Source organism: Anguilla rostrata, chromosome 5 (genome assembly GCF_018555375.3).
Source record: "Anguilla rostrata isolate EN2019 chromosome 5, ASM1855537v3, whole genome shotgun sequence".
Lineage (NCBI taxonomy): Eukaryota > Metazoa > Chordata > Actinopteri > Anguilliformes > Anguillidae > Anguilla > Anguilla rostrata.
In genome coordinates this window covers 47,183,825-47,238,436 of record NC_057937.1, presented here as the reverse complement: position 1 = coordinate 47,238,436, position 54,612 = coordinate 47,183,825, and the positions used below count along the sequence as shown (strand labels likewise).

The 54,612-nt window shown below is 40.6% G+C and overlaps 1 protein-coding gene across 2 annotated transcripts; it reads right to left on the bottom strand.

Moving 5' to 3' along the window:
• Positions 1-238: 238 nt before the first annotated feature.
• Positions 239-50,421, bottom strand: map1aa (microtubule-associated protein 1Aa). Of its 2 annotated transcripts, XM_064336689.1 has the most exons (7): positions 49,973-50,421; positions 44,384-44,485; positions 15,300-15,382; positions 14,889-15,029; positions 6,366-14,544; positions 5,994-6,226; positions 239-5,844 (listed from the first exon to the last, which is right to left on the bottom strand). In XM_064336689.1, the coding sequence occupies exons 1-7, from the start codon at positions 50,232-50,234 to the stop codon at positions 5,689-5,691; spliced, it is 9,156 nt and encodes a 3,051-aa protein (XP_064192759.1). In that variant the 5' UTR covers positions 50,235-50,421; the 3' UTR covers positions 239-5,688. The 2 variants fall into 2 exon arrangements, with proteins under 2 accessions (XP_064192759.1, XP_064192760.1); XM_064336690.1 differs by lacking the exons at positions 44,384-44,485; positions 49,973-50,421 and adding an exon at positions 29,628-29,766.
• Positions 50,422-54,612: the final 4,191 nt, after the last annotated feature.

Sequence of the window (54,612 nt, the reverse complement as noted above, 5' to 3'; positions counted from 1 at the left end):
TTCAGTTCCCCTTCAGGCCTGTGAACGGCATGGGGTACCCCTAACGCCCATGCAACCCCTCTCACGGCAGCAGTGATGTATATCTTCTGAGTACAGAAAGGAATCCCTTTGTTCCTGGATCCATATTAGATGATAATTAAAGGCCTCACTTGGCAAATTTGATACCCAAGACCAAGACCAAGACTGCCACAAGGAAAAATAACAGGAAGGATAACGGGACAAATAAGACACAAGAGGATTTCCTGATTTTCAATAAATGTATTTTATTGGTGATCACCAGGCTGTTTCCCTTTTACAATAAATTTGCAGTTCTACTTTTTTTTATTTTAGATTTAAAGAGAGAGATACAGAATATTGCACACAAAATAACTGCTGAACTAAGATTAATACAGCGCAAAAATAATAACTATCACGAGGCCTTCTTTACGACACCCCACGGCGAGAAGAGAAGCGAGGCCAGTAGCATGTGCCATTTCAGTACCATTAAGACAGTTTGCTTTTTTAAAATATTTTTTTAAATAGTATTTTGATTATTTTTTATTTTTAAACTATTACATACAGGAGTATAACTTATAAGATCACATGCAGAAACAAGCAGGGCTCATTTGAATGATCCATATGCTTAGATGATTGGATCATTTCAAAGGTAAGCTTGTGGAGAATGCAACAGTACACCAGTGTTGCTGTTTTTTCACATTTTATATTTTCTTGAAAAATGAATCGCACAGGCGATTAAAAAAACCTGCAAAGAACAAAACGTCTCACTAGAATGATCAGATCACAAAATCTGGCAGTCAGGTTTGTTTTGAATATGCATATTCATAGTTTCATGTATATGAATACATCAGTCTGAAGTCAGTTTGCATTTGAATTCAAAGATGTTTTTAGTACATACAACCTCTCAGCCCTGGTTAAACCAGCACATTTGCATGGCAACAGATAAAGACTGCCATTTTCAAATGAGCGGTGTTTTTTTCCCCTTAAGTACTATAAATGAAACCACAGCATCAGTATAAATAGCATTAGCACACAAATAGTGAGATATTTAATTATTATTCAGATTTTTCACCTTCAGATTCAAGCCTTTTAGACAGTGCAGTTTGGTCAGGGAAAATTCGTTCAGTGGTACCTTTCCTTTTTCGTTTAATCATTTCATCTATTTCAGAATGTGTGTTTAACATTTGTCTCACAAGTTCTTCGGGTCTTAATGAACTACTCTGCATTGAAAATGGTTATTTTGTGTTAGCACATCTGCCTCAGAGCTCACACTACATGTTTTTGTATGTTTTATATATTTTTGTAGAAAAACTACTTGTCAGTTTTTTTTCCTGTTGGGCACCAACTTCTCACTATTGAGTACCCATTACTAAAGGCAGGTTTTTGGGATCAAGCCATCTGGCTCCATCACAATAGAACTGACAGTAGAAGACATGAGACAAAAGAAAAATGTCAATACCCAAAACAAAGACATATAAAGATACCAGGTCGTTTCAGTCATACTAGAGTACAGGAAATTGGACTATGGTAAGGCTCTGCCTATTGTACACTGCTCTCTATTGTACAATGCATGCAAAGACAAGAAGGAAACCTAAACAAAGAATTAAACCTAATGACAAAATTGACCCCTGGCGATAGCTGATTCCACCATACGCTTATTATACCCCAAGGGGAAACTGGGTGGCAGCTCATTTCATTGATTTCTCAAAGTATTCCAAATGGCACGGTTTAATGTAAGATGGTTGGTAATGCAAAGTCTCTGTAGTGGAGCCACCATGATGACAGCAATGACACCATGATGATGTTTAGATGATGTGGATATGCCTGACATGCAAGATGGTGCATGGCTCTGTCGACCAGTTGTGTAAAGACTCCCTGCATACCCTGTCCTGTCATGTCCCTTAGTGATGTATTGCTGGAACCAGGCTAGTACAAGCTGCAGCCACAGCTGGCTGACTCAGCACAGTATGACTGCAATACACAGGGCCGCAGATAGGGGGAGACAACTAGGACACTTTGTCCTGGGCCCAAGGGGGGCCCTGGATACATACTTTTAATTTGTTACTATTATTAAAATAATAATGGGGGGTGGAGTTTGGGGCTCCCTATATATTTTGTCCCGGGCCTGAGAATTCATAGCTGCAACCCTGGCAATACGTACAACCAGTCACTCCAAATGCTCTCCACTGATCATGACAACTGCTCAGGCATTCTCTGCAGTAAGGCAATTTGACAAATGTTTTCCCCACAATAAAACGGCCCCAAATTATTATTTTTATTTTGGTACTCTAGCACAGTGAAATACCACATGGAACCTAACACAGGTCAGAAAGCCTGATTTCAGCTGTACAGTAGAAATGGGTTATAAGCAGCCTCTTTCCTCAATGGTCCCACCCCTCAGATTATTTTATCTATATTTTTTTAGGTTATGCAGTACAAGAAAAACCATACCTTCTGTTGAACAATCATTCGATAGATACCTAAACGACTGCACTCTCAAAAGGAAGTTATGATTTGTCAATCAGTGTCTCAAAAATGTCACATAATATAAAGAAAAGAGAAAATACAAACAAGAAGCCACCTATGGTTAGTGAGGCCAAGTAACATTTCAAAACAAAATCAATAAAAAGGGTAATACTGTCATGGATAAGCATTTTTACAATACTAAAATATTTCTTAAACGCTTGCACAGCAAATAATACTTTAAATATAAATAACATTTATATCTATTAGCATTAGTTTGTGGTATTTGCAGAAAAAACAAGCCTTTTGCCACTGGTTGCAACTCTGTTTGTTACTCCAAAATACAGTGCTCCCACATATTATATTCAACAGTTCAGCCAAAGTAATGAAAACCTACCATGAAAACCAACTTAAAATTGCAATGTATCTTCAAAATATTGGCAAAAACACATTAATCGGGGCTTAAGTCTGATAAGGACCACTTTAGGACTGCAATTTATAAATGCTATGTTATATATTATCAGATTGTTTATGTTTTTCACCATGGGGATATGGAACACTAGCAGTTTGTGAAAAATGGTGTACTACTATTGTTCTACAGTAAATCACTAAAAGCTTCCAATTTAGGGCATCACAAAATAATGGAAAAGTGGAGCATTGCTTGCTATTTAAGCTACATCTAGCAAATACTCCATTCTATTTTTATTACTCCAGTGCAACCTTTAATCCTTAGATGTGACTCCTAGCTCTGTCTCCCCTCAATACTATGATTAAGAAAAACGTGAGAACCCCCCAAATGTCAACACAACTCATCCACAATTCAGCAGGCTAAAGCCCCAAGGCACATGGGTGACAGTCACACCTCAGTGGCCTATTAAAATGCACCCACTATGTTCCTGCATCTAACCTCAGATAAATGATTCAACAAGGCCCTCACTCATCATTGACCCAAATACACAAGCTACCACAGTAAAACAGTACAATCTGGACAATGGCAAGCAATTCCTATTGCTACATTTTCAACATGTGCAAGTATATTGCCCTTTGCTTTTGCACATTCATGCCTTCTGAGAGGGAGAGGGGTTGGAAAAATACACAGCAAATATATCAAAGTACGTATACAGAAGCAAATAAATCCAGGACTTACAGGTTCAATTAAAATTTTAACTACAAAAAGGGAGCTTGTTCATTGTAACACAACCTGACCATCTTCAAAAATATACTAAAATAAATCAGAATCAGAAATCATTATTTTACTAGAAAGTATGAATAATGTAATCATGGGAATAAGATAGTGGTTTCAGCCCTGACCCTGTGAATAAACTAAGCTGGTTCCTAACAAATCTCTTTGAGGTTCTGTCCTGAAGTAATTCTTTTATTATTATTTGACAACAGTAATTATTTTACTTCAGGTGTGTGCTGTATTTATAAAATATGCATTTATCTCTTTGCCAATTCACTACAATCAATAAAGACCAATTCAATAGCTTTATAGGCTGAAAAAACCCACTTTGTTGCAATCATCAGAAATAATGTGAGGGTAGCAAAAATAATTACTACACACCAGGATATTTGTACATGTTTTCACACACTCCTTGGGAGTACACATCTCAAACAAAGCAGTGTATTCAACCTAAAGAAATCAACTTGGCTGAAGAACAAAGGTTTCATTCAGCTGAGCTGTGTGCAGTAGCAGAGACATACAGCCCGTCCACTCCAACTAGCCTGATCACAGCCTGAGACTGCCAGCCAAAATGAATGCACACTTTCATACAAAGACACAATGTTCATGTAAGATTTCCAATAAAAAAACTAAAGATTCTCAACTCAAACTAGCTGCCTAAAAATAGATAACCACATAGCGAAGCAGAAGACAAAATGATCATTCAGTTTAGGTTGCATTACATCACCCTTTGCCACATGAAAATGAAGTGTCCTCCAACTACATTACATTTTAATATAATCAAATAGCAAGAGCACCACCACAACAACTACATCCTTATTGTTTTACATGTTTTTCTCTGCCAGAGACAGAAATGTATGTTAAGGTCCCAAACTTGAGTAAGAAAATCCATTTCAGATTAGACCATATTAACTGTTGTAACACCTTCAGGATTTTTAAATTCCAATCTCTGATATAGCAGACTAATAATCAATTTTCTTAACTAACATTAAATTTTATGTTGTACATTCAATGTTTTTTTTATTTTTATTGGGTTGAGTAAAATTCTAAAACAAAACTTTAAAGGGTCCACTGATCTGTGTTTATAATTTTATAAACACTGTGCCAACACCAAGAGGCACAGCAGTGGTTTGCCACCAAAGCTGGTGTTAGTAGGACAGGTGGCAGTCAGAGGTTTGGATTAATATCCAATGTGGACATGACTTAAAACTCAGTTGCACTGCCTTTTATGAACGTAAAGGCTTTAGATTTGGCCATCGACTTTATCTGTAAAGGCTAGGTGAGTGGTATGAATAATAGGTACAATACAAAAATGAAAATGTATATTAAATATTGCTATGATAGTCCAGTAAAACACTCTGGGCAGGACTGTCTGCCAAATAAATACAAAAAATAAATATTTAAAAATGAAGAGCAACAGTTTTATCTTCAAATTCAACCAATTCAAGAAAATTAAGGTTTTCCGAACTTGTGTGGTTACATCCTTAAATATTAGATTACTTGTGCTTTGATGTGCTTTGATCAAGCCCAAAGTTGAATTGAAAGAAAATAAATTATAATGTTTATCATTTATTTAATATATGTTTTCCCTTTCAGGGCCCTATACACAACTTGTATTTAGGGATAACAAGAGTGAAATACTATGGATTGCTTACATTTCATTGCTGCATTTTATGAAGCACTAGTGTATTTATACAGGTATCATTTTGGTTTAAAGATCTTGTTTACCTTTAGCCAAAGTAACCCAGAGAAAGATATGCTTCTCCATTTGTGGCACACTTTCATAGAAGTTATGTTACAGCGTTGTTTATACATATCTGTTTTGTAATGACTGGGATCAGTGATCATTCAGTGACAATGCAGAAAAGAAACATCAAGGACTCCAGTAACATGTGATAGCAATGGCAATAAATTAAGCGGTGTGGGGTTTAAAACAGGGAATGTATTTATAAGGCTGAAACTAAGACCACTCCATAGTCTTAGAGACAGATAGGGGGACATGGGTTGAGACACTAAAACTGAATCAGGGGCCTGAACCTGTGGGATCAGAACTCGATCTTGCAGGCAGGGAAAGACTCATCCTGCATGACGACTGTACTGCTGCTGGCCAGCACCATGATGTTTAGCTCCTGCTGCTTCTCGTGGGTCTGCTGGTACCACTCGCGGGTCACTTCGGTGTCATGGGTAGGTATTAAGGTCACCTTTGAGTGGACAGAAAGGGGAGAAAATGCCTTTTGTTACAAATATCCCAATGTAATGAATGTTGATAAACAACGAGTTGATGATATTTAAGGGAAAGAAGAGAGTAAGCCACACATAGAGAGGAAAGTTGTAATAACTGTCCCATTACCTGGAGATTGGAACCCCACTGAGACTTTCCGTCAAGAAGTGCATCCAGAACTCCACGGCTTGGCTCCCCACTGCCTGGGTCATTTCCGCTCACCACATAGTACGCAGCACGCACGCGTTTGAAAAATTCCTGGTCCACATTCTTAGCGCTGCAGTGATTTGGGATGTAGGCTAGGTCTACGTAGATAGGCGGTCCAGAGGGAACAACAGAACTGGGTTTTTGCGAGTTGGAACCTAAGTATGAGGGAATAGAATGTTTTTTTTAATACAGACATTTATCATTAGACAGGCTCTTGCAGTTCTATTTTTCATTACTGTGCAAAAAATATAAATAAATAAGTAAATAAATAAGTACAGAATCAATCCCACATACCAGAGTTGCTCTTAACACCATTGACTCTTCCTGGGTTTTGGCTTGACCTGGACAGCTCATCCCTGTCCCCATCTGACATCCTCGATGCCTTCTCTCCCTCCTTCTTTTTTAAAGATAATCTCCTTGGTGAAGAGTCCTTGGATGTCTGTTTAACAGGGGTAGTTCTCTTACCCCGGCCTTCCGCTTTACGAGCTGGAGAGGCTGACTTTGGCTTTCCAAGGGACTTTCGCAAGCCTTTGTTAGCCTTCGTGTCCTTCTTGAGCAGTTTATCTGCATGGTTCTGGTCATTGGAAAGAACATCTGGGTCAACCATGCACACATCAGGGTGTGGAGGACGAGGGGAAGGGTCCATCATCGGTGTAGGCGGGGGGTCGTGACTCTTTTCCGATGATCTAGAGGATGAGTGGTGGTTGCCTCCTCCACCAGCTGCTACCGATTTATCCACTGGCAAATAATCTGCATCCTCATCCGAATCCAGGTTACCCTCTGCTGTGATTGATGGGCACTCCTCTGTTTCAGGCGGGACATCAGAGTCTGACTGCGAGGGCAGTGACTCACTCACAGAAGTTGGAGGCGTTTCTTCTCCAGCGAGCCCCAGCCCAATAGCCATAGCACCAGGGAAGTGCTGGGAACTACTGTCCTCTCCATGCTGACTGTGAGTGTGGTGGCGTTGATGTTTATGTGATCTCTGCTTGACAGAAGGCTGTTGGTTGTCATCTCCTTCCTGTGACTGGCCACTCCTTTCATCTTCATCACTGGAAAGGTGGTGTGGGCTTGGGTTGATGAATGATGGAGAAATTTCTCCCTTACGATGCTTGTACTCACAAGAGGAATAACCAGCAGACCCTGAGGAGGTGTATGAAGAAGTAGCCCCCATGCAGACATCAGGAGGGAAGTCAGAATCATCTCCTGATTTACTTGATGACTCTGGGTAGAATGACAAGTGAAAGGTCTGGTCAGCTGAAGCTAGGGAGAGAGGACGAGCTGGACGCTCTGGTTCCCTCTCCTCTTCCTCATCATAATCATCTTCTTCTCGATAATGAGGAGGGGAAGCCCCTGGACACATACCTCTTTGCTGCTGCATTCCCCATTCATATGTGCTACTGCTCAGTTTCTTCTCTTCGTCCCTTTCTTTCTTCTCACTTATAGTCTTTTCTACATCCTTCTGCTCAGTTTTTTGTAAAAATGATGTTCCAGTGTGGGGTTTTTCAGTAAACCCACATGAAGGCTGTGGCTGGATTGTGCTGACCTCTGTTGGCCCGTTGGCAGTTGCTCCTTGTTCAGCCTGTTGAGATTGGGAGGGGTAAGAGGATAGGACATCTGGGAGAGAACTAATTGTGTTTGAGGTGCTAACTGCCTGTTGCCCAGAGATGAACAGTGTTGCTCCCTTTTGCTCTGTTTTGTCAAGAGTTGGAAATCTTTGGCAATCAATTCTAGAGGGTAAGGTGCTTTGTTCCTCTTCCTCACTGCCCTCTGTCTCTTTCAATAAATGTTTTTCTTTCAAGTCTGCTTGCTGCAGTGAAGAGGTCTCAAACATACCCTGTGCTGCAGACCCCAACTCAGCAGACTGAGACAGCTGAGAATAAGGTGCAGATACTTCTGGACCTGTGGGCAGTCTGGAGTCATCAGCCCATTCCGGCTTATAAAAGGGTTCAGAAAGCTGCCCCCCCTTTTCTGTTAGAGTGGCTGAAAATGGAGGGAAGGGTTTGATCTCCTCAAAAGGACTGAGAGGAGAAAATCTTGTTAGGCTGGAGGTTGATTCAGCAGTTGTCGTGGCAGTGGTCAGCTTTTCTGAGACCTCAAGATACTCATCCTTTACTAACCCCCCAGAGCTGGAAAAAGGTGAGTCCATCACAAGGGAGTGTTCATCTTTGAAAGATGAATATTCAAAGCCAGCACTATCAGGATCAGGTTTAAAGAGTGTGTCTGAGGTGGTGGCGGGTGTCTCCAAGTCTTCTCCAAATTGACGGCTGGTTGAGAGCGAAGCAGACGCGGAGGAGGAATAACTGTAAGATGAGGAAGATGAATATGCAGTGGCAGATGTGGTGGTGTAGCTAAAACCTGAGGAAAAGGCATCCCCTGCTTTTTTACTTAAAATGTCGGGGGTCTTCTGTTTATCAAACTCAAGATCTTTTTCGCTGTGGTAGTATTTCTCTTCACCTGACTTAGTTAGCATGGGGAAGTCAGGATCATCAGGACTCTCATCTTCTTGTGCCCTCTCCCTTACTTGGCTATCAAGGAAAGAGTCTTTGCTATCCTCACCATAGGAATACTCAAATCCGGAAGTATATCCTTTAGATCCAGTTAGTCCCATATCCGTGTAGCTTCCAGTGATGGGGGAGGCAGCACCAAACATGCTTTTTTTAAGAAAATCATCTGTATGCTGGCTACTGCTACTACCAGTCAGCTCAAAAGGTGCTGATGTAGAAGGCTTTCCCTTGACATCAAAGCGGTATTCATGTTCACATGAGTAGCTTTCCTTCTGTTCTTCTTTCTGCTTAATATCTGGGAGCTTAGAACTGATCACATCACCAAATGGACTTTTAGACTCTTTTTCAGATTTCTCCTTTGCTCCTTTTTCCAAATCTGAGTCACTCACCCCTTCCTCGTCTTCTGTACCCTCCTCATCATCCTCATCATCATCTTCTTCTTCCATTACTAACCTTGTAGCTCCAATTTCCAGAGTTGCTTCTTTCTCAAAGGGGTTTGTCATAGTTTTGCTGGCAACAGAAGTCCTTTTGTAAGAATGCTCAGATGAAAGGATGTTGTCATCCAAGTGTTGACCTGAAGGTTCAGTGTAGGAGGCTATAGTCTCCTGACTATCCTTATCAGGCTGATTTCGAGAAGAGAAAAAATCACTCCCTTCTAGTGAAAAGTGACCAGAAGCCTTTGGCTTCTCAGACTCTGATATGCTTTTTTTCCCTTTAGTTAGTTCAGTCGATTCTTTTTCTGTCTCCATAGACTGCTTCTCACAAACACCACTCAAGCATGAGGCTGTGGCAGTTTGAACCTCCAGATTAGACTGTCCCCACGATGCAAAGGAAGATTCATTTTCAGCTGACACACCTTTTTCAGCATCCTTTTTTATTGAATCTTTATCTCTTGTCATCTCTTTTGAAAAATTAAAAGGGTAGTCCTGCTTAAGACCAGAAGCAAATGAATATGAGTCCATTGCAGGAGGTGATTTAGTGTCATAAATCTCTGTGTATGTAAAACTCTTACTATCCACATAAGGAGTATCTTGTCTCCTTGTCACCTCCCTCTCATGTTCTTCTGTTTGACCTTTCTCATCATTTTCTCTCTCAGGGAAGGAATAAAGATTGAAATGGACACTTCTTTCAGGTTCAGAAAAAGTGACTGTGTGGTGATCCATTCTATTAAATGGAACATCTTTTCTATCTTCCCCTGTCTTCTTTTCACCAACTGCTGACGGGACAACTGTCATTTTGGCGGTAGGATCGACTCCTGTTGATTCATCATATCCTGCAGTGAATTGGACTCTCTTCTTTGAATCCCATTCAAAATCCTTTGTGATTGTTTTTTCATCTGGATGATACTTATCTGCCCCTTTAACTTTGTTCATAAAATCACTGTCTTCCTGATCTACAGAGGACTTACATGTCACATCTTTTTCCAAGTGGAAATATGAAGAAGATATCTCCTTTCCTGGTTTCTCATCAACCTTTGTTACCAGATCTGATGTCTCCTTTGAGTAATAATCGCCATATTTGCTCTGGCCTTCAGTGCTTGATGCAGTCCCAGTGCTAGTGGAATAAGAAAAGGGTTCAGTTTTCATATCAGATTTGCAAGTGGCTGTCTCTGCAAAAGTGACTGATGATGATGAAGTATCAGTTTTCTTGGACAATGTGCTTTGGTAAGGTGAAGTTTGCAATTCATCTGTTGATAATTTAGTCATGTGCATTGTGGATGCATATTCATCACTTGTCTCTTTTGTTTGATCAGTGGGTCCACTTTGGGATGAGTATGCAGAGGTCAAACCTTGAGACATGTAATCTAATTGGCTAGGCTCTAATGACAAAGGCCTGGACCCTGCACCACCCATACAAATTGCATCATCTTCCTCATCTTCCTCATCCTCTTCTTCATCTGAGTACAGGCCTCGGGTTTTGGGTCCTTGACCTAAGTATGAAGTTGCCAGTTTGTTATCTGATACAGCCTGTGTTGTTTGCAAGTAGTCATATCCAAAACCTTTCTCTTGCTCTTTTTTTTCCTCCATCTTCTCATCTTTGGAGGATTTAACCTCACATGTGTACTCCTCATCTAGGAAACGGCTCTCCTTCTCCTCAATATATTTTGTTTTAGTGTGTGTTTTGAAATCCCTCCTCTCATCGTAATCTTCATCTTCTTCATCAGTTTCTGCAAATATTATTCTTTCTCTGGAAATGTTTGTCTTACAATCTTTTTCCTCTTCTTTTCCTGTGAATGACTTCTCCTCAAAAGAAACAGGCTTTTTCTCCTCTTTCTGTTGTGTTTGTGCAAAGTCTTTCTTGTCTTCTCTGCCATCTACTTTGACAGCCAGTTGTTGGGTTTCCTTTTCATCTTTTATATGCTGTTGGCTTTGGGACTTCTCAGTCTTTTCCTCCACTGGAGACTGATGGAAAGGTGTATGGCCAGCACTGGTAGGTCCAGACTGTGTTGGTGAAGCTAACTTCATAGTACTTTCATCAGGACTGAGACACCTTTCCTCTGTCTCTTGAAAAGAACTGGTGAAAGAGGGTGGCGGAGATATTGGTTTTCCAGCAGTTCCAAACATGGTGTTGTCTTTGGAGATTGAAGCCTGCATTCCATACATGACTGGTGGATGTTCAGTCTTATCCACCACAGATGCTGAAATAGGAGACGTCACAGATGAAGGGGGCTTTCCAAAATCTTTTTCCCTGTCCTGGAACAAAGAAGGAGATGCATAACCTTCCTGGAGTTTACTAAGTGGAATGTCAACATTGGGAGTCTGGTCTTCATCTTCTTCTTCCTCTTCATCTTCTTCCTCATGGACTCGTGTGATCTTACCTCCAGCCTCCGCCTCTGCTGCAACGGGTTGGTACTCCTCTGAAGGAGGGGATTTGAAGCACTTATCCTCCTCTAAGGAGGAAGTTGGTGAGATAGTCCCAGCAGAATGTAAGTACTCCTTTCCCAGAGTAGCCTCAGTACGGATTGAGGAAGGTATGCTATTGATAGTGTCAAGAAGCAAAGAGCTTCTTCCAGTTTCTTCAGTTTGAGGTGCTGTCACAGATGCTATTGACTGGTCTTCAGCGACAGAGGTGGCAAAAGATGATAGTTTATCACATTCAGTAATGGATGTGGCGGAAGAAATATGTTCTTCTTCTGCCAAAGGTGCAGTAATAATATTGGTGGAGTAGACAGCCAATGCAGGATCCTGCCCAGCTACAAATCCCTTTGCTGTTAAATCTGACACATCATGCATAGCTGCTGCTTTCATCTCTCGCATGCCATGGATGGCATCAAACGATCCAGTATGATCTGGAACAGAAATATCATAGGTGCCAACTTCATATCGAAGATGTGGAATCCTGTCTTCAGTTTCCTCATGTATTTCTTCATCAGAAATAGTCTGTTCAGTTTCAGAGTAACCAGGAATGGTCTCATCCTGAATATATGAGATTGGCTCTGCTGCAGTGGCACCTTGTGTGGTTGATGTAAAATTAACTGTGGCAGCTCCCATGTTTGAGATATATGTATCTCCCTCCCCTTTACCAGCCATTTTCCTTTCTGTTTGTTTAGCATTCCATTCCCTGTCACGTTTTGCTTTGTTGCCGTCTTCTGTTTTAATTTTCAGCTCATCAGCAATTGTATTTAAATCCTCAGATTCCTCCAGTTCTGCCTTTTCAATGACGTAACCATCTTCCTCCTCCTCTTCCTCAGATGCAGTCTTTTTGAACCCCTTTTTCATTTCATCTTTTGCTGTATATTTCTCACATTTCTCCATTTTCTCCTCCTCATGTTTTCTGTCCAGCCTTCCATTGTTTTTCCTGTCCTTCCATTTTTCTTCATCTTCCTCTTCCCCCATACCCATATCCTCTTCTTCATCCAATGTCTTCTTCTTGAGAGTTCCTATCCTCTCTTCTTCAGCTTCCTCATCATCATCCTCCATGTCTGCTCCTTCATCTTCAAATTTATCTCTAGATTTAGCGGGTGATTCAGTCTTCTTTTTTAAAAGTTGTTTTTCATCATGTGGGGAATCAGTCTCCACATCTGTTGTTGTTATACCCTCATCTGGAGAATCCATGGGTGGAAATGTTGTTTCTGTCTTGGAAACAATCCTTTGTTCTGCCTGTTCTTTCTGATAAGGACTTTGTATGACAGTGTTATCTGCAGTATGCACCAGTTTTGCTTGCTGCTTGGAAATTTCATCCCTTCTCAGTTCCTCAAAATCCTTAGTGAGATCTTCAGGGGAAGACACTATGGACCTGTCTTCTAAGACTACCTTTTTCTCTGGTTGAGTCTTTTCAGCAGCTGTTCCCGCTGTACGCTTCTGTTCAGCTGATTGTTCCTTGGCAGATTTAGCTTTGTTTTTGTCTGTTTTAGGCTTCCCATAAACTTTTGCCTTGTTCAAGGTCTTCCTGACCTCTGGCGTGAAGGGTTTCAGGTCAGGTTGAGTGATCTTTCTCAGCTCCGGTTTGGCAGTGTCCTTCTTTTTGTCTTCTTTCACCTTGGTTTCTTTCTTCTCTTCCTTTTTAGCCAAATCATCTTTCTTCACTTCAAGCCTTTCCTTTTTGATTTCCTTCTTTTCTTTGTCTTTCTTCTCATCCATCTTGGAGGCTCTTTCCTTGGTGTGTTTTTTCAGGGTCTTCTCCTTTGACAACTTCTTCTTTTCTTGTTTTGCTGTCTCAGACACATCTGTTTTCATTTTCAGAGATTTGTTGGCTTTATCACTCTCTTTCAGTTTCTTTTCTTTCTTTTCAACCTTGTTCTCTTTTGCAGAATCACTCTTTGTTTCAAGAGCTGATGTGTCATCATGCCCATTTGCCTCCTTTTTAGCAACTTTAGATGCTAAATGTGTCTTGGGAGAAGATTTAAGACTTTCTTTGCTGTCCGTTCTTTGCTTAATTTTTGTCTGTTTTATCACTGGAGGGGGAGTACCAGAAGATATATCCTTCTGAGTGGCCACAGGGTAGCGTAAAAAGTCAAGGTGTTTTAACTTCTCAAGTCCCTCCAAGATTTTGTTCTGGGGTGCATTTCCCGGAAACAGTACTCGAACAATCTTTTCAGTAGGGCTAGCAGGGAGCCACACCACTAGAGCTGTAACCGATGTCAGGTAAGGAACAGATATTTCCCCTTCTTTTCCATTAGACTGCATAATTCCAGTCTTAGCCTTACTGTTGCCTGCCCACTTCTGCATGAGGAACTGCATTTCTTTGCTTTCCTTTAACGGGTTCAGAACATACATGTCTAACCTGCCCACACCCATCTTGTGGAAAAGTGTGATGGGCTCAATTGCGTTGCTGACCACCCTGAAGAGTGGCTCCGGCTTGATCCCCAGCTTGCTGAGGTACTGCAGTGTGAGAGAAGCCTCTTCAATGCTCCGCTTGACTTTTAAGGTGGATTCAGGCATCCGCAGCTTTTCAGGAACATTAAAAAACACAACACCAAGCTCTGGAGATATCAAATTCTTCATCCAGTCACTGTAGGTGGTGGAGCCTTGCGACTGCTCCTCATCTTGTTCAGCTATCTTCCTTTGCAGGAGTCCATTAATGCCAGGGAGATTATCTGCTCCAATGTGAGTGAGTAGAATGGAGTCGATCCGATCCAGATGCCTGACAAGCTTCCAGAAACACGATCTACGGTCAGAGCCTCCATCTACAAGGATGTTGAAACCATTGACTGCAAACAGTGCAGAATCCCCTCTACCCCCAGGGAAAATGTAACAGCAAGGCTTGGACAGCTTGAGAAAACCTCCAGAGGTTGGTGGCTCCAAGAGATCGAAAGGAGATGGGACATCCACTGTCTCTGAGATGTACTCTGTGAATTCTGTGACTCCCTCCATTTCAGGCAGCACAGGTTCGGAGTTCAGTCTGTAATCCAGGAACTCCCGAAAGTGTGGCTGCTGCTGCCCCAGGGAGCTCCAACCCCCCTCTCCTCGGCAGGATACTGTGAGTGTGGCCCGGTGGCCTGGGGTTGCTTTGCTCAGCAGATCACTAACCTAAAGTGGGAAAGAAGAGAAATAGCCCAAGGTTACCTATGTGTGACAGTCCAGATTAGATAAAGTACCTGTCAAATGATCTAAAACCATTCCAATAGCTCTGCATAAACTTGGATGTACAACTTTTTAATTTACATTTAACATTGTGGTTGGCCTTCGCAATATTCATTTCAAGTGTACTCCAGGCTAAAGGCAAAATTCACATCGCCATTGTCCATAAATCAAATCAATCAAGACAGTCACAGCATGTGGTATCCTCAAGGCAAGATCCACTAGCATATGTGATTATTTACATTATTAGGTTCTTTGACCACAACAATGAATATGCTGAAAATCTTTCTTACCCCAGGATCAGCAAAGATGTCTGAGAAGTTTTTGAAGGTGAACAGCCCACTTTGCAGAATCAGATCAGTGCCCTGGTCTGAGCTCTGGCCACTTAGAACCAGCAGCTTGTGTGCTGCAGGGTCAGTGATCGCCGACTTAATCTAGTTGGAGACAAATTAAGAATTATCAGTGTGAATCTGACAATGTATAATTCCCTTCAGATGTCAAATATTTATCAGTTCCGTATGAATTATGTGGACATGCAGTATTTTTGCATGCTATTCAACACCAACAAGGACACATTTACAAAAAATGTTGACATGACATTTCAAAGAGAAATGAACTTCTTCACTTATGTTGGTAATACATCACTAATATTAGTGTAATATTGCAACAGTTATTACTAGTGGTCAGCCATGAATGAACCGTACCTCTGAGGCAACTGTATCTCCTAATGGATTTACTAAAACAACAGTGTCAAGAACTTCACTTTTGTATTGCAGAATTCTCTGTCCTGCAAAAGACAAAGAAAATGAGACATAAGCAAAAATGCCATATATCTTTTCACATACATGTGATCCATCATTGTTCAAACAATTAACATTGTGCCAAATTCAGCAATAATTTATAGAATGCTATCCATATTAGAGGCATCTGGAATCTGAGTGGGCACTGTGCAGTCTCCAAAGAAACTCTTTTAAGTGTACTTTGAAATTCAGAGGTTTATTGGTGCACATACTACAGAGCGTAGATGGAGGTTCAATATGTAGAAGTGAAGATGAAATAGTAATCAGGCCAACAATCAGTGCTGGCTGTGGTGTGGGACAGGAGCAAACCCGAATTAAAATTATAAAATTATCTAATCAAACATAACAACTACAAATAGCAAATTAATTAAATACAAGCAAATGAAATGAGTGTTGCTAAAGCTATTTATTTCCCCTAAAGAAGATGTTTGTATCGGAAATGATGCCCACTACTACAATACTGAAGCTGAACTGACTGCCCCCCCCCCCAATGCTGTATAAAAGTAAAGGTCCAAGTTAATTACAGAGGTTACACTCATCAATGATGCTGGCTTGAAGGTAGAAATGTGTGTTTCATAGTTCCAATGCTGAAATGAACTATAAAAGCATGTTTATATAATCGTTCGAGTGCAGACCTAGCACACAGGTTATCTTAGTTTAACAGTGTACAGTGGTATAAAAGGTAGGTATTGACATTTCCTGACCTCCTTTTAGCTCAGACAGATTAACTACATTCATATTCAGACAATCAGCGACCATGAAATAACTGAAATAACATGAAATGACTCAACAGAATATGGGATTCATTTTGTATGATAGATAGAGAACAATGATTTATATTACAAAAGGTCAAGCGGTAGCATCGAACAAATATGAATTCTATAAAAGAATAGTTAAACCAGGCACATTATGGGTGTATAGTAAGAAATAGGCAATTTTAAAGATGGGCTAGCTTATTACAGAAGCAGTCCTCACAGAAGACAACTGGGACTGCTTTAAATTTCAGTTCCATTTTGAATAATTTATGCAAGGGATAATAAAGTAATATAATTGTATTCCACCTGAATTCAGCTTCCAAAATCATTGAAGGGTTCGGTGCAGTCATGTTCTGCTTCAGGACTAATCCTCAGTGGAACATGCGTGAGTACAGAGCTGTGATTGGTCGAACTCAGCACACCGACTAACAGGCGATGATCAAAATGGCATAAATCTGCTGCATAATCCATTATGATATGAATCATAATGAAAAAGAAAAAAATGTGTGTTTGTTTGCCTAACAGATTTCTGGAATGGCTCTGAGCTATTAAAATACAGTATCATTCATTATGGTTCAATATTTACTTATATTAGCTTGGAACTGAGAGTATTAAACTGCTGACAATGTGAGGAAAGCTCTCCTTTTATGCTGGCATAAGGTATGATTATGAACTGAAACTGTGGAAAAACACAGAACATATGGACTATTTCCACTGTGGAAGTGTCAGGACTACATCAGTCTCAAATGGGGGCTTTTCAAGTGCGAAATATTTTAAGGAAATAATTATTTGGCTTTTCAGTGCAAGCTGACTGAGTGAACCTTGATACTGTGAAGACTATGAATAAGTTACATGTCCCTTATTTATGAAATGATACTCATTACTGCTTAGCTCTGCATATGTGCCCCTCCAATAAAACATTCAAGTGATCTCCTGCATGGTGAATTTAAGAGGCAAATATATCAAGCAAACCGAGAGCTTTTGCTAATCTCCAGCTGTCTCGCGAGGCAGATCTGAAACAACACGTGACAGTGCGTGTCTGATTATCACATAACACTCCAACTGAGGGTGGGTCTGCTCCCCCCTTTTTCGGTCTGTGTGTTTTTAAATCTTTTGCAGTCAGAGAGAAACCTTATTAGCTAATCGCACCAGCACAGTCACCTCTGTGTGGTGCTGTCACAACAATATTGTACTCCTCCAGTAAGAGAACGATGCTCTCCTATTGGCTGTTGCCATGGGGATAGTTGGCGGGCGGTTATTGCCAGCACCATTACATTGACCCAGTCTTGGTGCTGTGAGACGCATTGCAGCATTTCTGTGCGGTAGGGAAAAAAATCGTTCCCGGACTCAGGGAAAAAAAAAAAAAAAAAGCACAGTGTTGTACGGAGAGAGAACTACAAGGCAGCAGTGCTCATGTGCTTAATCAGATAAACTATATTTAGCACTAGATGCATAAAGGGAACATTTAACAACAAAAATCAGAGCAATGAGCGGGCTGTTTTCTCTACAGACTGCCGGGTGTTGGGATTCTAAGAAATGCATGACAGAAGATTGCAGACCAGAAGAGGGGATTTACACATGCTTTGGGGGAGTTCAAATCTGTCTGAGGGTTAATAACAGAGCACTCTTTAGCCTGATAACACGTCAATAAGGGCAATCGTATGCATCAAAGGGCTGCACCATGTTGATCATTATTGTGACATTTCTAAACAATTTCATCTGCTGGAAAAAGGATACATGTAAGACATTTGTTACAAAATGTACAAAAAAAAAAGAAAAAAAAAAAACAGAAGTTGGGTATGTTGGGTGGCTTGTACTGCTAATCCACTATTTTTGGTGCAGTCACCATGCTAACGCTCACGGTGGCTGGGAGGGATTCAGTCAGTAGGACTGTCTCATTGCACAACATCAATTCCTCTGGTCAGACGGGTGACTGCAGTCTGCCTGCACCATCTGTGCATGTAGTATACTTGTCTCTAGCAATGACTGGGATATCAAACAGGGAGAACAGAAATCTGGGATAAAAACTGAATAAAAAAACTAAAATTGAAATACGTTCAATAAAGAGTTACTATACTGTGGCAGGAAGTAAACAAAAGTTGCACACAACGGAGTAGATCAGTTGGCATATATGTTTTCCTTCCAATAATGGACATACAGTGCAACAGACTAGAGACATATTTTCTTGCACTGCTGAGCAATTAAATAGACTGGAAGTAATCATTTTATTCTACGAGACCGAGATGTGTGTCACTTAAACAATGCCCTATGTTAAATGGGTCACTTTTTACCCATAAAGCCTTTCATAACCTATGTGCATTCATATGAATTGTTCATTTTCAGACTGACATCCATTTCACACTTTAGTGTAACTGTCTGTGCAGCATTTCAAAAGGACGCAAGTTTGGTTGCCTGTGACGGGGAAACGCCCTGTCATGGTGACCTCTGGCTGTGCTTCCTTAAGGACAGAAAACTGCACAGGTGGCTCATCTCTGCAGTAAGCCCTACCGTGACATTGAGTGTCATTTCCACAGGGACTATGCACAAAGCATTCAAACAGCCCCTTTACAATGCAACCGAAAACATCCCATTCAGTCCTGAAGGGTCTTCACTCCTCCCCATCGTGACCAGGAAGGAAATGCATGATTTTGACTTTGGCTCGGCCTGCACTGGGTCTGAATCAGATTCAGGCTGCACTTTACATACAAGTTAATTACAAAGAGATTTTAAGGGTTAAATGCTGGCATATAACAGGGACAAAACGAGAGCAACAATGCACAAGCAATACCAGCACCACTGCTATTTTAAAGCTACCAACCTCCCACAATGAACCCGAAGCCTGAGTATCTTGACTTGACTCCCACATTTCAAAACATATTCACTATGTGAGATTCATGTAGGAAAATTCTGCAAACAGGAGGAACAATTCTATATTCTAATAATTAGGCAATCCTCAGTAACTTCCTTCTTCAATACCAAGCATCAGTGTCACTCACAGTAACTTTCGTTAACATGCAGTAAAATTAGTGCTGGTCAATCTGATTATAAAGCCAGTGAAAGAGAATGGCCATCCATCAAGCATTGTTTTCATTCATAATCAAAATTCACTCAAGCCTCCATAGGAAAAGCTCTGCTGGGCAAAAACACTCTCATACTGATCACTTATTGTCCTGTACAGCAGGTCTTCGTGGGCTAAGTGCTCGGCATCCAGGCCCCTGTCCCACTGTCCCTCCAAGCAGCATCTCCTGGGTGCATGACTGTGTCCTGACCACTGCTTCAGACAGATCACCATTCAGACAGTCCATTTGCACATAGGATTCAACTTTAAATTGACAGAAACATTTAGCTTCCTCAGTGCTTTTTATTTATTTTTATTTGACCTTTATTTAACCTTTATTTATAAAATCAGTTGAGAACCAATTCTCATTTACAATGGTGACCTGACCAAGAGGCGTCAGCAAGAGTATGTAAAATAAACACAGTCAACACAAAACGACACATACAGTACAGATACAGTACATACAACATGACAGTACATGCTGGCCTACATACTTCAGGTCTATGGCCTGGATTAATTTGTCCATGGCCTGAACAACATCTGAGTTCATCTTTTTACGGTCATTGGTATACAAATAAATGTGTTGCCTTATCCAGTTGAAACACATTTTATTTGCTTTTGCTTAGCTCGGCAAATTGTGACTGTGATGAAGCATTGCATTTAATTGTCAGTTAAATGAATTCATGCCAACAGTGCAGAAAGCTTATTCCAGAGTGGAGTTGAGACTTGTTAAACTTATTTTTGTTAAATTGTTAATATTCTGACAAAAACAGCACCATCAAATAAAAAATCTTTAATTTCAAACATCAAATTAAAAAAATACTTAATGATTAACTTAGATAGACATTCTTGATGAGTAATTTAGGTGAATGAGAGATTCTGACTTTTTTTTACATACATTGTGTCACTGACTCAATATGCAAATTAGGTCAAAGTTCATGTCAGCGTGATGAGACAATGGTGAACATTAAATCTAACCAATTTTTGTAGAACATATGGGAGATCTGCATACTTTGTAGTACATATTCTGCAGTATGCTTGACAGCACCTACATATGACCAACAAGTTTTACTGAAGTTTTTCCTTTTTTATAACAGATTTTTTTTTTATAACATGCCTTACAGATTTCTGCCTACTCACCTTACCTCAAATACCCTCCTCACATACAACAGTGCCAGGAGGAAACTGAGAACCGCTACCCTTCCCAATGCCCAGCTTGCAGCTGGCAACACCACTGCAGTTTATGTTAAGTGTCTTTGTCACTAAAACAGTGGATCTCTTCACAAACTTAATCAATGTAATCAAACAAGCAGCTGAGTACAAACCACAAATGCAAATTGCGTACAACAGTGGATCCTTTTAAACACGACCATTTAAATCCCCTGACAACACTGGGTGCGTGCTGCATTTTGGCAGCACGTTTTTAAAAACACACCCAAAAGGGTGAATTTGCCTACACGCTGGGTAGTAAATGTTGGGTGAGAAGGTTTCACCCTTCTCCAGGGCTTGTTTATCAAACGCTCAGAAAAGCAGCATGCACAGCCGGTGCTTCATTCATTTCCCTGGCTCTAATGTGCCGACAAAAACAATTGAACCAAAAGAAATGATCACACAGAGGATGCAAAGTCCCCTACTTAGACTGTGCCCCATTATATTGCTGTCTAAACATATTTGTTCACTGCTTTACATTTTAGAAGGTTTCTTGTAAAACCCATTTGAAGGAGAACAACCGCAAATCTACGAAAAGCTTCGCACATGGTCAGTCTGGTTCAAAATCTACGCAAGGTCAGGCAAATTGATGCTGGTGATTAGTTTAAATGACCATAACTGATTTATGTATTTATCTGTGTTGCAATAATATGTTTTTAACATTCATAATTAGATTATTAGTTATTCAATATTTCTTCACCACCAAGGGCTACAGTGATAGATTTTAAGTTTTTTTTTTACATAAACTTGAAATGCATATGATTATACATACGATTATATATCATAATGTAACTATGGGGGTGGGGGATCTGTTGCTGTGTTGCTCACAATATTTTACAGATTTATAAATATATAAGGTAAAGGACAGTTTAAAGGTTTTAAGGATAGATTAAATAAGAACGACCATTCAATGTTAGCAATAATTTAAAATTCTCTTTCTATTATGACTACACACAACTGGAAATCATATTATAATGGGAGAATGGAAGATTTCATTTCAGGACCCTGGACAGTACTGAAAATATTTTTACAGTGTCTCTTTATTTCCTTTCATCTCCCTTTTTTCCCTTTCTTTCAAGTGTTTGAATTATGTATGATGCCATGGCTAGTTTTGTGGAGCCCACAACGTCAGCATTTGGCCTTTTCCCTTCAAAGGGAATTTGGATTTTTTTTATTTATTTATGAAACTTTGCCACTTCTGAGAGTGAATTTTATGACAACAAAAATAGCTTTTCATTGGGCCCTCTAGTGGTGGGGACCCTAGGCAGTGCACTTGCTCGGTTGCTCCTTAAAAAGGTTTTCCATGATGCATTTAACCAAAATCCTTTAGAAATGTCCCTGGGCACAAAGTTACATCAGCAAGACTTTGTTAATCCTTCATTTAATCCTCATCCTTATTTTTCTATTCTCTCCTGTTCTTGCATTTTTTTCTCTCTACTTTTCTTTGCCTTGCTTTCAGCACCTTTTCAGGATGCCTGGTATCCAATTCATGTGATTTGCCCAGTGCTGGAAGCTTCAATCTTTAATCTTGTTAAATTTTGCAATTTTTAATTTCAGTCTTTTCACTGACCCTCAGTCTAAAACCTGGATGAAGGTATGGCTGCATCCTGCTGCTACCCCAAACCATTTCCACAGTCTACCATAAATGGCCAATCAAGTACCACTCCTTTCAAGAACAAATCATGCAAATTAATAAACATAAAAAGTTTAAGGATCAAATTGCCATTGCAAATTAAGCTTACGTAAGCTTTTTCATAATACAAATAAGTGGTAGTTCCAAAAAAAAAAAAAACCTTTTTTCCCCATGGAAAGAAGCAGATGACATTTCAAAATATATTTATAAAAAAATAAAAGCCAGCTTCAGATAAGGTAGCATGGGAACTACAGTTAACACCAATACAAATAAACCAGAAAAACTGAGATGTAGACAGCAGACAGGTGCAACATTAAGATCAGCCTCGTTCACTCTCTCTGTCCAACTAAACCCTGTCTATGCTCAGAGAAGTGGTCACAAATCTCCAACACTTTCACGTTTCAAGTTTCTTCCTGCTCCTTTGAGGAACACCAAGCAGCGGAGGAGACGGCTTGAGGCCACTGAGGCATGACAGATTGAGAGAGCAAGCCGGTTCTCATTCACATACACTCCCTGTCAGGGAAGCCGAAGAGGGAGCCATTTTGTGCAACAAACCCATCACACTGTTGAACAGAAACTCTGGACATTGTAGTTGGCAAAACAACCACCATCCATTGCCCCCCAGACCCCCACCTCCAGATAAATAATAAATACATAATGCCAGGCAGTACCATGGGACTGAGCAGTCATTGGTAAAAGTGAGGAATTGAGGTGTGGAATGAGAGAAAACCAGAAAGAACCACAATACACCGCATTAGCTAACCAGGCACGGGAAATGCAGGGGTTATCTGCCACGCCATCCTCTCCTGGTGGAGGGCTTTCCTCCCCTTTGGCTCCTCTCCGTGGCATCACGCTGCAACCCCCCCCCGCCCCCAGAGTCGCGCCAGGTGCCGACTGTGAGATCAGAGCACTTGGCACAGAAAGCTTCCATATAGGTCTTCTGTGGCTTGGTGGCCGGAAAAAAAACCGGCTACATCCCCGGTCTCTCACAGAAAGAGGAGGAGAGGAAGGTCCAATCCCAGCTAACATGGCAGGGCTTCCTCATGCCCTCACTGGAGAAGTCCCAGCTCCTCTTGGCCTTGTCGGACAAAAGCACATCACTTTGAAGTTGACAAGGGCAGACATGGGTTTACTGCTGGGTTTACACACCAAATGTGACTGGATAATGTAGCTGGTAAACATGCCAAGCATCTGCTTAGTCTACTAAAGTCTAGTATGTTACTTATTTATACATTTTAGGCATTCAGCAGGTACTCTTATGCAGAGCCACTTATACAGATTATATTCTTTTTTTACATATAATCCATTTATACAACAAGAATTTTATGGAAGCAATTCATGTTAAGAACCTAGCTCAAAGGTACAGGGCTATGCTCCATCTGAGAATGGAAGCTATGACCATGGAGTTGCAAGTCATTATGTGTATATTAGATACCATGAGTATCTAGTGCATTAGTACAGTAGTTGATAGCTTAAGTTTTATGAGTTGCCATTTCACACAACTTAATATTTCGTTACAAAGCTTGATTTGATTGACAAACTCATGATCTGGCCCAGCAATATTTCTCCCTAATCAATTCTCCATAGCTCTCCCTGCACTGCATATTTGAACAAAGCAAACACAGCTTCACAGCTTCAAATGGGCAAAGCCTTAACTCTGTTTTGTATTCCCAGAGGACCAGTCAGCTCATGTACATAGATGGGGGTCCTTGATTCTATGTAATTATTGAAATGCTGCTGTTGGCACTTGATCAATTACCACTGACACCTCATTCATCAGCATCTCATACTTCAGAAGACATTAGGTCACAGGTCAAGGCATTATAATGACTTGAATGAAATCATGATCTTGGGAGGAACATTACATTGTGATAAATTTTATATTCTTCACTCTAAGGTATTTATGCAAACAGAAAATGTTACATGACATTTGACCCAAACAGGAAAAAAAACCTCCACTCAGAATGTGTGGAGAAAGGCTTTATGAACTCAGAGAGAAACGTCACTGTGCTACATTCTCTTTCCCTCTGCGGACTGGAAAGGTGACTACAATAGCTAAATTAAACGGAATATGCAAATGGGAAAAAACCATTTTCATTCATTCGTACTTTTTTGCAGTTGCATATCACGTCATTTTCATAACAAAGAAAGATTAAATCGGGCGAATGGCCTTTCATTTTAAAGGTCAAAAAGGACAATGGAAGCACATTAGAAAGGAAAATAATTTAGACTTCAATCACTTTATACGTGCATATGTCCACACAAGTGAAGGCTTTACAAGTATTTGTAAAATAAAGTGTAAAATGCAGAAAGGATTTAGCAAAAGATGAAAGTGGAATCGAGAGCTGCCAGCGGTCAGGCCTGGGAAGGCACTCGGCTGCTAGGCAACATTGGCTTACATCAAACAACTCCTTAAAATATGCAAGGATGTGCTGGAAAACATGTCGGGCTTTACTCAAGTAATTAAACTGTAAAGGTTACAAGTTAATACCCAGCACAATATAGCAATCTAAAAAGACAAAACATGCAAGTACACCTATTTTTGGAAGTTAATTTGTTGTGACATAAAGAATCAAAACACTTTCACTTCTGGACAGAACACAAAGTCATCACATATGTGGATCTATATGTGACCCCCGTCTCCTTTAATGGCATACTGCCCGGACTCTACTGTACTGAAAAATCAGTGGTGTGCATCCCACTTGAAAATATGCGTGTGCAAGCAAGCAAGACCACACACACACACAGACACACACACAGACAGACAACCATGCACACCCACACAGACACACACACGCACACAGAAACACAGACACACACACAGCCATGCACGCGAGCACACACAAACACACACACACACACACACACACACACACACACACACACATACAAACAGGCAATGTAAGCTAGTACTGAGTCCTGAGTCATATCATGGAAAAGAAAATGGAGGAGTTTGCTGTATGAGGCTAACCACCTACATTAGTATAATACAAGCTTTCCCCCTGAGAGTAACAGTAGGCCAATAGTATAATCAAAACAGGTTCTTAAAACACAGTGATGGCAGTAATCATTTGATGCAAATAAAACTGGATCCACTGTCGCAAAACAGTCATAACAGCCCATTTCTTGAGTCAGAGATCACCAGAACTGAACTCTTACAGGTCAGAATATTAGAAATATCAGAGAGAAAAAATGTAATGCAGAGGCAGGAAAATGGAAAGAAAATGTGTGGGAGATAGAGAGAGGGAGGGACTGAGAGAGAAAGAGGCAGAGGTAGTGGCGATGGGGAAGGGGAGGGGGGGTGGAAATAGCGAAGGTGAACTCGAGCTCACTCAGCAAACACTGGGATAATACGCAGAGGTATTAACAAAAAAAGACAGAGGGAAAGCTACATCAGTTACCATAACGCAAGCCGAAATATGTGCTTTTCACTTGGCTTAGAGCAACCCCAGACGAACAGGTCTTACTTTCTAGAATAAAGTCTACTGCAGGAGGGCTATGACATCATATGCCACAGCCTCCTGCACTCATTCCTTTATACCATTGAAGTCTGTGAGCAGCCCTGTTTTCCAAAACCCGTTTGGGCCACCTGCTAGTGGAAATGAGTCCATTTAAGCCTAATTGCCCTGGGCACCTGTGTGCTGAAAGAAATCTGAACAGACGAAAATCACAGTTCACAATGCAGCTGTCCATGCTGCTTTTGAGTTACATGACATGTCGTTTTTGGCTGGACCGCAACAGCAGGGCCAGCCCTACAAACGCAAATGTCTGTGACTGACTGACTGACTGACTGATGAAGTTACACCGCACATGTCTGTGATGTCGGGCCGGTTCAGTCCAGCCATATACTAGGTTTTAACCTGGTCTAGTTTTAGCTACCATTTAAACTGACTATGACAGGAAGATATCTACATGAAGAGGAAAAAACTAGTTTTGCTTTAAACCACAAACCTGTGAATGCCCATATATCAGCCACTGTAAAGCTGGCAGGTCATCAGAACCTTCTGTACATATGTAAAATATCTCTCATTGCACACAAAAACCATCACAACACATGGGCCAATCACAAGCATACACTAAGACTGAATTCATACAAGACTACAGGCAGTGAGCTATCCATTAAAGCTATCCTCTAATGAGTTACTCTAAACTATGCCATCTCCTTACTGTATCAAACAGCTAAGTTTGGGTTTGCCTGATGTCTACACGTGTGGCTCAGAGACTAACTACCAGAAGGTCAATTTAAAAAAATAACCCTCGGGCAACACTACCAAATGAACTCTGCACTATAATACATAAAAAGCATTATTCAGTGTGCGACCAAATAATAATCACTTCCGGTCTCATTGTTTAGTGCTTCCAATTTGTATCCTGTTTTAAATGGACATGAAATGTAAAAACAAACTGCAACTACTTTTTGTCAAGCAGAACCCCTAACCTTTAAAATGTAAAAATTGTTATTAAAATTGTTAGATTAAGTAATGATTAACACAAATCAGAAAGTAGTTAAGTGAGCCAGTTTCTTCTTCTGTCTAGTCAGACATTTTGACTAGAAGACTGGACAATTGATACAGTAAATCTCTAGGAACCAAAAGTTCATCTAACTTGGAATTACAGTACCAACAACACCACTAAATACCGCACAACACAATGTTTAACTACGAGAACAGCAGAAACAGCACTGCTGTCCTGAATGGCAGCATCAAGACAAGAACAGCAGTCGTTTAACAGGCATGGCCATACAGATTGAGGACTGAGTTGATTTAATATATTTCAATTCATTTTCTGTGAGAATATGTCCTATTTCATTATTTTAGGCCAGTCATTATTGTTTGTTTATTTGTTTGTGTCCAAGACCCTTGTCCAGGTTAACTTCCTAGTTAAGTTGAGATCCAAAATAAACAGTATTGTGTTTTTAATTTATACCCATTTATAGTACTGATTGACAGACTGAATGACTCAGCATTTAAATACATAGCAATAGCATTAAGATAATTGTGGCTTTCACCTGGTACTCGCTTCCCCTGATAATCTGGAACATGCACATGTTTTAGACCAAAGGATAAGCCTCCCAATTACCCAGCAAGTACGGACCAATGGGCTGTGACACATTAGTCATCTCTCTGGTGAAACTACACACATTTCTAACACCTACTCAAGACTGAAAGCAAACCTGTGATTCAGGAAATTATATGCTAATGCAGTGGAACAGAGGTTCACAAAGGGAGCTCTTCATAACCCTTCTCATCACCCTGTTGGTCCTGATGTAGCTGCTGCTGTCCAGCCCAGATGCACACTGTAGCCACATCACCATAACTGGCCAGTCAGTAACAACAGGGGTGAAACTTCCACACAGCTCTACAAGATGTGTACTTCATTATTCATATTAATACACCCCTTCTCTAGTTGAACTGAGACACAAATACACACAATGAGGACAGAGTAACACCATGAAAGCACATTGCGTGGACTATCTTCATCCAATCACAATACAGCTTCTAATTTTATCAAAACTATGAAATTTTGACCACTGATAGAACACTCTTATTTTTACTCATAAGAGTCTCACATTAGTAATAGTAATAATAATAATGATTATGATGATGATGGTGATTATTATTATTTAAAAATCTAAAAAAATCTGGGTGTAACAAACTGAAGAAATTTTTTTTTTGTATTTCAATTGAAACATTTGTTTTTCCCTGAATTAGGCTAAACTTCATTCATAACGATCAGGCCTTCAGGCCGTTAAAGGTAAAACACAAGGCCCTAGAAAAAGTAAATACCTGTTTGTTTCTAGCAGGATGGTGATAATTGAAGCGAAGATATACTTATGAATATGACAAGAACTCATGATATTTATTTAATATTATATTTTCATAAATGTGCTTTTGTTTGTTTGCACCTTCAGTATTATTCATACCAATAAATATATGTCATTATGCGATGCTTCGTAATGAGAGATGGGTAATATGAAGCTGTCGGTTCTCTCTGTAGACTGATCTTTTTCCCGTTAGTTTGAAAAATCAAGAAAATGGCAAGCACTGAGTGTGGCCAGCTTCTGACGGTGGAGAGAGCCACCCCGGTATAAATTCACAGAGGCGCGTACAAACTATGAATCTAACACGTTCCCACAATAGACCATTTGCCACAGTACTGAAACAATACTAGCACAACTAAACATTAACTTAGTTTTTATATAAGTCACAGAATTATTTGGCAATCAAAAGTAAGATGCAGGGAGGGTTTTTTTTATCCAAATGGGATTGTATAGAAATACATAATCCCCCATCATGAAAACTTTTTTTTTTTTCAGAGAAATAGAGGGTAGATGGAGATTTATGGTTGAAGCTAAAGATTTAGGATTGAAGCTAAAGTGGAGCACTCAAAGACGAGCTCATGTCTCATCTGTGAGCGCAATTCACATTTCTGAACGGCTTGTCCATTATACACATGAATTGGAAGAACAGATAAATGATACCAAATTGGAAATTGTAGTACACATATGTAGACGCGCTCGCATGTGCCCGTTTATCCAACCTTACGTTCAAGGCCATGTATAAATCCATGTCTTCACGCAACTCGTAATGTAAATTTAGGCTACTATAATTTCCCATTTCATGAGCGGGTATGTCCAAACATCCCTCTTTCCATCTAGAAGAATTCTCAAATTTAGAACATATTTAGGTAACATTCTCATAATCTCAATCATCAAACTTCCCATCGCCAGATTTGTAGCAGTTTTTAAGACAATGTGTAATTTACATAAACGTATATAGCCTACTCACTAAAATCGCGCACGTACATCGAACAGGGGGCGGGTTTTTATTTCGCACGAAAATCAAGACCACCACAGCCAACGTGCGATAGGTAGACATGGTAGGATTCAAGATAGACATTCCTTTTATATTTGGTATAAAACGAATGTCGGCCAAAGACACACATAAGCAGCCGGTTTTCATATTTCGGGGCTAGCTAATGCGTTACTAGACGTTCAAATCCAAAAGACTTCGCGTTATTTAGCATCACATCAGACAAATCACGTTATGTTGGCAGAAAAGGCGAAATGACGGGCAAACTCAACGCCAGCACGCTCTTTAGCCCACCTTGTCATAGTCCTGGTAGTTATAGCCTTAATGCATATTGAAGAAACAAGTCTATGCTCCCTGGTCAGGCTTCAACCTATGCATCTGTGTATCCTTCCCACTCACAACGTCCACTGGATCTTGAATCTTAAACCCTAGACTACTCAAAATCACATTGCCTTTCCAACACAATATAAAATGACAACGAAACCTTGCTTTTCTACAAAGGTGTCATAAATGGTTATGTAGTGTAGCCTCACGAACGAAAGAGGGAAACAAAATAGCACACAGGCAACGAGTAGACAAATGACGCTTCCAGGCGATTTCCGACAACCTGACGACTCGATATCAATCCGATACATTAGTGGTAGCGCACGATGTGTCAGAATAAATGATGCACATAATTTCAAAGACAGTTTATAAATGCACTATGCCGATGAGCACGTAGCCGTTAGGACACTGGTAAAATATATTTCACACACGTTTACGTACCGTTGCTGATGCAAGGCTGTGTGTATACACCGTGTGTCTCGCTGCCGGAGAGTGAACAAACGCTGAGCTGTTCTTGTGTGCGTTCGGTGGTCGGAGAGAGGGAGGGGTCGGGTGGGTTGATCGGTAGATACGGATGTAGCGAGCGTCGTGTAGCTTAAGGGATGCAGTAACACCGTCAGCAATCGCAAGCCGAACGAGCTCCGGTGGCGGTCCAGGGAGGGGCCGCTGGACTACTCGCAAAGGCACTGTTAACCCCTCCCTTGCCGAAGAAAGCCTAATTTTCTTACGTAGTAATAAGCCTACGTTTTAACCTACTTGTCATTCAGAGACATGTTGCGACATTGAAAGAAAATCATGTAGGAATATAAGCTCCAAATATAACTCGCAGACGGAACAAAGATCCAATTCACCCTGATCTATAAGGTAGGCTACAATAAGGTAAACAGGGGCACCATACGCGTCATTAAATTACTTTATTGATTCAGTCTAAAGGCCTTATCCAAGTGTAAATTACATTTACCATACATCATAGACGAATATTATACATTGGCTATGGTACTGGTCACTCAGTTCTGCAACTGTTGATGAACAGGGACAAAGGACAAGTCGTGTGTGTGTGTATCTGTGTCTGTGTCTCTTACTGTTCAAACTGCATTGCAAACTCGAGACTAGCTTCAAAGAGTTGAAGAGGCATCAAAAATTGATGATGAGTTGCAGAGTGAGTGGAGTGAGGCATGAGAGCAAGCCATTTTATGAATTGTTTTAAAAGTGTTCTGTTAAAGTCTCTGGTCCCTCAATTAACTATAATGTGCATGCACATACTGTAGCAAAATATAGCTCCAGTCCAAGCAGTAATGAACAATTAACAAAAAATTATCATCTACAAAGATTTTTCACACGTTTACAACTGTTATTGCACTGTTATTGAGTTAAATGGTTTCATTCCACCACTGAAACCAAGCTAAAAATAAAAAAGCAACAGTACTAGCTGACTCAAACCCGAACTTAAGGGCTTCAAGCTTGGTCACATTACAGCCTTCACCACTGAGAAGAGTGTGGTACCTTTTTTGTACTCATATTGCCACTGCCTATTGCTAAACCTTATTTGCATAGCCTATTTCATGGGATCTTTTTAAGCATTTTTAAATAGCCTTTGAAGTCCACACAACAAATTAGAGGAGATACCATTAAAGTGTTAGATAAATCTAAAATTGCAGAAACTCGGTATGGTAGAAGTAGAACAAATAAATATTCAGATTACATATACCACGTTCTGAGTTTGCGTGCTTTACAGTATTATTGTTGTTAGGGTTCAAAGTCTAAAAATATAGCAATTCCCATGTTGATGTGATTTAGAACTGAAGCCAAAATGGATCTTTCAAAGATGAGCTCATATCCCTGCCAGCATAGTGCTCCAGGAAGAGCACACTGACTGACTAAAATGAATTCAAAACTTTAATCTGTCTGCCGACAAATGGGTTTGACGCATGATATTGGATAGCCCTCCACTATCTGCAATAACGTAACATTGTGGCATGACTGGAAATTGATTCAGTTAAATTAGTAAAATAACCCCAATGTGATAATGACCAATCAAGGGAAAGTTAAGGTGTGAAGTGCTGTCTTCAGCCAGCCTTCACTCCTCAGATCAGTTCTACTGTTCTGATTGACAGCTTTGTGTCTCCTCCGCTGTAATTCTCCCTTCACACAACTGTTGTCATTCATAATTTTAGCGACACTGTCCACAATACCATAGCTTTGGAACTTTATACTAGTCCTTGGACCATAGAAAACTCAATACTCTAGTAGTAAGTCAGCAACAATCAAAATATTAATCTCATCTATTTTTATCCAGACCGAGAGCACACTGGAAGCACGTGCTAGGCTTCCGATCAGGGGAATTACAGACTGGGCTCTGGGTAGGGATAGGGTTGTTAGGTGTGGCCAGATTGTGGTGGGGCACTTTCTGGAACAGCTGTTCCTATCCCAGCAGCTGAGGGGTGGGACTGATCAAACAGAAATAGCAACCAGACACCATCGATAAAGAGAGAGAGAGAGAGAGAGAGAGAGAGAATGGATAGATGGATGGAAGGATGGGGGTGGTGGTATATAATCACTTGAGTTGTGGCAAAATGAACATTCTAAATTTGAACCCCCATCACAAAGCCATGTCAGACATAGGATTATCAGAGTTATGCAGTCTGTGTTTTCATTTGGATAGATGCATAATATTCTAATGTTTTTTCACTTGCAGAAAAGTAGGTCCACAGTCTGGGAAAACAGGGTACTGTAATGGTTATGTAAGCAGTCAAAAATGAATACACAACTACAGCACATTTACATCTTAATGATTCACATGCATTTCATTGTTTGCATTAATGCTAATTAATGCTAATCAAAACACAGTGTGAAACACATTTCTATTTTGAATATTGTTAAGAATTATTAATAGTTAGGGATACATGATATATGTGAAATGGCCACCATATTAATTTTTTCTTGATGAAGGAGGATGGTTAAGATTACTTTGAGATGCAAATATACAAAATAAGTTTTTTTGAGTTTTTGACTATCAATAAAAGGTAGTAAGACATTTCTTTGAAGTAGAGACATTGGCACAGTACGCCATATACAAAGCTTTGGACATTGTGAAACTATTATGATTCAATGCAGTATAAATTGAGTCAATATTACCGCCCCTCTCCATTTAAAAAGTCATGTGTCTGTCGATCTGGAGGAGCTGTTGTTGTAGTCCTCAATGGCTTTGTGTGAGATGTGGTCTAAATCTCAGACAACTGTTTGGTGCAGAGACTCCAGTGCCACACCCATCCCGCCACAGCAATATCTCTCCCTGCAGAATCATCCCAGCTATTTCATCCCCCCCCCTATACCTCTGACTTGTGTGTTGTATCTGAATAGCAGTTGGCTGTTGTCACATGACTGCGCCTGAGGGATGGCTCATGTTTCACTGAGGTTTTACGACACTGCCTTCGTTCTTTTTCTCCCTCCCTCCATCCCACCTTCTCCTTTACTGCTCTGCAAAGGAAGAACAATGTGTAATTGGTTCCTTAATCACAGTCCTTTTACCAGCAGCATGCGCCTTCCCTGACCTCTGTGACCCCCCCATGCTGCCCTGCTCCACAGCCGCACACCCAGGCCACTCCCCTGTACTTTGCTGTAACGGCACATGACAGGCCTTGAAGTCTTGATTCAGCAATTGAGCGCCACTTGAAAAAACCATCCACTGAACTGAACCACAGGCTCACTCCCCAGGGCTACTCTACAACAACTCAAACTTCCAGGAAACAGTAAAAAAATTTTTTTTAAAAATCTTTCCTGTGGAGACTAGGTCCTTCTGGTGCTACAATATTACAGCACCGCATCAAATTCAGGCTAATACTGAGGAGAGGACGGGCAGGATGGGAGGCAGAGCTAAGTCGTCAGCTGTGATACATGGGTGCCACAAGAGAGTAGGATGTGTGAGCTCTGTCTATGGACAAAAAGTGTTTCATGTTTTTATTGTGTTCTCATGTGTTGTTTTGACATGTTTGACATGCCTGTGGTCATGGCCAGGTCTTCCCTGAAAGATTTCTATCTCAAGGGTCCTGCTGGTTAAATAAAAAATAAGTGCATACAAATTACATTGAAAGAATAAGATATTTTGTAAGCTGTCCACTTTTTTTGTGTGTGTTTGTTCAGCAGATCAAAGCTTGTCTCTATTGTTCAATCTGGCGGTGATGGGTACTGTATGTGCACGTGCACACCTGTGCGTGTGTGTGCTTTTGTGTGTGAGGACACGCGTGCTGCAGGACCCCACCCAGAGATCAATGGCAGGATGAGGCTGACTGCAGACGCCTCTTGCTGATTTACAGCCCTTGCATGTGGACTGCAGAGTTATCAAGGACCGGGATCAATAACCTGCACTCAATTATTAACGGGCTTCAATAATGCATGAAACACCCCCATCGTTCCGGGGAACGCCTCCGTCCCGGCTGACGGCATTCTAAAGCCGCTCTGGGAGGTTCTGGGAAGTTTACCTGATGTCTTATTCTTCCATTTTAAATATAATCTACAGCACTTATGATTTTTACGCAGCTCTTCCTACAGGAATTATATTAGCACTATACAAGCATGCATAGATAAGCTGCATGTGCTTGTGTGTGCGCATGTGCACGTGTGTGTGTGTACGTGTTCTATACATATTTAACTGTGTTGTTTCATTCTTCGTAACTCAGGACAGCTAATCTCATACAATTCAGTCCCATAAATACAATCTCATACAATGCCTTACCACTCCTGCTTCACAGCCATCAACACTGAATATTTTATATGTACTCTAGTAACTTGTTTTGTTTTAGGTTTAAACTGCTGTTATTTCTGTTCTATCTGATGAAACGTAAATATTCTTAGTAAGACTAGACCAGTGTTATGTTGTGCCAAAATTTAGTATATAGTGGACCGATAGCAGCCGCACCTAGGGGAATGAATAGCTTATACCTCATAGGAATCTACTTTAGCTAAATAAGTTAACTTTTCTCAGGCCAAGTCTAAACTATCCCCTCATTTTAGATGGCAACAGTGTTAAATTAAGTCAATTGATCCCTGCATAGGATGATTTATGTCTGTTTCAAAAGGTGTAGTTGAATCACTTTGACCGATCGCTGGCACTGAACTGGAACACCAAAAATCCATATAAAAAATAAACTGCCAGAGAGCCAGAGAAAATCTGCACCGTGCAACAGCAGCGAACGATCTGTCATGTGGTTTCGCAGCGGACATGTATGTCCTGAAATGAGTTGAGCATGAGCCAGTGGAACCACAATAGCAAAAGCTATTTCACTGAAAGAAAATAGAAAAAATGATGTGTTGGTGTCCCTTGTGACATTGGAAAACAGAAACAATGCATGCAGACATGATTGGTCCAATCCCTGTTTTTCAAATGCGCTTTTTGTCCACCTCTTTGCAGCAGTCAAGCCGTATATATGCCTGCATGATTCATGAGGAATATGACCTTGCGCTCAGGGAGGTCCACTGGGACTCCGGTAAAAACGGGATCTGTGCGCTTCGGATATTCTGAGCCTTATGGGGTTTCAGTCATTTCTCTGCCTTGTCAGCCTCCCTTTGTCTGTGTCATACACTGCGCTCCCGAAACCTCCTTGTCAGCACTGGGCAGGGTGGAGCTGGGAGGGTCACGCCTGATCCGTCCAATGGCAGGAGCCCCTGTAGCGGCTGGCCTCAGCTGGACGTAGGTAATGTGATTTTTTCGAGAGGTACTTCTGCGTGGAGGCATTGGCCAGTTTGTCCTTGTTGTTTTGTCTCCATCACTATCGGCCCTGTGGTGCTACACACAGTTAATTAACTGAGAAATGGAGTCAGCAGCCGAGGGTCTGCTAACTAAAGCAACCCACCTCTCTCCTTTTCTCTCTCTTGCTCCCTCGTTCTCTCCAGAGATGTGCAGTGATCTTTTTTGTTGCCTGATTGTCCTGAAGCACCCCCCCTCCCCCTCTCTTGGACATGGTCATCACATGGCCTGAGAGTTTAACAGAGAGGCCACTTCACAAAAAAACAGATGAGACATGGATAGTGAGACTCATGTCTCTCTTGTTTTCTTTCTTGATGTTTTTCAATCTTATATGTTACTTACTGCTAGTTCCTTAATTCAGTATACATGACATTTCTATCAGTCAATTGCGGAAATATCACAGGTGAGTTGAAACAGCAATCGTTACTGATACAAGAGATACTGGTTTCTCCACAGTGAAGGCAATGAAGATTGCTAAGCCTTAACAAAATTGTTTTAAATAAAGGCGATAGTGGCTATTCACTTCAATTGTAATGTTTTTGTACAACTAGTTACATTTAGCTGATAACTGTCTTTCTCTGGTTTATCAATAGGGGGGTCAGAAATATCATTGCTCCAAGAATACAGAGCTACATTTTTATGAATTAAATATTTATTATATTTAATATAGGCAATACTTTCAAATAAGAGACAACAATGCTATATTTCATATAATGTTTCAAAAAGGAAATGTAACAGAGAATTCACTGTTGTGGTTGAAAATCTGTGAATCTTGATGCGCGCTCACAGAAGCCCTTTGTCCAGACAAGGTCTCAGCTCTGACCTCTGCTGTCACAGTGCAGAAACTGATCGCGTCTCTTCCCCGGGCCCTCACAGAGAGGTACTATCCATGTCACTCGCAGTTACTCGCACCACCTATCTAAGAATTAAGCAGGGACAAAGGTTGCTTCAAGGCAGTAAAGCCAAGTAAAAATAGAGTCAAGGGTCCCGAGAGCCGGACGGAATCTCACTTTCAGCGCCTTTGTCATCTCTCCGGTGGTCCCTACATGCGCCCTCCTGTTAGGGTAAACTAATCTAGCCCTCTGCGCCCGACCAAAAAGGGCCCCCTGCAAGGGAAGGAATGACCTTGAAATGTTAATGTGGCTAGGACTGGCGATCGAACGTCTGATTAGAACCTCCAGAATGCACAATTCACTTTCGGTCTGCCGCTGAACTGCAAACGAGAAACCTCAGTCGGTGAATTGTGAAAGTTTATTCCACACACTATGAATATCCTGCTCACTGTAAACGCATAATTCCTGAATGTTGCCAAAAAGGCTCAGTGTGATAACGCGACTAGAACGGGTCCGTGTCTGGCAGAGAGCGATAACCTGTTCCGCAGATTTGTCCTCTCCGAGATAAAGGTGTCTGAAATAACACCGTGGCAGGTGCAGTCTCAGCCCAGACTGGCAGTCTGCTGGACTGGCAGTTACACGGGAAACTAGAACAGTTTCACACACTGACTTTATTCATAGCGGGTTATTTGGCTCGTGTCTGTATGCCTCCTTGAGACAAATTACTACAGGCACTGCCATAGTTCTGCGCTGAGATCAGAGATATGCCTAAGTCTGCAGCTCAATGTATATTGTTTGAAGGATGTTAAAAATGAAATATATTCTCAATACTTATAATTCTTTATATGTGGCAATATATTTTCCTCAGAATCAATCTTCATGTGTTCATGTAAACAATCAACAAAAAATAATGAGATGTCTTAAATAAATAAGGTATGCCTGAAGCATAAAGATCCCCCTGTAACATGTTACTAGTGGGAAAAGCACAAAGGCACTCCTGATACAATCGGCCATGATGATGGTGCATTCTTGCGCTTCCGCGTTAGTATTCCAGACACGAAGGCTGCGCTGCTCTGCGCATGCTCTATACCCCTGAAACACCTTTGCGACGCTGGGTCATCTTTGCCAGATAGAGTCCTGAAAAGAGGAAGCCTGTCTCCTGTCCAAAGTCAGGACCTGGAATCAGGGAGCGTCACTTTGTGTTCCGAGCATTAATGAGAGCCGGCAGCCGCTCATCTCTCATTAGAGAAGCAGCAGTGTATCTCTGTTTATCTCACTCTCTCCGTTTCCTTTTCCCTTCAAAGCAAATGACTGCTGGAAAAATAGCCTGCCAAATCTGTTTAAGGTGTGCAGTCGATTGTAATGTTAATGGACTTCGCTGATTTAGCTATCTCTCCTGAGATTGAAATCAGAAAAGGTAGTAAAAATAATGTGGCGTTGAATTTATGCTTGCTTTGTGCAAGCTGCTTTGCCTTATTTTAGAAAAAAAATTCGTCAGTAAAGCTTGCACTTATACAGGTTTTTTAATTGTTATTTAAATTTATGCACATAAATGCATCTGCTTGATTGTTTGCCTGCTGTTAGTATGTGATAATTAAAAATTACAGGGTGAGTTTAGGGTTAGTAGAAGGCTGGCCTGCAACATTTAGCTTATCATATTATTATGATTGATTGATTAATCTTATTTTGATTAATTAATGATTACTAACTTTTAATTACTGAACAATATAAGTAAATAAGATGTCATTCCTTTTGAGGCAGATGTCATTTTGTGCAGTAGGTTTCTTAAAAATAAATGCCATTTCTTGAGAAATAGTTTATTTACAGAACATACAGTAGAATTAGAGCACAGCAATTGATCCCCACAACCAATGTTGGTTTTGGTCACATTTTGCAGTTAGGGCTTCAAGATGATTTAGAAGCTGTTTGGTGGTGAAGAGGCATTTAAAAGGCTTGTCACAGGACATCCATCCACGTAGAACTCAAAACACTATGTCTGTATTAGTGCACACAGGTGACACAGTATGAGCTGTTATCCTTGTAAGAATTTGGCGGCATAAGGGTGTGGTTTTATCCATGTATGTCTGGCTCTGTGTAAGTCTGACTGAACAAGAAAATATAACATTGCATTCAGTTTTGAGGAAACATTTGGACTCAAGACCAATCATGTTTGACTGGTGAGACACTGTGCTGCAAGATACTATAAAGGGAAGACAATGCATTTCAGATGCCCTTTGAGGTGATAAGTTTACACTGTACAAGTTTTAGAGTGGGAGTGCAGGGCAACACTAAGACCTCTACGAGCAGGGTTTTTTCTGGATTACAGAGGGGCTACAGCAGTTAGCAGTTGTGCTGGAAAACGAGTTCATGCTACTGCTGGAATGCACACAGAAAGGCCCTAGCAGCTAATGATAACAGAGAGAACTGTTGCTCTGTGATCTCATTCTGGCACATAATCTTAGGGTTAATTATATAAGGACTATTTTTTTATAACAGGACTTACATAACACAGCTATATGCAACCAGAGCCAGCTATTGAAGTATCTATTCTAAAACCAAAGTTGGAGTCACTTTTATTTTTTTTGGTTACTGCCTGGGAATTCACTTTTAAATTATTGATGACTGACTGCTGCTCATACTGACTAAATCTATTTTGATGCCAGATGAATACTATTTATATTTCACAAGCCTTTGATACGACAGAAAATTAGGGCTTTGAGGTACTGGGTCATTGAGTCATATTAGTGTGATATATATTGCCATCAGTATCTGCGAGCAAACTGAAATCCGCCATGGTATTATTGGACACTCATAATGCATTTATGTAACTAATGATGTAACTAATAATTTGGATTTAATGAGCTCAAAGCACTTCAAAACAAGAGGGAGGCAAACTCTCCTCTATCAATACCAATGTATATTAGCCACCGGAGTGATGCACGGCAGCCATTTTTCATTTTATCTTATTACAACACAGCATTCCCATCACTGCACAAGGACATAAGGGTTTTACATTTTTATTTGAGCAGGAAGGAAGACTGACCCCTATTGGCCCACCAACTGCAATTACAATAACAACTTAATTTTCCCAAAATAGCTCTCACACAACCAAACCAACACCCGCTTAGCATCGGTTGTTTGGCAGGAGCAGCGTACATCTTATATGACTGCTGACACAGATTAATGCAGTGTTTGAAGCAAATTTGACACGGAGAAGTCTACCATAAGAGTACAGTTCCCTGTTCCCGGCACTTATTTATCTGTCCTCCCAAAACACAAACCACCCAATGTGAAATAAAATACATACTTCTCACTTTAGCAAGAAACCACTGTCTCAGGCCTATCACTGAAAAGTCTGCCGTCTAAGCAATCAGACAGAAGCAATAAAAAAAATGTCAGCTAAAACAGCTGGCCTTTTTTAATGGGCCTGATCAAGCTTCAGATTGCACAGGTTCCTTGCAACTGGTACCACGGACTCAGTCCCTGTAGTCAAACAACAACATATCACCTCTACTCGTCTGATGGGTGTTCCCTCACCCACTTGTCCCCTGGTCGGACTTGAATTGAATAATCATTGTCTATATTTAAATGCTGGTCATCCTGTTGTAAAATAGACTTTTATACAGTAATAATGCTATAAATCGGCATATGTTTCCGAAGTCCTAGCTGCTGGACAGTAATTTGAGCCTGCTAGTGGTCTGCGTGGGGAGATCAACGGAATGATCGTGGGCTGTTGTTCCTTGGAGCTCTCTTCATATAAAATAAACTCTCAGCCCACTTGCCCATGTGAGAGAGAGCTTCAAAGTGTCCAGGTCTCTTGTGAATCTCTTTTTAACTCGTTGATTCTGGATACTGATCATATCCCGGAATGGGCTGGTCTTCATTAGAGTTATATTATTTGTGAGTGCTGTGATCATAGGAAACAAATATGTATATGTGTGATTACTACATGATACATACATGACAAGCTTTCCGATGCTAAAGGGAAACCTACTGAGCAACTGAAAATTATAATCTTTGTGGTACATGTGAAAACATGAAGATAAATAGAGAGGGAATATGCACAGACACACAATCATTTTCCCATTAAAAATAACAAGAATTAAATTAATTCTTCTATTTCTGTTTACTTTTACATTTTAAAGTTATTGCAATTATACTGTGACAGTATTAGAACACAGTGCTATGTGAAAAGCACAATTATATAACACATTAAAGGGACTCTTATTTTCTTCTAATTCTCTCATGTCTCATTAACACCCAGAGGAGCTAAATCCCTGACACAGGCAACCAACCAAAAGTATGTTTCTGTATTCATCCTTCCTTGCGCTAAAGCCATTTTATAAAAACTGAGCAATAACCAAGAACAGAGAAAGTACATTTGTTTTTGTATTGTTCTTTTTCTATTTAGCAAATTGGTATCAGGGCAAATAAAGACAAAAAAAATATTTTTTGATTACTGGTTTTAAAAACATTTGACCATTGCTGCTGCAGGCTCTGTGAAAATTCAACACCTTCGCAAAGCCAACACCAATTTCTGTCTCTCCTATCTATGTATGACTTAAGGATTTATTTTTCAGACAGGGTGCAGGGTGGGTTCAGTCTGTGGAACCCAATGGCGGGGTCCACACAGCAAGGTTCAAAGTGTGTCAGAATCACTTGGAGTAAACAATCTTGCCTGATGTGGGGCTGCACTGTTGAGAGAAAATAGAAAGACTTCCTGAGGAATGGGGTGAAGCCCATAGAGAAACTTTGTGTGAACTCCCCTTCATAGGTTGTCTCTCTCTGGCTTTCCCAGAGTCAACCCAATGTGTTTTTTAGCGTGCATTATAGCATTAATGCACACTGCCTTCGGGGCCTATGAGTGACCCTGTTTCTTACATATTCTACAGCACCTTGTACTGCTCCTGTGCTTCAACAGAGCTGTGCTCAGTCTGCACTGAGAAAGGAGGGGGGGGGGGGGCTGTGAGAAAGGAGCAGGAAGCAGGGAGGCCATTATATATTGGGGGAAGAATAGTTAAGGGAAAATGGCTACATTATTCATCAGAAAGAAAGAAGGGGGAACACACAGGCCAAGGATGCCTGGAGACATGACGATGGGAAAATGATTCACCAGAAAAAAAAAACAAAAAGAGAATTTTAATTTAGTGAGAACAAAAACAGGGGGAGGGAATGATGTGACAAGGGATGGTAGTCCACGAGGGAAAGAGGGGAGAGAGAGAAAGAGGGTGAGCGAGAGAAACGAGTGGGTTATAGGGGGCAGTGCGGAGCTGTGTTCTCTGACACTGCAGCAGAAATATGAACAGATTTGCTGTGCTATCCCTCGCAGCGCAATAAATATTAATGCAGGCTTCCGCAGTGAAATGCAGAGATCTGCTGCTGGAGAGAATGGAGGGCGATGCCTCCACTCAATCCACATGGCTGTGTGTCCAGCATGAACTAAAGAACACCATCGGTGATGACTGCTCTTCTGCTCCCCCAGACCTCACACCAGCTCCCTCAAACCCCCTGCCCCCTCAAACCAGCCAAACACTACATACCACAATAACATTTTTTTTAATCATTTTCTATTTCTGAAAGTAGGTTTTTTTTTAAAACTGACAACCTACTTGTTGACAATAGCATGTAACATGCCAACGTCTGAGTGAAACAGAACATATGTTCCTTTTTATCAAAGCAAAACTAGGTTAAGCATTAGAACATACGTTACTTGGCCAAAAGTATGTGGACACTTGACATTCAACAAGTCATCCAAAATTATGGGCATTAATATGGAGTTGGTTCACCCTTTGTGGCTATAACAACATCCACAATTCTGGAAAGGCTTTATACTAGATGTTAGTGCATGGCTGTAGGGATTTGCTTCCATTCAGCCAGGTTGAATGTGAGGTTGTGCACAAAACCATTTCTATATGGAACTCGCTGTGTTTCCACGGGCATTGTCATGCTGGAACAGGAAAGGGCCCAAACTGTCAGGGAAGCACAGAATTGACTAGAATTTGATTGTATGCTGTAGCATTGAGATTTTCTTTCACTGAAACGAAGGATCCTAGCCCAAACCATTAAAAACAGCCCCAAACCAAGGGGTGTCCAGGTACCTTTGATCATATAATGTATTTTCCAGCATTGAGTTTGGAGAGAGGGCTGCCAATCCAGTACCCCACTCTGCTGCCTAGAGGGCGCCAGCAGAGGGTTCTCACACCACCCCTGGACTGTTCCTTTGCTTCCTTTCTAGAATTAAATCCATTTGCAGTTTTTTTTTCCTGACTGCACTGAAAATCTGTTTTGCAATAGCTTCATCTCAACATTCTCATTTTATGTGTTCTGCTTGTTTAATCCCAATTTAAAAGCCTGAAAAAAGAACAAATGTTATTATACTTGCTCTGTGTTAGTCTGAGACATAAGTCAATTTAACAGACCCAATAATCTGTACTCCATAAATCATAGTGCTTCACCCCACACCCCATCAACCTCTCACTTCATGTATTTAAAAATGTTCATGTTCCCTAGATATGCTGAGAACTTCAGGAAATGGAAGCTTAATAATTGATTCTAACTTTTATTTTAGTGTCATGGCATAGAACTCTAGTACAGGATCTGTCATTGGTAACTGCAAGGGAAATATATCATCTATATATATAATCAACCGATGTGCATCCGTGGATGAGTGGAGGTGTGTAAGTTGGTACAGTGTATTGCTTAGGCTAAAAATGATCACATTAGGACTGGCCACTGTGCTGATATATCATTAGGGTCTGCAACTCCCACAGTATTTTCTCAGACTTTTCAACTATGGTTATGGCAACATTAAAAGTCACCATTAATGACATTTGTATCTCATGGCAAGACCTTTCACATTAGGACAGACGTGTCGATCCACATGACCCTCTGATCTGTTCTTTCCCCAATGAAATCGTGTTCACTTTTGCATTAAGGCCATTGATCTGCACTCTACAGTAATACAACCTGAACGCGAAGGGCGAAATCGATGGGCCCACCCCATCAGTAGTATATTCCTATCCCTATCCCATCTCACAGTCTCAGCTCCTCTTGAAGATCAAACACAATTCGAGATGCCGGTGAAAAGGAGAAGTCTTCCTGTGGCTCCAAAGCACAAAGTCAATACAATCTGATCTTTTCCCTGCACGCCCTCTGAGGCCTTTTGCTGAGAGCAGGCAAAAAGCTATTCCGCTTCAATATCAGGATCACTGCAAGCTGTCTGCTGCAGCATATTGCTTAAGTCTAGCCCTGCAATGCTTCTTCAGTGCTGAAGGTGCCATTCATTTATTATCTCATTGTATCAAAGGTGTTTGACACATTGCTCATCATTGCACATGAAACATCTTTCTCTGTCTCTTCAAGTCTCCTGCTTAGTATGTTTCTAATGATTGAGTAAGTATGCTGTTAAAGGTTGAAACCCTGTCTGTTATAAATTGCCATATTGCAATTTTTAAACCCACACAAGGAGGAGGCTAACAGCATATGTTTGTACTTACCCAGTGTTTTATAGCACTTGCAGTGTGATATTCCCTGTGAGGTCACACAACAGTGGGATTTGGAGTTGCCTTAACAACACCAAACCCCTTCCACAAATACACACATGCATGCATACACACACACACACACACACACACACACACGCACACACGCACACACGCATGCACGCACACACACAAACACATACACATACACACAAACACAGACACACACACACACACACACACATTCTATCACTGCTGCATTAGTCTTTGCTAATCCTTTTCCCTTGTGTTGTATATTCAACAAAGCAGTGTGAGTTGGAGACACGTGGATAAGAGACTCATGGATTCACTGGAAGGCAGTAGGACTAATTTGCCACAGCAGTAGGCACCTTCGTGAACACAATCTCAGCTCAGCTGTATGAATCGACTTCTCTCTATGTTAATTCTCTGAAGTCAGCAGTCTATATCTGCTCGATCAAAGAGTGTGTGGCACCCAGGGGAGACACTTGCATGGCAGGGTGTGCTTAGCCCCACCTGGAACCTCAATTCTCCTAAAAAGGAAGTCTAAACAAGAAAGGGTAGCTGTAGGCCTATTTTGTACCATCACCGCAACTGTGTAATGGCTGTTTAATCTCCAATGAAACACTCTAGTGGTGCAATGTGTCTGCAATAGTAGCTTGGCTTATTGAATGGAGAAGAAGGGTGCAGAGTCGAGCCATAATTCCAGTTCCACAGCGGGCTGTTTTCCAGAGTGATTCTGCACCTTCAGGGCACCTTTTCTAGGGTCTAATCAAACCTATTTGGGCTTCGCTATTTGAAAGAAATCCACTCCGACTGTGATTCCCTTCTATGTCCCAATCACTGTCATACTGAATATCATGTATTTAGACCATTTTGCCAAAGGAAAACAGAGATGAAAAAAACTCCCATAAAATAGATTGACTGTTCAAAAGCCTTGCAGAGAGCAGAAGTAGGAATCTTCTAGAAAATGAAAATCCTCTATCTGGGAGTAGGCAGCAAACCTGTGAACTCCATGGTTTTCATTTGTTAATGTCACAGCGGTTCTGTTTCAAAGACTCCACATTTCCCTTTGACTGCACGCGCCCCCTCCCCCACCCCCCACCCCCCAGCGTGACTGACCTCTGACTCCTGAGGAGAACTGGGCGGAGTGTCGCTCCACAAAGAGCTGCAGCTGCTTGTTGAGGTCACAGGAGGTCAGGCTGATATCCCATGAGCGAATCCCTGTCGAAGCCACAATCGTACAGATAGTGAGGACCGAAATGGATCAATAATGGATCATTAATTCAGACAGTCAGAACCAACCGAGTTTCTGTGTTTTTCCCTTCGCGCATAAACATATGAGACTGTGTTTAAAATGTTTTTGACCCGGTTAAATGTTGGGAAAGTTAGGCTTAATCCTGTTTGTGAACAGGGAAAGTGAATTAGAAGGGCAGTGCACGGCTGTAGTCAGCAGGTTGCGCAGCGTGGCGGTGGTGACACACTGCCGCTGTCAGAGCTCGTATAAGAGGAGGAGCCTTTGTCAGTGCGGCGCTTCTGTGATTTTCCATTCCCCTGTGTGTCACGTTTTCATTTCCACGCTATCCTCCTCCTCCTCCTCCTCCTCCACCATCTCCACCTCTTCATCCCACTGCCTCCCTCTGTGAATCTCTCCAATGAAAGGAGATAATCGGATCTATTTTTAGAACAAGTTTCTCTTTTTTCTACTGATGGGGAGAGCTCTGACCTTTATTATCAGAAGTGCTGTGTCATTGAAATGAATCTTTTAATACATTCCAATGTATTATATAATGTATTTTAATACTATAGATAACAATGTGAGAATTCAGAATTCACTTGAATTCATAATTCAAATACATGAGGAAAGACATAACACACGCATGAACACGCACACACTCACACACACACACACACACAGACACACACACACGCACGCACACGCACAGGCACACGACACACACATACACAGGCAAATGGACACACACACACACACACACACACGCACAGGCATGCAAGTACATGCGCATACACTCATGAACAGTATATAAGCATGCACACACAACGTGCAAACACACACAACCACAATCAGACAGACCCTCACACAGGCATGTGTGAATACATATGTACACACACGGAGGAACAAATAAAGAGGTATGCACACATATAAGCATGTACACATGAACAATTCACACACACACACACACACAGAGTGAGGATGCAGGAGTACTCATGGGAGTGCATGGTTTGCAGACACATTCAGACTTAGGATGCAGCACGGAGCCTGTGATTGGGGAAGTAAGGAGTGCCCTTGAGATCCGCTCGGTGGGCAGAATCCTTTCAGACCACGGCAAACCAAGCTGCTGCAGGCTACTGGAGAGAAATACATCAGGACCCGTGTCACATTACCTATCAAGGACAGACCAGAGAGCAACGCGTGCTGAGGTGTCCAGACTGACCGGAAAGCCTGATAGAAACTGGTACACTTATATATTCTGAATCCTCAGCAGACTTAAGTATCAATCCTACTTTAAAGTAAGTGCACATAATCTGGCAAGTGGTGCGAAATATTAAACAAACACCTGTTTACTCTGTCAAGCAAGTCAACCAACTCGCTAAGAATCTATTGGTTGAAATGCAGCTATTTCACTGAAGCAGACTTTGACCTGGACACAATCAACACTTGTCTAACTAACCCAAAATTAAAAGTAAGGTTTTTTTTCAGAAGCTCAGCTAGGCAATTCTTATTAAACATAAGAATCAGCTCACCGGTTTAAAAAAATAAAATAAAATTCTAGCAATTGCATTTATAATTGGGAGTCAAAGTTAAGGATAAATTTGATTGAGTCCAAGCCTTTCACAGAATTGTTTTTGACCTCAGGTCTGGCTATGACAGAGAGTTAATAGTGGCAATTCATGTTGGATTTTCTATGCTATATTTTCTCTTGTGTGCTCCTTTAAGATGGTTATAAGTTGCAAACTCTTATTATGGTTGTACTTTTCCCTTCCTTGCTTATTTGCTGTTTGAATCCTTCACCGGGTAGTACATAATATTATTCCCTGGAAGGCTCCCTGAATAACCAATGAAGTCCTGCGCTCTCACACCTGGACATGCTCTAACGCCGCTGTCCTGTTGCAGTGAGTGTGCAGTGAGTGCCTGCTCTCTGCCTGACAGCTGTGCTGCCTGTGAGCTGATGAACCTGAGAGAGAGAATTCATTGTCTCTATTACAGCACCAAGGGCACTTTTTTTAATGGCTACCTTTGTGTGCAGTCTTTAGCTCTCCGGCCTCAAAGAAGCCAATACCATCGTAATTCCCCACTGCTCAATTTATGTCGGGTGTAATTTGTCCGTAAATCCACTTGCCCACACCGGCGTACACCTGTTTTATTTGAAACCAGTCCTTCCTACCTCAATAATCTATCCCACATGGGAGTGGAGGGACGCGTGTAGCCACTTTCAAATACACAGCACATGCCCGAAGCAGAGAACAACTGATCTGTCGCAGTCCCTATCCCATGATCCATGAGGAACAGTAATGTATCAAACTGTAATGAGAAGAATTGTATTATAAATTGATGTAATGCAAATCCACAAAACATGAGTGGAATATTTTATAATTTGCATACATATTGCCATATTTATATATACAGTTAAACAATATATTTTATCTCATATTTTCTGATATGTTTTTTCCTAAAACCTTTCTGCTTCGTTTTTTGCATTTTATATATGCTCTTCCTCTGTCAGTGAATACCATGTAGTAGCTAACAGTCCACCATGATTTTAGTTTTTTTTAATTTTACTGACAATGAAAAAAACCTGTATCAGATTTTGGTCCTTGTCGAAGAGCAAGAGTGATGTGTTTTGTGAAGCAGTCTTTTTTCTTAATTTTATATTTGCTGAATTAATGAGGGTAAACTGAAACACAGCAGAGTTGCCATGCCATTATGCAAGTCGTGATCTAATTTTAATGATACTGAAAGTCAAGTTTTTGTCATTAAGTATTTTGCAGAAAATTAACCCAGAAATCAAGACCAAATATGTAGTTTAAAGACCATTTTAAGTTAAATTAAGACAGTTTTAAGTGAGGTTAAGACAATTTAACAAAATATTTTTTGAAAATAAGGGTAAAGTTTACATTGTAAATCAGATCAGCTCACACATTTGTATTGACCTCTTCAGGAGTACAATAAAACTCATACCACTATTTAATAATAGGTAAATAGTGTCACTATATTCAAGCTCCACACAAGATTAGACAATTAAGATCTTGCTTGCTTATTACTTACTGGATATCTATGTGCAGGTGCCATTTATATTTTTACATATAGTTAAATCAAGCCTCTAAGAAAATGTAAACAATGTGGTCAGTAGCTTTTCCTTTCCTATTTATTAGTGGATTACTTCCTGGCATTGCTTTCTGGATTCATTTACTGACTTAGCCCATGCTCACAGTGCGATCTAGACTTGATGTTCATGGCTATAGATAACATACTTATTGAGAATGCAACCTTATCAGACCTGTGTTCTGTAGTTCCAACGACCTTCACTATGCACTTATTGTATGTTGCTTTGGATAAAAGCATCTGTCAAATATCATGTAATGTAATGTACTGACACTGTGGGCATAAGAAGCCATTGCTGTTATCTCATGAAAGGAGAAATTAAACTGATGATGGTCCTATGACAGTGGGAAGGTGTGCAGTGTGTATGGTGCCAGCTAGCCCGGCTTGCCCACTGGCAGGATTGGCACGAGCACGAGGCAGTGAGTCAGCGGCATGGAGAGGCACAGCCACAGCATAACTGCTGACCGGTGCATTACAGGAGCCTAAGAACAGTGCAGCAGAACACCAATATGCTCCCTCCACACCACTGCGAATTCAGAGGAAAGTCACAATTCTGCTGAGCATGTTAAATGTTTAGGATGCATGCAAGCCAATACAGAGAATGTCAGAGAAGATAGCACTGTTCTGATGTTTCTGTGCTCACAAAATAAAAATAAAATTTTAAAAAGGCATAGAAACAAATCTAAACTGAGGGTGTGGGTGTGTTTTCCCCTCTTTTATAAGGAGTGCAAACTTTTATTTACGACAGAAGAAACGTTGCCTCAAGACAAAATGTTGAAACATGATAAAATTGCTGTTGACTAAAACATAGGCTCTACACCAGCGACAATACTGATAGCAAAATGTAAATTTGCCTGTCCCTGATTTTGAATTAGCTTCTTCCTGAAAGCATTCTTATATCAGTATATTTAAAGTTCACGATACTGAGGCTTGAAGGGATTCTAAGTATAATATTCATTGTGTTATTTCTCCTTAAGGATGAGTTGAGTCAAATTACCTATATTAAAATTATTCACAAACAAGCTACCTAATTTGAAGAGTGCAGCAATTCTCGTTTTTATCATAGAAGGGGCAGGCCTGCCTGGATACATTTGAACTGTCAATAACAATGAATACAGCGTTATCTCTGAGTCTCAACCAAGATTATGTTTCTGTAGCCAACAATGCATGTATAATCCCTTGACAGTGCTTAATTTTCCCCCATAAGCCTAATTAAATGTAATCTAAACAAGTCATGTATGCATCTGTCCACTGTTAATGAGGGCTGGAAATTCAGAATGCTTCAGAAATTTACCGGACACAATAGCAATATTAAACCATTATCATAATTAGAAAACGCCCGCGCATGTGTGTTAACGATCCTTGCCCGTCGTAAACAGCTGGCAGCATCATCATTCTACATTTCAATAATCTATTCTTACTCTGCCTAGTGTTGTTTACTAAAACAAAAAGCGGGCAGATAGCCAATATTGTTTGCATTCCAAATTATCTGTAGAGTCTGTTTACCAGTTTTCCGCGACTGGTGATGCAATAAAGCAAATTATTTAGAATGCAGCACTAGCAAGCCTCCACTGAGTACCTAATGTAAATGAGACGTTATCCAGCAGTGTTTGTTTCACAACAACACCGCCGAGGAGCAGCAGCAACAACAAAAACATTGCCGTTGCCGTCCTTAATACTCAAAATATGTCTATTATGATCGATGTTATTAGACCTAAAAAACAAAATAAATCCTGCTATCGATTTCATAATTCTATACCATGTCCATGCCTCACTGGAAGCCGCCTGATTTTGAGCGTTGTGTGTTTATGTGAACACGTTGAATTATACGTCAGCTGTCGCCGCAGTGTGTGTTTTAGAAGACAGACCAGCGGCGGCTGCCTCTGCAGCTCTCCGTGAGCAGATTTGTTTTTAGACAGATCCTTAGCCATGCTATTGCACCAACTGGTGCACCTTTGTTGGGAAAGTAAATAGCATACGAGATGGGCGTTTACGTCTCTTTTGCTTAAGATGGTGCTCATACAATTTAGGGATTCGAGGTATATACCATTTTCATTTAATGTTAAAGGAGTTCATTACGAGAAAAGTTACAAACTGACGAAAAACAATTTTTTGTCACTATTATTAGTGTTCATACTAATAGTTGGCAATAGTTAAGTCTCTATATTAATGTATCAAGTTATCATTAAGATCATAAGACTTTTTTTCATACAGTAGATTGTGGTAGCATTCTTTGAGGCGAGGCATTACTGTTTTATCTTGCCTTACAGTCTAAATAAAAATACCTATTAAAATAGGCTACTTTCTGCGTTGTTTCAAGCGACTACTAAAACGGATGAGAAACTCAAAATGCTTCATGCACTCACCTTGCTCAATGTGTTGTCTGACAGATTGGAGCTGGTGTTCTGTTGCTACCTCCCCGATGATGATCAGCATGTAATAGCTCCCCTGACAAAACGGTAGTCTTTCGTGTTGTTGCTCTCCAAGGTGCTGAACATGCTCGTGCCGCTCTTCGAGTTCCAGTTGCGCGGTGCTCTTGCTTCCTTCCACCGCCCTGGGCTCAACTCCGGCAGGGATCTCCATGGCAACCGTACACCGGTCAGACGCTGGGCCCTCTTCCATTTCCATGACAACTGCAGCCACAAGCTCTGCGCGCGAGGAAAGATTGGGGGTGGGTTTACCAGGATACCGTACTGCTCACATTTGGACGCATTGTGTCCTTTTGATTGGCTATTGACCCATGCGGCTATTTGATGTCACAGTCAGCCAACGAGCATATCCAATGGGAAAGTTTTAAGCACGGTATAGCCAAGCGGAGTTCAGCAAGCACAATCTGTGCATCCATTTGCAGAGGTGCTGAACGGCGGTGAATTCCAGTGCAGTAGAGAGTGGAGTTCGTTTCAGTTCACACTGTACTTCACCTCCCATAAGCACCTCTATGAAACTCTGCGCAACATTTTGATTCTTGCAACCGGTTCAGGTACCTAAAAGGTCCATTACCCACTCAGCTCAATTATTCACAAGACGTGCACATTTACAGATGCGGTATTGTTTTGTATTGGGCAGAAATTAAACCGTGACAACATCTCAGAATTATAACTTTTGAAAACTGGGCATTTATTTTTTGCTCTGTTCAAAAGCCTAGCGTTTTATGGCAGCTTTTCAAAGCCCAGACCGTATGTTGGCTGAGCAGATAGCGACCTACAGTATATCTTTTTATTCTTCTTTCGGCTGTTCCCGTTAGGGGTCGCCACAGCGGATCAGATCCGCATATTTGATTTGGCATATGTTTTTACGCCGGATGCACTTCCTGACGCAATCCTCCCCATTTATCCGGGCTTGGGACCGGCACTTTTAATGCACTGGCTTGCGCTTCCCCAGTGGCTGGGTTAGCGACCTACAGCATATGCGGACGTGAAACTGTTGACAGCCTATATTTTCCCCTACACAAGCAGTGTTTCTACAGTTTCATAAAGAAATATCTTAAAAACTGAGTGGGCACCGCTATATCTGTCACATTGAGAACACTGCCTAACATTCACATTAAACATTTAAACTGCAGTTTTATTAAATGTCATTAACAGGATGCTTGCCATTCTAGTTTAATATGCAATTTTTGTTCTCAAAAAGGTTCTAAAAAATTGGCCTTTTAAATATTTAATCATGAAACCTCCACTCAGCGTATGATAAGTTTTAAATGGTTCGATTAAAAAGGGCCCACGTCTCATGTAAGATGATAAATATGTCACACTGGCTCTAAATTATAGCTGTATAAAAAATGAAAAACAATAGACTTGTAATAAAGGTAATTGAAAGACCAGTGAATATTGTAGTAATTATTTTAGAGAAAGTGCCTTAGACTACCTGCAGTAATAAGTTCACTCTTACAGAGCCAGAAACAATAGCAATGGCAATTATAATTATAATGTTTGTAGTACACCTACTACCACTCATAAAATTAAAATTATAAATATGTATAAAACATATACTATACTTTTGTCATAGGCTCACAATGTTTAGTTTAAAATAAAGATTCCATACTTACCCATGTGGACTCATATCAACACTGTCAGTGTTGAAATAACAGTGAATGTTTTACTTTGTATGAAATATGCATTAGCAACCACAGTCACACATATCATTCATTTGCCATTAAATCTGCATGTGTAAAATATACAACAACAAAAAAACCATAATAAATAAATTGGAACAGAGCCCTGCTGATACTAAGAGTTTCATTTCACTCTTAGTGTCCATCCATGCCAATAGAACTCCATAAATATGCTTGAATATCAGACAGAGTGGAGCTGAGAGTTTCTGTTAAGCCATGAAACAAGAGTTCATCAGAGCTCACTTCCTCTTGTCACTTCACATTGTTTTGAATTTGTTGTTTCTTTGTGGAAACTTTGAGGCGACATTTTTCAGCATCACAAATGCAAAAATAACCATTGGGATGTCTTTGAAACGGGTCTATTTATATCACTGTTTGAATTTGTCTGTATGTGCCAAGGAGCCTGTGGCTAGGTTATGCTAACAAAGACGTCACCACTGTAAATTGAGAAAAGAGACCATTAATGTTATTGGGGACCATTTTGTTATTGGACGTAAGACTACATGTGAATACAGAACACAAAACCTCTGTTCCACAGCAGATTCTAGGCGAGACACAAGAGGCAAATGAAAATATATGTAGGGATTGTTATGCAGTGTATTGTATTCTTACTTTCATTTAGTTAATTTGGAGGGGGTAATAATTATGTCAACCAGGAAAAAAAATTTGGCCTTGAAAAGTGATAAATTCGAAATATATCTATTATTACTATGCATTCACTTTAACAGTTGGATTTACATCCAAAGGGCGTCATGCTGACCCAGAGTTGTGCAAAGTTGACCTTATCTTGCTTGTCTGAGAGGATTTCCGTTCTGCATTTCATAGGTCAAAGTAAGGACACACTGTGTCTATCTTTGGGTGGATACGAGCTGAAACTGGAGACAGGGAGCTATTGTTGTCTTTCAGTATATTCTGGCAAATAGGAGCCATTCCACATCTGCTTACTTTCCAGAGTACGTCACTGCACTGCAGCAATCAGCTCAATCTGGGCAATTATCCAAGAGAGTGAGGATAGGGACTGAGACAGAGGGCCAAAGAGAGCGACGAGACAACGGGAAAGATAGGGAGGATGGAAGATGGGGGAAGCAGAGAAACAAAGCAGAAGGCTCATGTGAGGACTGAGATAATGTAACGTAATTATCATTTTTCTGGAAACTAAAATGCCTTCTGACTATTGCACTCCCCTTCATCCATCCTTTGCATTCTTTCTACCCTCCCATTCTCTCTGTCCTCTGATCCTTCAACAAATATTTAAATTATGTCTTGCTTGAAATATATGCAATGCACCTCGCACATGTGAGTGTATTGGATTCATTTCTGTGAGATTATCACTTGCTGAAATTTTAAGGGTGCTTTTTAAGGGCATTATATTTTCTGAAGTGCCACATAGATCGATCCTATGGGTGACAAATTGCTGCTTTGCTTCGTTCTGCTCTTGCAGCTGAAAATCTTGCCATTCCAGAATTCAGACACAGGCAATTCAATATGTGATATGAATTTCTGAGCATTTCTGTAAGTGTTATAGGTTTCAGTTATAATTTCATCTTATCCATCTTTATCCAAATAGGAAAAAATCATAGCATTTCTGCCAGCACGTTCTCCAAGTTTTTGTACAAAAAAATATGTTCCCCGCAAATGCAACTCTGGTGCCTCTGCAAATGTATAGCTCATTGGAAAGAGCAGCATGGCCACTTCTTAGTACATGTCCATATCATGGCTTAGGGGAACATCATGCCTAGTATAAAAATTGCATGGGCTTGGGTCATCTCAGCAGAAATCTCCAGGATTACTCCCTCTGCAGTATTGCTTAAACTCCATTTAATCCAGAAAATGCAAATAAAATGTTTATTGACGTAATAGTACATGACCAAAAAATGCAATACCATTAGTGATAATTCAGAATTCACATGAATTCAAATACATGAGGAAAGACACAACACACACATGCACATGCGCATGGACATGTACACACACACAAGCACACACACATGCAAACATACGCGCAACTGCAATCAGACAGACCCACACACACATGCATGGGCGTAAAAGCATGTACACAAACACACACATGCAAATGAAGAGGTATGATAGAATGTATGTAAGAGATTTGATGTGATTTTCAGCCACACCACAGAGGTCTATTAAAGAGCTTTATTGGCTGTCCCGGCCAGGGAGGTGACTGTGACTGCTTGCTGCTATGATTGATCACTGCAGACCCTTCTCTTGTACATGTACTGTTGGATTTCTTCCCATCACCAGGCTGCTCTCAGTGAGTCAGCATAATTGCAAGCTACATCCGTGCACTGCCAGTTTGTAAACAGCGCCCCCTACTGCCTCATGCTAGAAGAGCTATTACACTTCCTTCTGAGGATGTTTTTATTTTTATTTTTATTACCAACACAAAATCAATGTTCAATCGAGGTTATAGTTTTCAGTTGACTTGAAATATGAAAGTTCTAAGCTTTATGGCTGAGATAAACCTGTATGGGTATAAGCATCAGACAGCTTTATTCTGGCTTCACAGATGAAAATGTAATTTAGTGCATTGTTATATTCCTTACCTTGACCTTGAGTCATCACTGAAGAACAGGTTCAAAGGAATTTATAATGTAAAGTATGTCTAACTCAAGGTATTATTTATAAATTCAATTTTACTACTTTGAGGGGGGAGAAAAGTATTTGGCACTGGTACAGAAACCTTGAATATTATTATATTTTGTAAGATATTGTTTTGTCTTGAAATAATTGAAATAGAAATGACATGGAATTTATAGAATTATGGAATTTAATTTTCATGGGGGTTAACACTTCCAAAATGATTAATCTCCTCCTTAATTTAAACATTGAATTCTCTATTCTCTTTTGATGTATCAGCCAGCTGCTACTTGATTGCAT

Coding starts and splice junctions, on each gene's coding strand:
- map1aa (XM_064336689.1), bottom strand. CDS start 50,234: ATGGAAATGGAAGAGGGCCCAGCGTCTGACCGGTGTACGGTTGCCATG. Junction 15,383..44,383: donor GTTCTCCTCAGGAGTCAGAG/GTCAGTCACGCT, acceptor TGTCTTTTGCAG/GACAGAGAATTCTGCAATAC. Junction 6,227..6,365: donor TGGTGTTAAGAGCAACTCTG/GTATGTGGGATT, acceptor CCTCATACTTAG/GTTCCAACTCGCAAAAACCC.